The sequence below is a fragment of the Megalobrama amblycephala genome, linkage group LG14 (assembly GCF_018812025.1).
Source record: "Megalobrama amblycephala isolate DHTTF-2021 linkage group LG14, ASM1881202v1, whole genome shotgun sequence".
Lineage (NCBI taxonomy): Eukaryota > Metazoa > Chordata > Actinopteri > Cypriniformes > Xenocyprididae > Megalobrama > Megalobrama amblycephala.
This window is the reverse complement of record NC_063057.1, coordinates 29,306,991-29,379,079: the sequence shown is the minus strand read 5'-3', so window position 1 is coordinate 29,379,079 and position 72,089 is coordinate 29,306,991. Positions and strand designations below refer to the sequence as shown.

The 72,089-nt window shown below is 39.0% G+C and overlaps 2 protein-coding genes and 1 pseudogene across 2 annotated transcripts; all 3 read left to right on the top strand.

Moving 5' to 3' along the window:
• The first annotated feature begins 2,470 nt into the window (after positions 1-2,470).
• On the top strand, positions 2,471-4,258 carry LOC125245134. The gene is made up of 4 exons (XM_048155613.1): positions 2,471-2,908; positions 3,083-3,133; positions 3,229-3,360; positions 3,836-4,258. Exons 1-4 carry the CDS (start codon positions 2,494-2,496, stop codon positions 4,114-4,116), a joined length of 879 nt encoding a protein of 292 aa, XP_048011570.1. The 5' UTR covers positions 2,471-2,493; the 3' UTR covers positions 4,117-4,258.
• Positions 4,259-35,280: 31,022 nt separating this feature from the next.
• LOC125244405 (complement C1q-like protein 4) lies at positions 35,281-54,264 on the top strand. Its single transcript, XM_048154492.1, has 5 exons — positions 35,281-35,369; positions 37,867-37,937; positions 51,726-51,843; positions 53,286-53,446; positions 53,963-54,264. The coding sequence occupies exons 1-5, from the start codon at positions 35,281-35,283 to the stop codon at positions 54,262-54,264; spliced, it is 741 nt and encodes a 246-aa protein (XP_048010449.1).
• Positions 54,265-55,723: 1,459 nt separating this feature from the next.
• Positions 55,724-63,051, top strand: LOC125244404 (annotated as a pseudogene).
• The last annotated feature ends 9,038 nt before the right edge of the window (positions 63,052-72,089 follow it).

Genomic DNA, 72,089 nt, shown 5'->3' with positions numbered 1-72,089 from the left:
GTTATATCAGAGTGTAGGCTCTTCAGGAGCCTCCCTGGTACTTGTGTTGAGCTTTGTCTATGCTTGTCTCGGTTGAGTCTAGTTTGTACTCCCCTCACTTTGAGGGTCGTTCCTTAGAGTACAGCTCTCCCGAGTTCTGGTCGGATGGTTGAAGGTTGAAGGTCTCTTGTTGAAGGTCTCTTTAAGTGCTATGCCGAGTCCTGCTCCCCAGGATTCCCGTCTCTGCAATCCGGTCTGAGTTTGTTACTGACAGATTTTAGTCCTTCTTTCTGGGCATCTCCTCTGTAGGCAAGTGCTTTAGAGACTCTGTTTTGGGTGTTGCCCTAAGGGAATGCTGTCATTGACAGCCTTTTATACCCGTAGGAGGAGTAATTGACATTTCTGTTGAAAATGTCAGTTTTTTGTCAGCCATTCTTTGGCAAGCACTCCCTCTGCATGGCAGCGTGGGTATTTTGTTCCCCAAATGCATTAAGATGCAGTGCGAGTTTGCTTTCAAAAGGGCTTTCAACGTATCATGTAACCATGATTCCCTGAGAACAGGGAACGAGACACTGTGTCTCCCTGCCATGCCTCGGGGCTGCCTGCTGAACAGTCCCTTCAGACGATAAGTGGTCAGCTTGCTCTCTAGGTGCCCCTTATGTACGTTTGGGCCGCACTAGTGCTAACGTCATGGGGTCGCCGGCCAATACGATTGCCGTGATTTGATAGTGTTTCAGACACCGGTTCCCACAGAGGCGTTCCTCATATGCGTCAAGACGCAGTTTACAAGATGGAGATCTGGAACCATTCAGCTGCGCACAATTTATAGGGTTAGTTCACCCAAAAATGAAATTTTTGTCATTAATTACTCACCATCAAGTCGCCCCAAACATGTAAGACCTTTATTCATTTTTGGAACACAAATGAAGATATTTTTGATGAATTCTGAGGGTTTATGATCCACACATAGACAACAACACCATTGCACCTTTTGAGGTCCATAAAGGTATTAAAGATATAGTCAACATGACTACAGTGGTTTAACCTTAATATTATGAAGCGACAAGAATATTTTTTGTGCACAAAAACAATACAAAAATTATGACCTTATTTAACAATTTGAACTGTTTGTAGTGAACGAAGTTCAGCGCTTCCAGGTTCTACATCAGAAAGCCAAAACATGGGCTGGTGGTGACCAGATAGCATGGTGACATTGATACAATGTTTTGTTTTAATCCAAACCATCATTTTGGTTGAGATTGTTTCAATGTTTAAAGTGTGTTGGATCAGAATTGAAATTTTGATGAAAGTCGACAGCACATATGTGACCCGTCACGGAAACCAGGGACACAAGTCGGCAGCACAACTATTGAGCAAACTGAGAAAGAAGCGTTTTTTTTTTCAAAATTGGTGATTTTCGTTTTTTTGCAGAATCTGTTAGTTGAGATCACGAAGAAGCATCTCCGTGTTTTACATAGCAGTATTGGTATATTTTAAAGCGTACATTTTGAGGTTGAAATCGGCTTGTTTTTCTGGGATTCTATCTCGCAGTAGGGGCGTGTCATTGTCTGTGTGTATTCATACTGGATAGGCCGGCTTTTGTTTCTTTTGTTATTGCCGCCGCCCTCCAAGGGAAGCATGGCTACTTATTTATGCAGCGCTCTGGCCGGCTCTAGCTGATATCAAAATTTAATGAAGATGGACCGCAAAGAATATCGCAGACGAGCTGATCCGTGGCCGTTACACCGAAAATGTTTTGAAGTACAACATACGGCTGGATTCTTTAGCTGCGGAAAAAAGAGTGGCAGGACATGTGAATTATTGGACATTTAGAGGCAAACAGACGCATAGTGCAAACTTAGGAGATGGTTACATCCACAAAGAAGACCCCGACAAAGAGAAAGTGTGCCCGAACAACTTATTTCATTGGAGGCAACAAGATCTTTTCTGTTTCTTATGGGGTGAGTTTCCATAAACATCAAAGTTTGTCGTTTTGTGTTCATTCTAAGAACACGTAGGCTACATGTTATCTCATGTGTCTTTTGTTATTAGCTAGTTCAGGACTGTTGTTTTATTTGTAATCGTTAGCATCGTATCACTTGCCAAAAACCCCCATTACTATAATGGGCTTTTTAGATGGTAATGTTAGCATTTGCTATTAATTTGAATAACGCTTGAATTGACTGGTGTGAATGACTTAGCTCATGTAAACCTTACTATTCTTGAATTGAATGTGACGCTAATAATTTTAGCCACTTACTACTTAATATTCTTAACAAGGATTTACTAATGTAATAGTAAATGTATCAGATTAAATTCCTATGTAAGTAAAAGTATAAAGTATCCGTAGCTGTAAAATGTCCGTTATAAGTCAAAAGTAAAAGTATTTATTGAAGAGTTTAATGTACAGGATTTTTTAAATTCTTTGACTCAAACCAGGTCTAACCACTAACTGAGGTCTAACCACTAACTGAGGATGACAGAGCAAGAGCTGGAAACAAACATCAGTGAAGAATGAAGGCTTTAGTATGTATACTGCTGCTGTTGGAAACCTTTGTGTTTGTCGTCCAGCAGCAGGTAGATGGAGGACTCAATGAGAATGAGATCAGTCAACAGATCAGCTCTGAGGACGGAAGACAGAATCCACCTCAAACAGACACTTTGAGAGCTGAAGCTTCAACTGACAGCCAACAATACTGTGATCTGGGCATCCCTGACATCCATGCAGCACTGAGAGAACTGACCGCCACCGTTACAGAGCAGAAAGAAAAGAACAGAGAACTGACCGCCACCGTTACAGAGCAGAAAGGAAACATCAGAGAACTGACCGCCACCGTTACAGAGCAGAAAGGAAACATCAGAGCTTTAGAGACGCAGCTGAGGGAACAACAGACGTTTATCCTGGAAGAGCTGAACAAGAAAAATGAAGGTACTTCACCAAAACATTCACTCTTTTATCAATGATCCTCAAAGTAAAACACCAATGTAATACATTGTATAGTGTAAATGTTAGTGTAAAGTTGAGTGTATACTGTGTAAATTGTGTTATCTATTACAATAATCAGTGTAAATGTCATTTAACAGAATCTTTATTCCTTCACAGAAATATCAAATCTTACTCTGGGTCAAGTGGAGTTGAGAAAGGAAAATAGAGGTGAAAGTGTGCTTGAATGATGTTAAATTCAGTGTATTCATTCTCAGTGTAATACAGTAATATGTCACAATATTGCTTATGTTTTTCAATAACAGACAGAGAAATAGCTTTTTCAGCTGGACTGATGGAATCTGGCAGTGGATTTATTGGTCCTTTTACCAGTGAAATCACACTAACCTACAGGAACGTCATCACAAACATAGGGAACGTCTACAACCCAATTACAGGTAATTATCAATGAAATGGAGTCATAAAACTTTACAGTAATTCAGACCCATTCAGATCTCTCTGCAGTTGTGTAATGTGTATAAGAGAATTAGGAGCCGTTTACACAACAACAGTGTTTTGGGGTCCTGAAAACACACACTTTCAAAAATCAGTTTTTGGATACTGTTATTGTCTCCATGAACATGAATTTGTAAAAAATGTGATGTCGTGTATTACATGTTCAGTCTATAGGTGTGTAGTGTTTCTGTACAAAGTGACATCGCCAACTACTGGCCTGGCAGCAGAATACGGCATTAAGTAATCTCCATGGATCTGTGTGAAAAACACCAAAAAAAAAAAACTTGTCCGTTTTAGGACATTGTTGTTGTGTAAATGTAGCCTGAAATCACCTGTCATGTCTCAAAACTATTACACTGATAATTGAGAAATCATACAGGAAACATCTGATTCTGTATCTCTTGTTATTTGATTTAGGTGTTTTCACAGCCCCACTGAAAGGAGCATACATGTTCAGAATCTCTGTATATGGTCATGGTCCAACTGCGTCAGGTGCCTCCATTTATAAGAATGGACAGCGTGCGGTTTTGGCATATGCCCATCAGTCTCAGAGAGAGTTAAACTCCTCGAATGGAGTTGTGTTGATCCTGGAGGCTGGAGATGTTGTCTATGTGAGACTTTGGCCTAATACAAGGATACATTATAATGGAAATAACCACAGCACTTTCAGTGGTTTCCTACTGTTTCCCTTAAGATAACAGGAGATTTGCAAAATGTGATTCCAATAATTCTGAACCTTCAGCGTATGATTTAAGATGTAAATCATGAAGAATCATTAACATATGAACCTGTATTAATGAGGACTAATGTGTGTTTGAAATTTGCATAAGCTGTATTCATGTAAATTAGTATAAAGAGTTTCAGCACTGAGACAGACAGGACGAATATCACATGTGACTCAAATGTAGGGCTGTCATGACTCCTTTATTAAATTGTAGTCTCTGTTTAAAAAAAATCCTTGATTGCAATTTACCTGTGTCGAGTAACCAGCAAAAATACCAGAAGTGGCGCATATCTACGGACGAGAATCCAAGAACCGCATTATTGGACCATTTTGTAAGGCTGCACAATATATTAAAATCTTTGAAAAACCACATAGCATAGTGTCATTGAGAGTTCAGAAAGGCTGTGATTCAATTAAATAAATATGTGTCCTGTGGGTTTAATGTATATGTGCTTTAATTATTTCAATGTGTGTAGGTTATGTGCAGTGTTGCCAAGTCCGTGGACTGGACTACTGAATTGGGCTACTTTAACACTGTTGTCGCAGGTTGTTTTTCATGTTTGCGGGTTGAAGCAACCCCAAATAATGCTGCCCACACACTTTTTAAGATTTTAAGCTTGATTTGCACCGCTGAACGATTAGAGGGGTGTGGCCTAATTTGAGGCCTGTAGCAAATGTTATTTTTTGTCCCAAAAAATCCTCTATTGTGTGGTATTTCATTACGATTATTTAACTGCTCCCGATCTAAACGGAGCGACGCCAAACTCAAGCATGTTTGATATTTACGACTCTTGATACCCTCGACGGCCAATGAGAATGATCAAGCGTCACATACCGGAAGTTCTGTGCTTCTTTCGCTGAAACTTGGCAGCCACAAACATGCCATGAAAGTGGAGTATTGAGAAAGAAGATCACCTATATTATTTTTTGTGTTTGTTTTTCACTGTAAAGCAGAACGTGTGACAGGAGAGCCTGCTGACAACATCAATTGTCCTCCATTTGTTTTTCTTCTCAAGTCACGTTTGATCTTGCTAGTCTCCGTGAGATCTTGTCTCATTGTGAAATTGTTTCTGCATTCAACAGGTGTGTGGTCTCAAAGTCCAGTTGAATCATCTAGTGTGTGCGTTCAGAGGACTTTAATGCTAAAAATCAGTTGAAACTGTCATTATGTCTGTGGTCTCCCAGTTTTAAAATCAGTTAAGATCTGAAAATCGTCTAGTGTGTCCCAGGACTAACATGATATTTAGCCCCTGAAATGCAAATTTTACCATAGGGGAACCTATGGATTTTACCCCTAGAACACGGTGTTACACCCCTAAATATGCAAACTGTTAATCTTGGTTTCAAAATTAAAGTTTAAACCCTTGCTCTGAGTTTCTATCATAAAGAAGTGGCCAAACATTAAAGATTAAGTGAACATTTGAATTAAATGTCATTTGGCCTATATTAAACAAGGATTTGATCTGCCATAAAGCGCCCTCTGCAGGCATTTATTTTAATACATAATGTACAAAAGTTGATTGTCTATATAATATATATATATTATACAAAGTGTTGTTCTATAAAATCATATGAGTACATGCTTTTAATACCAAATATTAATGCTTCATTATTATTATTATTATTATTATTATTATTATAATTATTATTATTATCATCATTTATGTATTTTAAGTCATTTTAAAGGCTATTTTTGCTTGGTCTATTTTTTTTTACCACTTTTTTTTTATCAGATTATTTGATTAATCATCAAAATAATTGACTGATTACCAAAATAATTATTAGTGACAGCCTTACTGAAAAGTGTTTTGTTAAAGCAGTAAAGCTATAATGTTTAATAATACTTTTTAAGTGTATCTTGTTACTGATCCTTGATCTGTATCTATTCATCCTACATAAATAAAGAAGAGAATAAAGAGACAATTATGGCATTTCCTTTTCCTCATTTTTTCAGGAATATTTCCCCAACAATGTTTGCTTCGAAGGACTCATGATATATTTATTAGACCTTTTGATTTGTTTTGTTTTTGGTCAAAATGACTGATTCTGACGTGACAATTTCCAGAATTTATTTATCTTTTATTTAGGGCTATCAAGCTATTAAAATTTGCAATCTAATTAATTAATGGCAATTTAATCGTACATCAATTTTGGCTGAGAAATTACCCCCAAAAGATAATTTGAAGTCATTATTGTAAAACATCAAATAGACACTACAAAAAGTAGCTTCCATAAAATTACTCTAAAAATAAAATTACTCTAAAAAAAGAAACTAAAACTGCCAGTAGGTGACAGTAAATGTCTTGATGATTAAGAGTTTTGGCAGGCCACATACAGGATGCAAAGAAAACAAAAAAGCAGACGTGGTAATTGAGATTGCTAATTAAAATATGACAGGCTCATAACTCAAAAGACATGGGAAATACAGTTGCAAATGGACTTTGCTTTTCCATTTGAAATGTGGCAGTTATTGTGTGTTCGCAACAGTGAAAACGCAAATGGTAATGCAAGATTTGCAATTGCGTTTGGATTATGTCACAGTTTATGCATCCACAAATGTAAGACGCAATTGCAGATACAATTTGCAATTACTTTTGAAAATTGTCTGGACTGTCCTTCCATACACGAAGGGAATATATGATGACGATCCAGCACAAAACTGCAAACACAAGGAGAATCGACAGGAGAGCAAACAAGGCAGGTAATGAGGGAGGACAGGTGGAGCAAATGAACCAAAAATGAGGTAACAAGATGAGTGGGGTTAAGACAATTGAGATGAGAGCACATGAGACAAAGAAACACAAGACAAGCCATGTGCTCACACCAAACATGACAAAAACACAAGCACATGGCTAGTGAAAACAAATCACAAGATATAGACCTCTTTGGAGCAGACGTCACAATTACGTCACTTGCAGCTGCGCGCGCATAGTGGTTGCAGAAAAATAGCAGTAGCAATTGGAGGAAAATGTGCAAAATCCACAGAATAAGAGAAAAACGTTTTGTTGTGCCTCTGGATGTTGGGATCGGAATGCAAAAAAATATAGTCTTCATTTTTAAAGAAAACCATCGTTGAAAACGTCCTTTGAAGCTAAACGGAGACGTTTCACAGACTGGACTGATGACACCTGCAAGGATTAGTCTACTATTAAAGCAGGAATTTGATGTAAACAGTAAGTCTACATAATATTCACATATGCAGTTCAGAGGACATACATGCATAGCAGTTACAGCATGAAATAATATTTAAACCTATAACATTTTACATAGATAACTTTTAAACATAAAATTTTTATTCACAATTCTGACTTTTTTTCTTGCATTTGCGTGTTTATGACTCCCAGTTCGGCCATTATAACTTAACTTGTGAGTTTATTTCACAATTCTGAGGGGAAAAAAGTCAGAATTGCGGGATAAATTGCAATTCAGAAAAGACAGGATAACGACTATATCTCACAATTCTGTTTTTCTTTGTAAGAAATGTGAGATATAAACTAAGGTTTGCGAGAAATAAAAGTCAGAATTGTGAGATATAAACTCGAAATTAACTTTTTTTTATTCTTTTATTTCGTGGCTTCCATAGACTGCTACTGCTCAACTGTCATTTTCTGCAACCAGGTAGGCTCTGCCCATAAAAAACGTCATCGGTGTTTGCAAACACCAAATTGGTCTATATGCTCACACAAAACATAACAAGAACACGCAGCCAGTGAACACACACTTACAGACTGTGTGTTCACACAAAACATGACATGAAAGCAGACGGCAGGTGTAGACAAACCACGTGCTACACAGAACACAACAACACAGGGAACGTGAGTGTCCGAATCCTGACACGAAACTGAAACTAAACTGAGTGCCGGGATCCGAACGCCACGCTCCCAACATGAAACAAGACATGCAAACAAGAGAGCGCACAGCGCGTCAACTCTCGTGGATGTACGCTGACATGAAGACAGGACAAAACCGGGAGTGTCAAAGCTTAGTCACAAAACCAAGAAATACACTAGACAGAAGTAGACAGAATAATCACACATTAAATCAAAGGTGAAGTGAGATCTGGGCTTCTAGGAGTCAGAGGGATTGATGTATCAGTTTCCAAAGAAGCAATCAACTCTTCAGCTGTCTGCCTTTTCATGTCCTTGAACTCCATTAAACTCAACCAAGATGGCCAATTTTCTTTTAAGGTTCTAGGAGTAGAACAACAGTTTTTTGTGTCCTTGAACACACACACATAAACACACACACACACACACACACACACACACACATCTGTGTACTGGCAGTCCAGTTCTGCTCTTCCTTTTCATGGGTAGTCACAAAAATACCTAACTAACAATTACTGTACATCTCTGTCCATACAGTACAAAGGATTTCTTAGAAACAAACAAAAATAAATAATTAAAGCAGTGCATTATATTGAATAAATTAGTTAAATCTGTGTAGCAAAAAGTCATCTAAAATAAACATTCATTTGCAGAGTAGTCTGTCTAAAATTACACTGTATGTAATACGACTGCTTGTGTGTGCACATCGCCTGGACTTTGACCTCTTGTCTTGCCTGTTTGATTCTCCTTGTTTTCATGTGGATTGGACTGATTAGCTGGTTTCTGACCACCTGGACTGTGATTATCCCCTGCTCTATTGAGTCAAGTTTGTCCCTAAGCTTTGCACTCATTGTCATTATTTTGCTGAATTAATAAAGTTTGAGTACATCTCTGCTTTTGGGTCCTTTATCATCAGAAACCTGACATAACGCACTGGCCAGTGTCTTTTGCCCAATGTCCACGAGCCACGCATTAACAATCCCCCAGTTTATGCAGGTGAGCCAACTAATTGTCGCTCTTTTATCATTCAGTGCGAGGAGGTCTTTTCATTCCAGCCATGGACCTATGCTTCAGACAGGTCTAGAGTGGCTTAAATCATCTCCCTCTTAGCTGGACGGGCTCGTGACTGGTGTACTGCTGTGTGGGAGTCTCAAGATCCATGCTGTGATGATTTTCAAACCTTTAAGGCTGAGATGATTAAGGTATTTGACCGGTCAGTGTTTGGTAAAGAGGCCTCCCAGCACTGGCAGCTCTTCGTCAAGGCAGTAGATCAGTAGCAGATTATGCCATTGAGTTTAAGACGCTTGCTGCCACAAGTGAATGGAACTCAACGGCACTGGTGGCGTGCTTCTTGGATGGATTGGTGGAGGAGATCAAAGATGAGATCTATGCTCACGATCCCCCAGAACTGCTGGACGATATCATTGAGCTTGCCATTCGACTTGATTCTCGGATGGAGCTTAGACGCAGAGTTTGGGGACATTCCAGCAGGTTACGGGCCAATCCCTTTTCTTCTCCACTTGATTCCTGAGTCTTAGAATCATCTGATGAACCAGAGCCCATGCTGGTGGGGAGAATGCATCTCTCCGCCGAAGAAAAGCGACAACAACTGACAAGGGGACTTTGTCTGTATTGTGGTGTTCAAGGCCATATTGCTGCTGCATGTCCAGTTAAAACCTCTGCCCGTCAATAAACAGGAGGGTCCTGGCGGGCGGCACTTCTATCTCCCCATCGGCTGGTTCTCGTACCCTTTTACCTGTTTCAGTACTGCTTAATGGATCTGTCATCAAATGCTCTGCACTCGTCGACTCTAGGGCCGAGGGTAATTTTGTTGATGCTGACTGGGCTCGTGTAAAAGGTCTTGTTGTGGAAACTTTAATTTTTCATATGCTTTTTACCGGTATTCTTGTGAAATATGATGCTTATGGGAACATGGTATGATGTTGGCTTAAGTGGTAATGTTTAACATAGTGTTAACATAGATGTTAGAAATGGAAAGAGCAAGATATGGTATGGGGAAATGCAAGATGTATGTTAAAAACATGTCTGTGCTAACAATGTGTGGAAAGTTACAGCCGCTAAGAGATGTTCCAAATATGGTAAAAGGACAGAGGCTTCGGCCTTGGAGGTTAGAGATATAAAAGTGAGGGGAAGCTTTCGTTCTTGGTCTTACACTCTGTAGCTACTTGTGTTTCTGTATGACTGTCTGACCTTTCTTGCAAGAAATAAAAGCTTTAAAGACAATTGGACGTGTTTGTCTCTTATGCAGTAGAGTCAGAGTTGATTTTTTGCCACAACAGTCTTCCTGTTCATAATCTCTCTTCCTCACTCATTGCTCATTCTCTCAACAGACTCTCAACCAGATTATCTGCCCAGTGAGTTTGGTTACTTCGGGGAATCACCGGGAAGAATTAGAGTTCTATTTATTTAATTTCTCCTCTGTCCCTATTGTTCTGGGCCATCCTTGGCTTTCTGCTTATTATCCCCATATTAACTGGGCAGATAACACTATTTTATCTTGGAGTCCTTATTGTCATGCCACCTCTCTTGTGTCTGTTCCGTCTTCTGTTTCTTCTTCTGTGCTGCAGGACGAGGGGGTGGATCTGACTTTGGTTCCTTCTACGTATCATGATCTGCGGGCGGTCTTCAGTCGGTCTCAAGCTGCTTCTCTTCCTCCCCATCGGCCGTATGATTGAGTTATCGACCTTCTTCCTGGCACTTCTCCCCCTCACGGACGTCTTTTCTCCTTGTCTGCTCCTGATCGGGTGGCAATGGAGAAATATTTATCTCTCTGAAATATTTATTAGTCTCTGGCAGCTGGATTGATCCATCCATCCTCTTCTCCAGCGGGGGCAGGGTTCTTTTTCTTGAAGAAAAAGGATGGTACTTTGCGTCCCAGCATTGATTATCACGGGCTGAATGCCCCTTATGTCTACAGCTTTCAAGGTCCTGCAGGGTGCAATGTTCTTCATGAAGCTGGACTTGCACAATGCTTACCATCTTGTTCGGATGAGGGAGGTGGACGAGTGTAAGACAGCTACAACGGAAACCTGACAGATTTATGCATTTTGTTTGTCCTTTGTGTCATGTGTGACTATTGTCATCTAACACATAAACTGGTCACTTAAAAGAACTTAAAAAGAAAGGAAAGCTGGATCCAAATGCAGTGAGTTTAATAAAGGTATAAAGATAATACCAAATTCAACATGGAGAACCAGAGAACAGAGTGAGTGAACCAAACATAACATTCATGTAGGACAAGACTCGACAAGGAAGACAAGAAACACTTCTCACGAGAGAGCCACGCAATTCATGTCTCTTCTGAAGATTAAGAGATTGTTCTGAAAAATATGAAATTAAACGCATTTACAAAGCAGGTATATACACTGATGCAGTGAAAGTTTGAGAAGGCAGCTGAAAGAAAATATCTGACTATAAACAAACAGACCAAATAATATAATTTCACAAAGAGCTCAAAAGAATACATGCAAGCTTAAGCCCCGGGTATACTTAGGTCGTCCGCGTTCGTGCACCGTCCGCATGACGTAATTTTCGTCATGCGGAGGGCTCGCGGCCGGCCGCACACCCTGGCCGCGTGCAGGCCAAATTTCGAGACCGCGCGGACAGTCCGCGTGCAACAGCGCATGCGCAAGCAGTATAGAAGAGTCCACTAGGTGGCAATACGCACAGTTTTGAGCACAGTGTTCAGCCGTCAAATTAGAGTGTGAAAAGACCGTTTTAAAAACAACACGCTTGAAAAGAGAAAAACACGACAATGGACAGCGAACTTGACGAACGTTTGTGCGAAGAGATTAGAAAGTAACCACATTTGTACAATTCATGTTTAAAGAGTACAAAGACGTGTTTAGGGCGGCAAATTCATGGAGGGGGATAAGTAAAATATGGGAAAGGATGCACTTCTTTACTTCTCCGATCATGCCCAGTGAATGTCACGTTGATGACACGACTCAGTGTTGCTCTCCGATGTCTGGTAGAACATAGAAAAAAGCTGTACTGCGCATGTGACGAACGCGGTCATCCGCGCGCATCCGTGGTGTAGTATACTTTGAAAGACGCGCGGACGTGACTGCGCGTGTGACGCGTCCGGGCGCGGAAAATTAAGTATACCCGGGGCTTTAATCTGTTTAAAAGCTTTATATATTATGTATGTATTGTATTTATTTTAATTTAAAAGCAAAGTTTAATATTGTCAATTAATATAATAGGCCTAATTATATGAATATGTCATTAATTATTATTATTAATAATAATTTATTTAATATAAAAATAAATGATGTTTTATTAACAAAATTCGGGAGGAGCAACGTTCAAATAATCTGACTAATCATCACGTCATCTCGGCCAGCTGTCAGCAATCAGTAGTCAACATATATATATGCTTTCACTTGTGCTGATTGGGTAGATAAGACACAGTCAACTCACCCATATTCCTCGACAGTTTGACAGCATCCCTCCACCACCCCGTCTCCTCACACCTGCACTGGTTACTTTCCAGAATACTAACCAGAATGGGGGGAGTAATCTGGGTTCGGGCCAAAATACCGAGCTCGGAGACCTCTCCTCGGACAGCACGCCAAATACGCATACTACTACGCATACATTTTTCTATCTGATTATTTGTAAGCGTGAACTCGTGAATGAATACTTAACAGCAAATGTTGAGCAATTTTGTCTCTAAAATTTTTTCACTATAAACTGATTTAATTTGGAGCGAGAGATACAGGGGGAGTGTCTTTATTGTACACTTTACTCACAGCTGATTGGTCCAGTTTTGGCTTCTACACCCGAACATGTCTTGCGCATCCTTCAAAGTATACTAAACCATGGATGCGGTTGACCGAGTGCGACGGGACATTCGCTGGGCAGGATCAGAGAAGAAAAGCTGTGCATCCACCATTGCAACATAGTTTAGAAGATACACCAAGAGAACAAGGATCAAAAACAAGCGGCAACCTCCCCCAGTTTCTCGTGAAGCCAATACGGAAGTAACTTAAACTGCGATTCATCGACTGGCCGCTAGGGACAGGCTGCAAAAGGGAGCAGAATCTCATTGATCATAATGTTAAAACAGCCAAGTTTACAGCAGAAAAAAACATGTTTACACTCTGGTTCACATTGTGTTTTGATCTATACTGCTAATTTTGTCCTTCATGACAACGCTGAGGGGGGTGAATTTTTTTATAACTCATCCGTTTAAATTATATTAAGCCTTAAAATTCTGCATAATTAAGGGCGTGGTCACTTGAGTGACAGGTGGATTGGCACTGCTGTCTGTGAGCCGTCATGTTACCTCAGCTAATTCCAGCCACTGAATTTGGCATCTCAGCCGTATTTGTGCCTTTTTTCTGGATTATTTTATAGAATATATGGCTTGCTGCATACTCGAGACAGATGTCAGTCTGTGTACATGTGCTTGCATGCGGAACACACATTGTTGGATCGTCGTGGCATTGGCTAAAGGTTTTGTTCCTGAGATTTACTACAATGACAATACCAGGAGGATATACAACTCCGACAGCACTGCTTGGATATAACTAAAACTGCTGCACTATTTTGAAAAATTATACTTTGGACACGTGCTCATTAGTTTGAGAGAACATTTGAGAGTTATACAGATATCTGGTACCTATATATGTACGTATAGAGTTTTACATTATAAACGATGTTTTATGTTTTGAAATGGACATTTTACCCAAGTGCAACGGATTGGATTCATCTCGCGATCTCTATTTCATTAAAGGTATGAAGTCCCAGTTGATTTTTTTTTTGTGTTATTTGCACACCCCACACAAATTAATTAGCCTACTGGTGTTAGAGCATCTATAACGTTATCTTAAAAATCACCGTAGATTGACAGTAAACCTTTAGTACTTTCTAATGATATTGTTATCTTTATTAATATTTTAGATAGTATCAAAGATAGATATGCTAGGCGGGTGTGGTTTCAGCAACAAGTCACATGGGCTCCAACTACGTCCCGCCTCTATGCCCATTTTCAGTTATCCGTGAGTGACGTGCGGTCACATGCAGCTAAGATGGCCGCGGCCTCATTTTTGCGTCAAAACTGCTGTTCAGAACTCTATGGGTGACGTCACGGACACTACGTCCATATTTTTTACAGTCTATGATCAAAAACGATTGAGAAGGCATGCTTCTGAGTTTACGTGTCTTGTTTTTGAATCGCTCTTTACACACTCTTCTTTGACGACTGCACATTGTGCTCAGTACTGTACGTATTGCCACCTAGTGGATTCTTCTGTCCTGCTTGCACATGCGCGTGCAATTTGGGCTGCACGCCAACGGGGTGTACGGTCAGCTGCGAGCCCTCCGCATGACGAAAATTACGTCATGTGGACGGTGCACGAACACAGACGGTCGAAGTATACCCGGGGCTTAAAGGGATAGTTCACCCAAAAATGAAAATTTGATGTTTATCTGCTTACCCCCAGCGCATCCAAGATGTAGGTGACTTTGTTTCTTCAGTAGAACAAAATTGATGATTTTTAACTGCAACCGCTGCCGTCTGTCAGTGGTATAATGCCAGTCAGCAGGAACTTGGAATATAAGAGTAAATAAAACACGACAGACAAATACAAATTAAACCCTGCAGCTCGTGACGACACATTGATGTCTTAAGACACGAAACGATCGGTTTGTGCGAGAAACCGAAGTGCAATAACGCTGTGTTTTTCATCATTGCATTGGCAAAGCATTCGAACAGAAAACAAAATCGCAATATAGTAAAATAGGTTGAGCGGGTTTCGTAATGTTCACACAAGAAGCGCATGATTTGTGTCTCAAAGCTTCATCACTGCATGTGCTGCGAGTTTAACCTGATTTTTTTGTGTATCCAATTGAAGTTGAATATATTTTGTTCTTGCATGGGTGCAGGTCCGGTTCCAGAATCAAATTACTGAGGGTGCTTCTGAAAACAGTGAGGGTGCTATAAGTAAAGTGCAGATATAATGTGTAAGCAACAGCTCCACCATAATAAGAATAGCAATGTACAGTGAGACATTTAAGATTTTAAGATAAGTCATTAATTTTACAAATAATTGGAATAGAATTTCAAAAATATTGATACAAAAATTCAAATATTTTTCTAGTCTGCATTTACATTACTTGTTATTATTATTGCATATTTTTGTCCCGTGTTATGGTTATGGTAGCAATTTTGAGAGTGCATTTATATGTTGATATCACTTCTGAAGCCGCAGAGTGCAATTGGTCATCGGTCCTTTTATAGCATAAAAAACAAAACTTACATTAAAATTCTGAATGTAGCATATTACATAAAGCATGCAAAGAGCGCTTCCTTTATAATCACTAAAAGTTATAACTCATCTCAGTTATAGCTGTCTACACTGCACAATGAGTCTCTTACATCATGTCTACACTTTGTTAATGAGAGGCTTCTCGAGGCTTCACTCCAAACTTCACTTCACAGTGCTGAATAAAAACTTTAACGTTTCTTCCGGTGAGCGGATTCTAGCTCACTTACACACCCCTGATTGGCCATTGCGTTCAAGAAATCAACAATTGTGTCTGTGATTGGCTACATTGCTCACCGCTGCAAAATCATGTTGTAAATAGAAACATTTGACATCATTTTTCTTCTTCAGCTCTTCAAGGATAAACGTCTGTTGTTCCCTCAGTTGCGTCTCTAAAGCTCTGTTCTTTTCTTTCTGCTCTGTATCGGTGGCGGTCAGTTCTCTGATGTTTTCTTTCTGCTCTGTAACGGTGGCGGTCAGTTCTCTGATGTTTTCTTTCTGCTCTGTAATGGTGTCGGTCAGTTCTCTGTTCTTTTCTTTCTGCTCTGTAACGGTGGCGGTCAGTTCTCTGTTCTTTTCTTTCTGCTCTGTATCGGTGGCGGTCAGTTCTCTGATGTTTTCTTTCTGCTCTGTAACGGTGGCGGTCAGTTCTCTGATGTTTTCTTTCTGCTCTGTAACGGTGTCGGTCAGTTCTCTGTTCTTTTCTTTCTGCTCTGTAACGGTGGCGGTCAGTTCTCTGTTCTTTTCTTTCTGCTCTGTATCGGTGGCGGTCAGTTCTCTGATGTTTTCTTTCTGCTCTGTAACGGTGGCGGTCAGTTCTCTGATGTTTTCTTTCTGCTCTGTAATGGTGTCGGTCAGTTCTCTGTTCTTTTCTTTCTGCTCTGTAACGGTGGCGGTCAGTTCTCTGTTCTTTTCTTTCTGCTCTGTATCGGTGGCGGTCAGTTCTCTGTTGTTTGCTTTCTGCTCTGTAACGGTGGCGGTCAGTTCTCTGATGTTTTCTTTCTGCTCTGTAACGGTGTCGGTCAGTTCTCTGATGTTTTCTTTCTGCTCTGTAACGGTGGCGGTCAGTTCTCTGTTCTTTTCTTTCTGCTCTGTAACGGTGTCGGTCAGTTCTCTGATGTTTTCTTTCTGCTCTGTAACGGTGGCGGTCAGTTCTCTGTTCTTTTCTTTCTGCTCTGTAACGGTGGTGGTCAGTTCTCTGATGTTTTCTTTCTGCTCTGTAACGGTGGCGGTCAGATTTATATTTCTTCAGATAAATAAGTAGTTCAACTACACCCACTACACACCAGCTTCCTGTTGGAGAGGAGACAGACCCTGCATTCCATTCGGAAGGGCTCATCCCTATGCCCTAATACCTTCAAAGGGTTTACCCTCCGGAGTGAGAGCTTTGGAGTGTGTAGGGGTCAAAAAACTCTTTTTTTGGAACGCACTTCTGCGTCATCTTAACAAGCCAATCAAGGAGGATAGATTGTGCAAGCTGCACCTTTGTTTAACATTAGTTTATATATTTATTTATTTTTGGTTTACCACACCATAATGTATATTGTGTCTGTGTATTAGAACCATTTTAATGGACTGATAAAGGGAGCTGTAAAGTTTTTTTTTTTTTAAGCACAATGTCATTTTGACCATATAATGTAGCAAATCTAACTACTCGTAAATATTACAGTAGTATAGAAAAATATTATACATACATTTATAGTTAAAATCGAACTCCTAACCTCCTGTACCCATTCTGTGACATCAAAGAACTTCCCTGTGCAAAGGATCATGGGGGCCCGAAGTGTCCATCAGTTGTACCCTTCGAAATCCTTCATTCCGAAGGGCCCTTTGAAGTGGCCAGTTTTGAGCACTTTGGTTTGGAACGACCCTTAAATATGGCGGCCATGATTGTTTTCACTCCGAAGTGCCCTTCGGAGGGCGATATATGCCGTTTGGAATGCACCAAGAGTGATAAAATCAATCTGTATTACACCAATCATGCATTATGAGCACTGAGAGGTGAAGTGAGTAACACTGATTATCTCTTCATCACGGCACCTGTTAGTGGATGGGATATATTAGGCAGCAAGTGAACATTTTGTCCTCATGTGTTAGGATCAGGAAAGAAAGGCCTGCGTGGTCCGATCCAACAGACGAGCTACTGTAGCTCAAATTGCTCAAGAAGTTAATGCTGGTTCTGATAGAAAGGTGTCAGCAGGGTGCTATTTGTAGGGGGGGATGGGGGGCATTTCCCCCTTCTGGTCTATGTATCCCTGCCTCTGCTGAATTATTTTATGTATGTATTTGTTGACATGGTTTTAAAGCTATTGTTATCCAAATTGTTGCCTTCTTAAAATGCACATATGTACACCAGGGAAATCTAAATTTTCTCGGGGGAGCATGCCCCCGAACACCCCTAGCAGACTAGAGTGTCCTTTGTGTGTAATCATGAAACCCTGCGTACGGCCCTGCTTCTATTCTATCAAATGAAATATGAGGTAAACTTGCATTTCTCCAAATGTGCTCACTTTTGGACTAAAAATTTGTATGAAAAAATTTGTATGCACTGTGATGAAAAAAAAAATGGGAGCAAATGCGATTTAATGTAGAGGTTTGTGTCTCGTTATTCTATTAAAAAATCAGTAACTGCCAATTGATTTTGAATTTCTATAAGAAATTAGGAATTATTAGTGTCATTGTAAATAATGGTTAAAATATCGAATCTAATGCTTCAAATCTCTAGGTTAAATCAGAAGATTTATTGTAAAAATGTTTCTGTAACAGGTAGCTGCTCCACTGTGGTTTGTGATTTATTTTCAAGGGGGAAAAAAAAAAAAAAAAAAATCACACCATTCCCACTCTGTTTTTTTCACAAATCACACCCTGGGTGTCAGAATACACAGTGCAGTTAGTTGCGTATGGAGCTGCATAGCCGCAGACCAGTCAGGGTGCCCATGCTGACCCCTGTTCTCCACTGAAAGTGGGCATGTGTTGACTTGGCCTCCAAATTTTCCAGGTCTTAATCCAATCGAGCATCTGTGGGATGTGCTAAACAAACAATTCCGATCCATGGAGGCTCCACCTCACAACTTACAGGACTTAAAGGATCTGCTGCTAACATCTTGGTGCAGATACCACAGCACAACTTCAGGGGTCTAGAGGAGTCCATGCCTCGACGGGTCAGGGCTGTTTTGGCAGAAAAATGGGGACCAACACAATATTAGGAAGGTGGTCATAATGTCATGCCTGATCAGTGAATATGGGGATGATTAGTAGGCCATGATGACTAAAGAACTTTTGTAGTTTTAAAGGGGTGGTTCAGTGCGATTTCACTTTTTTAACTTTAGTTAGTGTGTAATGTTGCTGCTTGAGCATAAACAGTATCTGCAAAGTTACAGCGCTGAAAGTTCAATGCAAACTGAGATACTGTCTTTTAAAGTTGTGGCAGTTTAATGCCTACAAAATCATAAACCCTGCAATAAACATAAACCCTTCCCACAGGAACACGCAAAAAAAAAGAAAAAAAGATAATAAATAATAGAACCCATTATAATCTGTGATATTTTCTACACTGGATGCGGCGATGAAGAAGCTTCCTGAATCTACACGAGTTCAATGCTGGATTTGCACAAAGGTTATTACTGAAAGATGAAGCAGTTCCCACTTTAAAAGCAGAAGCTGCTGTTTATGGTGTACGGAACATGTGAATGTCTTTTAGTTATTCCACAAGTTTTGACGCATTTCTTCTTATCGCCTCTTCTCAAGAAGTCCATTCTGGACCCTTTGGATTATACAAATTACCGGCCAATTTCAAAACTGCCTTGTATTTAAAAAATATTGGAGAAAGTGGTTTTATTTCAGTTGAGCTCTTTTTTGGCTAATAATGATGTGCTAGATGCTTTTCAGTCTGGTTTTAGGGCAGGACACAGCACCAAATCTGCTTTATTGCGAGTTTCCAATGATTTGTTACTCATTGCAGACTCGGGTAGTCGCAGAGCTTTAATTATGCTTGACCTTAGTGCAGCTTTTGATCTAATAGATCATGACATCCTAATTAAACGTTTAGAGCATGTTGTGGGTCTGAAAGGGACTGTTTTAAAATGGTTTTCTTCTTATTTGGTTTTCTTATTTCTTCCAATTTCGGTACCACAGTAAAATCTATTGGAACTATTTTACTATTTTATATAGCCTATTTTAAAAACATTAAATATGATTTGGAGTGTTTGTGTGTGTATATATAGGCTACCTCAATGAAATAAATTTTGAAATATAAAAAAATAAATAAATAATTAAATGCTCAAACATCAATTGTGTACTGTTGAAAAAAACAGCATATGCTGGTAAGGTAGGTTTTGAAGCTGTATGCTGGTCAAATGCTGGTCCTAAACTGGTCCTGCTGGTCCATGCTAGTCCTAAGCTGGTCCTGGACCAGCATAAACCAGCTTAAACCAGCATACCAGCTTCAAAACCTACTTTACCAGCATATGCTCTTTTTTTTCAACAGGGGTAACAGACGTGCGTGTTTATTTTGGCTATTCCGTCAGAGAAACAACACACTACAGCCTGTAAAACTATGAAATAAATATCGGTAAATAATGGTAACCTAAATAATAATAAAGTTAAATATTATTTCAAAAAGCATTCGTTTTTTATTTCCACACAAAGATGCGTCATATAGCTAAAGTCCCGTTATTACTTTGATATAGACTGCTCTGCGCTTTGAGAGGGATGTGGGACACGAGCAGGAAAGAGACCATTTCTCTTTAATAATATATCATGTTATCTCCTGATGTTACAAGCAACTGACACTTGTTGTAAAAGGTTTGAAGAGCGTGTTTTATCCTCTGCATGGGGAAAGACATTCAGGCTATGTTTGATTTAGCGCTGCCAGAGAAAACGAAAGTAAAAATCACCGGCGTGTGTGAAACGCGCTATACAAATAAACCTGACACGCCTTATAAAGTCTAATAACAAGCACAAACTCTGTTAAATAGAAACTGACGTGCAAGCAAAAAGGTTTCTGTCCTACAGTGTTTTTTCTACTTTACCACAGTAAATAATGCGAATAGCCTATAATAGGCCTAAATGCGAACGAAAGAAACCCTATAATCCTCTTCGTGAGTGAAGATTTGGGAAAAGAAATAGATGTCACATTTAATTGCTAACCTATTATTTCTTCTGTAAACAAAGCTTTGTGCTTCACTCGTGTCATATTCACGTAAATACTGGCACAGCCCTATCAGTGGGTACCGAATATACCCGGATTCTCGGTACTACCGGTACTACAGAAATGCTGGTATTGTCACATTTTCAAAATTTCAGTACTGACTTGGTACCGAAGTACCGGTACTTTTGACAACACTAGCTGCGGGCCATCAAACACCCGAAGTTTGGAGATGACACCATTATAGAAAACCAAAAAACTGCAGAATATGTAGTCTCCATTTCAAACACAAGGACTATGAACCAAATATCCTTGCAATGAAGAGAACCATTCTGAAGGACACCGCGATACCATCGATATTCACTTTCCCAGAGAACGAACAGCCTGGGCATCTGGTACTAAGCGTATTCGCCTAGAGGTAAGACTCGCTGATACTAGACTGATAACACAGTAGCCTATATGTAGTGTTGTAGGTAGCAGTAAAACTGCAAACTTAGCAAAGTAATGTTAGATAGACAATTACATGTAAGTTGCATATAAGTTGACTGTTATCAAAGTAAAGCCACTGTTCTGTAAAACTGAGTTAGTCTATTTATCTATTTATGCTAACATTACCACAAAAGCCTGTTGCTGTATTGGTTGAGATGACTGCAGAGACCGATAAATTTGCGAGATGAACCACTGATGTAGTGCAGACATAATAAAGTTAATTACTGTAAGCTTAAAAATATAATTGACACCCACTTTTGATAAAATCTTTGATCTATGTCCGTGAGTAACCTCAAACGCGCATATGTATGGGCGTGGTGAAAAAATGCGGAACTACCTGCTATTACTGGCTGTAGTTTTAATTTTAATAAAAATGCATAAATCTCTCATCTCGGGCTGATATGAAGGGGGAAAGCACGGTCATTCGAAAATACTAGTGGTATTCTACTAATACAAAGCTTAATGCTAAATCCTGAAGTAACCTTTTAAGTAATAATAAGGTCAAGGTCGCCTTACAATCAAACACAACTCTCAAGAATAAAATATCAATCAAAAACATAGATTACAATAAAACAAAGTGAAATAATAAAAGTGATGGGTATCAGGTATTGTATGCTATTGTGAACAAGTGGGTTTTTAGATGTGATTTGAAGGTAACCAGAGATGTTATAGTACGAATGTGTTGTGGGAGAGTCGGGGAGCGGAGCAGCTGAAGGCTCTAAGTCCCATGGTGGACAGACGGGCAGATGGAGTGGACAGGAGGGTGGCTGAAGAAGAACGCAAAGTACGGGAAGGTGTGTGTATGTGAATGAGATTTGTGATGTAGGAGGGGGCCAGGTTGTAAAGGGCTTTGAATATTAATAACAGAATTTTAAAATCAATTCGGTAGCGGACGGGAAGCCAGTGGTGTTGCTTGAGAACAGGGGTGATGTGTTGTGTAGAAGGGGTTCTGGAGATGATGCGGGCGGCTGAGTTCTGAACTAGCTGGAGTTTATGAAGGGATTTTTGTGGTAAACCATGGAGGAGTGAATTTCAATAGTCTAATCGTGATGTGACAAGTGCATTAACCAGTATGGCAGTACTGTTGGGGGTGAGGGAGGGACAGAGGCGGTTGATATTGCGGAGATGGTAATGTGCGGACCGGGTGATGTTGTTTATGTGAGCTGTGAAGGAGAGAGTGCTGTCAAGGATGACACCCAGACTCTTGACCTGAGGGGAGGGGTAGATAGAAGAGTTGTCGATCATTAAAGGTAAGCTGTTGGTCTTTGAGAGAGTGGACTTTGTACCAATAATGATAAATTCTGTTTTATTGTCGTTAAGTTGGAGAAAATTGTGGGAAAACCATATTTTAATTTCTTGGAGACAATCAAGGAGGGATGAGGGAGGGAGTGAAGCAGTCGGTTTGGAGGAGAGGTAGAGCTGAGTGTCATCCGCGTAGCAGTGGAAGTTGATACCAAATTTCTTGAAAATATTGCCCAGGGGGAGAAGGTAAATGATAAAGAGGAGGGGCCCCAGGACAGAGCCCTGGGGCACACCACTTTTGACTGGGGAAATTTCAGAGTGAAAATTCTTTAACTGAACAAACTGTGTGCGGTCTGACAAGTAGGATGAGAACCAGGACAGGGCTGTGTTATTGATACCAATTGAGAGTAGACGGTTGAGGAGAATGTGATGAGAGATTGTATCAAAAGCTGCGGTTAGGTCAAGAAGAATAAGTATGGTGAGTAATCCGGAGTCTGCTGCAATCAGAAGGTCATTGGTGATTTTAACTAAGGCTGTTTCGGTACTGTGGAGTGAACGGAAACCAGATTGAAATTGCTCATAGAGGTTATTATTAGTGAGATGATTATGAATCTGCGAGGCAACTATTTTTTCAAGTATTTTTGAGAGAAAAGGGAGGTTTGAAATTGGTCGGAAGTTGTTGAGATTATTTGGATCAGCACCAGGTGTTTTAAGAATGGGAGTAATTATTGCAGTTTTGAGAGGTGAAGGAACAGAACCAGAGGTAAGGGAGGAGTGTATAATTCCAGTGATAAAGGGGGGCAGAGAAGGGAGACAGACTTTGATTTTTGGATGATGGACATAATATCATTAATGGTGGGTAATTTAAAAGAGGAGAGTGATAATAGGGGGTGTGATGGAGGGGAAGCAAAATTTACAGTCAACGGAAAAGCAAGGAGATGACAATTGTTTGTGAATGTTTTCTATTTTACATGTAAAAAAGTTCATAAGTCTATTGCAGTTGGCGGTGGAGTACATATGAGAGGGGACAGTGCAAGGGGGCTGTAAAATGTGGTTGAGTGTGGAGAACAAAGTCCGTGTGTTTCCTTCAGCAGTTTGGATCAGAGAGGTATAATAGACAGTTTTGGCATTCGATATGGCTAGTTTATATTTCAGAAGGTGTTCATTGTACATGTCTTTATGAATAGTGAGTCCGGTTTTCCTTGAAAGATGTTCAAGACGGCGACCAATGGCTTTTAGTTGGTGGAGTTCAGGAGTGTACCAGGGTGCAGTGCGGGTGAAGTTGACAGTCCAAGTTTTCAGCGGTGCCAGGTTGTCGAAGAGGTGATGAAGTCCATTATTGTAGTGAGATACCAGGTCATCTGGGGAGGTTAAGTGGTCTATGCTGTGGAGGCTGTCGATTGCAGAAGAGAGAGTAGATGGATCAATATTTTTGATATTTCTGAATGTGATGGAGCGAGATATATTAGTTTTAAAAAGTGGAAGTTTAGCTTTAAATGAAACAAGTTTATGATCTGAGAAGCAGATGTCAAACGCTGTACAGTTTTTTGGAGTTATGCCAGAGCAACAGATGAGATCGATAATGTGTCCTTTTGAGTGTGTGGGAGAGTCCATATATTGTTGTAGTCCAAAACTGTCCAAACAGGAGGAAAACTCTTTAGTGAGAGTGTTGTTCAAATTGTCCATATGTATATTAAAATCTCCCAGCAGTATGATGTTTGGTGCCAGGGAGCATAAGATGGTAATAAAATCCGAGAATTCATTTAAAAAATTTGGGTTTGGTTTCGGTGGTCTGTAGATGGCAGCTAGAATGGTAGGAACAGATCCAGAGATTTGTATGGCAGAGGATTCGAAGGAATGGTGATCACTGACAGGGAGTTGGGATACTTTGTGTTTCTCGTTGTAAAGTATTGCGAGGCCACCCCCACGACCAGAAGCACGAGGTTGACAGACGTAAACAAACCCAGCTGGAGTTGTCAGGTTGAGCTCGGCGAAGTCCTGCGGTTGCTGCCACGTCTCAGTCAGGCACAAAAAGTCCAGGTTATGATCATTCACCAGATCATAAACAAGAGAGGCCTTGTTGGTGAGTGAGCGAACGTTGAGCAGCCCAATGGAGACGCCGCATTCTCCGTGTCCGATGCTAGCCTGTCTGTCAAGGCTAGCTAGCACGGTGCGGTCCACAGACCGTACGCCGTCCTTTCTAGGGGGGCGATGGCAGGAAGACCAGTGTGAAGGTATCGGGTTTGTGTTGTCTTTGTTGAAGCTTCGAGTGGAAACCCTATGGCCATTTATACGACTTGAGAGTCGAAAAATATCTGAGTGCAGGACTCGAGCTGGTGGCAGAACGGACAGAAGCCCGAGCCGGAGTTGATAAAGTTCCGCTGCTGTGTACCAGAGTGTAGATGAAACCGGTTGGAATAAGAACAGCAGAACAAATCCAGTGAGGAGAAACCAGACGAATAAGATACTGAGCTGCATGGTCTCCTATCCTCGAAAATGCAAACAACGTGTCCATTATTTATTTTCTGAGATGTCCATATTTTTATATGGCAGAGAAACACTCCTTAATATCTGAGGAGTAGTTAACAGTCCATTTCACATATAAGGCACAACTTGTCAGCAGGCCTTTCCAAGGTGTTGGTCTTAGTTTTATCCAACACACGTTTTACCAGTCCTTTTTTATCTGGAAACACTTTTATGATTCTTCCAAAGACCCATGAATTTCTAGGGGACGAGTCATTGATTATCAGGACAACATCTCCAATTGAAAGGTTTTTCTTTACTTGAGTCCATTTTTGACGCTCCTGGAGCAAAGGTAAATATTCACGCACCCAACACTTCCAGAACAGGTCAGCAAGATACTGAATTTGTTTCCACTTGCGACGTGCATATATGTCTTCTTTTTTGAAAAGTCCAGGTGGTAAGGTTGGTTGCCTTTTCATTAACACTCTGAGGTCTAAAAACGCGCCGGCGCGTTTTGCAGGTTTTTTTTCACATTGCAGCAAAACAGACTTAAAATACTCTGTCATTTTTTTGTCATAGAAACATAAGTAATACATCAATTGAAACTATAGAATATCTCCTTTTATTTGTATACACTCAGAGTAAAAACAAAATGTTGTGCTTTTTGTAAAATAAAGAAAACTAACATGATGCGTGATCTCTCATCTCCCTCTGAACGAAGTCCAATCTGATAGTTCTCAGAAAATGAAGTGTAACTTAGTGAATACTAATCAAAAAAAATTCATACTTATGTCTAACAAAACGTTGAAATGTCAGGTTTTAAATCGTGCAAGTCAAATCGAAAACAAACATTCTGTGTTTATGTAATCTGAATGAAAAGAGAGCCATGTCAGAAGTCCGTGATTCAGCTCATTACCCACTAATGCGGCCACACCCACGGAGCCAGCGCTATTCACAGGCAAATTCAGAGACAACACATGCATTCATCATCTCAATCGTGTATTTATTGCCTTGAAAATTGTTTATCTGGATGAAAAGGCCATGGTTAGCGATCTCTGGAAGACATTCAGTAAATTCCTGTTTGTTTTCTTCTATTGATAAGTTTTAAGTGAGTTTTTGTTTCTTTAGCGCCCTCCGGCTGTAGTATGAATTGGTAAACACCATTCATGGAATATCGTCTTCTCTTAGGTGAATTTGTGGACTAAAATGCACAGAGCGCCCTCCGGCTGCAGTATGAATTGCAAACACCAGCGCTCATAGAGATAACAATGAATATTAAATAAAAAATAACTCCTCTGTATAGAAAATTGACATAAACATATGAGAATCCTATATTTCTCCAAATGTGCATGCTTTTAAACTAAAAGCCTATATTCAGACTCTTTGCATCACAGAAATACATTATATTTTAAAGTATAATATAAAACCATTATTTTATATTGTAATAAAATTTTTCTGTATGTTTCATATACCATGATGAGCTTGAGACATCACAGAAGTTTTTTTTCACAGCCTACCTGACTGAAATGCCTCATTAATATGCAAGTCTTTTCAGGTCATTACTATTCAATTCTTTTGTCTTCACAGGTGAGAATGAGCCATTATTCATGGAGATTCACGCCTCCTCGCATACCGTGTTTCTTGGCAAAAAGTGTCTTACAAAAACTAAATCAGTATATTGTTATAAATGAAAGAGTAGTCAGCATAATTTTTACATAATTTTGAAGCAAAAACTCTAGTCTACAACCTTCAATACCCAAAAGTCTTGTGAACACAGATTTAATATACTTTTATTGGCCTTATATCAGTGACTTAAGTTTTTTGTTTTTTCAGTAACCACGCATAAACGTTATTCCTTCAAAAACACAAACATGTACACACATGTTCCTCACATATTATGGTAGCCTAGTTTGTGCTGAATACAGTGTAATGACACTTGTGTCATTAATATGTTTATGAACAACTGAAAAAAGCACAAATGTCAGGGCATGTCAAAACTTCTCCAGGCCCCAAATCAGCCTCAGACTCCAGAGGGTTAATAACAGGTGATTAGGTGTCAAGGGTTCCAGATCTGTGGGATCATCTGTTGTAAGGGTAAGTGGTCTGTCGTTTATTATTGCTTCCACTTGGCACAGGAATGTATGCAAGCTTAAGTGTTTGTTCTTTTAGGACAGATCTCAGGATTTTTCTTACCGACCTTATCTGTCTTTCCCACACTCCTCCAAAATGAGATCCTGAGGGTGGGTTGAATATCCACTGTATTCCCTTTTGCATGAGAGTGCTTTCCATTTTTGATTGGTTCCACTGTTGAATGGCTTTGCGCAGTTCAACCTCAGCACCTACGAAATTCGAACCATTGTCGCTTCTCATGATTGACACCTGACCCCTCCTGCACACAAAGCGTCGGATGGCATTTAAACACAAGTCTGTGTCCAGTGTATGTGCAACTTCAATATGCACAGCTCTTGTTGTTAGGCAGGTGAACAATACTCCATACCTTTTAACTTTACTTCTGCCTTGTTTGACCTCAAACGGTCCAAAGTAGTCAACCCCGACATTGGTGAAGAGTGGTTGATCTGGCATTACTCTGTCGAGTGGCAGCTCTGACATTTTCTGCTCTGAACCCTTTGCTCTAATCTTTCTACAGGTCACACATGTGGAAAGAAACTTCCTAACAATGGAGTTTGCAGAAGGCAGCCAGAATCTTTGTTGCAACTTTGAAAGCATATCGTTTCTTCCGCAATGTCCAATTCTCTGATGAATGTCTCTTAAAATTAAAGTTGTGACATGTGAGTCTTTGGGTATAATGATGGGGTGCTTTACACAATCAGGCATTGCAGATCTACCAAGACGACCTCCAACTCTCAACAATCCATCCTGAAGTATTGGATCCATTTTAGAAAGGCAACTGTTCTTTAACAGATTGATTACCTTTTTGCAACATGGACATTTCTTCGTTGAATCTTTGATTTTGAGTGAACTTGATGATCTCATTGTCAAGTCCTGCATTGTTAGAGCTTTGCAGTTTTGTGCTGTGAAATTTGTTTCACAACTCTGAACCTTTCTGTTTTTGGCTCTTACTTGATTGCTGCGCTGTATAATCATGTCTTTAAAACGAAGGATCCATGCCACGGCTCTCTTTAATTTGTACCAATCTGAGTAAAAATGGTTCTTTGAGAAAAGAAGGACCATGGATCCAGCTCACATTTTTCATGAACCTTTCACAAGTAAGTCCCCTGGATGCACAATCAGCCGGGTTCATTGAGGTATTGACGTACCTCCACTGTTGTGGTCTGGTTGACTCTCGTATAATGGCAATTCTGTTAGCGACAAATGTTTTGAAACGAAGATCTTCATTGTCAGTATATCTCAAAACAGTGGTGCTGTCAGTCCAAAATACAGATTCATGCAACTCTAGTTCCAGTTCATCTATCAGCATCTTGTCGGTTTTAACAGCAACAACTGCAGCAGTCAACTCCATACGTGGAATGGTGGTCTGCTTCAATGGCACCACGCGAGACTTCCCCATCATGAAGGCGCAATGTCCGAGTCCATCAGCATTTAACAATCTGAGGTATGAGAAAACTCCATATCCCACCTCGCTAGCGTCTGAGAAGTGATGAAGTTGTGCGGAAGTGGAAACCCTGTTCTGTTCTGGAATGTCATCGTCCCATGCAAGTTTTTCTCTGCACAACTGCTGCATTAGAATCTTTGATGACAATATCACAGGTGCGAGAAAGCCCAAAGGGTCGTAGATGGAGCTTGTGACTGACAGGATTCCTCTTCTGGTTACAGGTTTTTCTTTCAAATTGGTCTTGAATTTGAACACATCTGAGTTGACACACCACACATGTATGTACATGTTTGTGTTTTTGAAGGAATAATGTTTTTGAAGGAATAATGTTTATGCGTGGTTATTGAAAAAACAAAAAACTTAAGTCACTGAAATAAGGCCAAAAAAGTATATTAAATCTGTGTTCACAAGACTTCTGGGTATTGGAGGTTGTAGACTAGAGTTTTTGCTTCAGAATTATGTAAAAATTATGCTGCCTGCTTGTTCATATAAAACAATAGAGAGATTTAAATTTTCTAAAACATCTTTGGTCAAGAAACACAGTATGCGTGGAGGCGTGAATCATCATGAATAATGGGTGATTCTCACCTGAGAAGGCAAAAGAATCACATAATAATGACCTGAAATGGCTTGCATAATAATGAGCTCTTTCAGTCAGGTAGGCTGTGAAAAAACCCTCTGTGATCATGTGGTGTATATCAAACATACAGAAAAAAACAGCAATACTGTGAAATATTATTACAATTTAAAATAATGGTATTCTATTATATTTTTTAAAATATAATGTATTTGTGTGATGCAAAGTGTCTGAACAATTATGTTACCTCTATGGCATTTCATATAGGCTTTTAGCTTAAAAACATGCACATTTGGAGAAATATTGATGGATTCTCATATGTTTGTCAATTTTCTATACAGAGGAATAATATTTATTCAGGATTTATTCTCATCACTGTGAGCGCTGGATACTGTGTTTTCAATTCATACTTGCAGCCGGAGGGCGCTCTGTACATCTTTAGTCCACAAATGCCTGCTAAAGAAGAATAGGCAATCCAGGAACTAACCGAACTAACAGAGGCCAGAGATCGCTAACTATGGCTATTCAAAACACTTTTCAAGACAATAAATACACAGATGCAGGCCTATGTATGTATTGACTGAATTTGCGTCTGAATAGTGCTGGCTCCGTGGGCGTGGCCGCATTAGCGGATAATGAGCTGAATCATGGACTTCTGACATGGCTCTCTTTTCATACAGATTACATAAACAGAGAATATTTGTTTTCGATTTGACTTACACGATTTAAAAGCTGACATTTCATCGTTTTTTTAGACATAAGTCTAATTTTTTTGTGATTAGTATTCACTAAGTTACAGTTCATTTTCTGAGAACTATCAGATTGGACTTCGTTCAGAGGGAGACGAGAGATCACGCATCATGTTAGTTTTCTTTATTTTGCAAAAAGCACCACTTTTTGTTTTTACTCTGAGTGTACACAAATAAAAGAAGATATTCCACAGATTAAAATGGTGTATAACTCTTAATTGTATGTGCAACATTGATGGAGTATTTTGAGTCTCTTTCACACTGGTAAGAAAAAGACCATGGTGGTATCGCCGGCGATACCTCAGAGTGTTAAACAATCGTCTACATAAAAGTTCTTGAGAACTGTGTTGACTGCTTCAACAGATGACTTGCTACGATTTTCTTCTGCTGTTTTCCTAAGGGCAAAATTAGCTACACTTGGAGATGACTTTGGCAATCATGGCAATTGGCTCCTGTCTGAAGCGAGTGAGCACTCCAATGAGCGAATTTGTCATGTCTGGACCCTGTAGAAGCTCACTATTCAAAGACATTCCTTGACAACTGGCAGCACAGTCAAACGCCACTCTCAGTTTCTTCTTCTGAGGATGGTATACCCCGTGGTGAGGTATATACCAAACTTGACCATCATGACGACTTAAGTGTGATGTAGGCAGCTTAACTGCATAACCTTTGCTTAGCATGTCATTCATGAAGTTTGTGTACTCTTTATGAAAGGAGAGATTTTTCTGTAATTTCTTTTTGAGATTTAGAGCTCGCTGGACAGCAGCACTTCGATTCTTAGGCATTTGGACAACTGTTTTCTTGATAGGAAGGTCAATGTAATAGTGACCATCCGAAAACTGCACTGAATTAGACACAGACTCCAAAAACTGGTGATCCATCTGCGACAGTTCAGCTTTGTCATCACAATTTCTATCAGGAAAATCGTGATTGTACTGTTGTATCAGCATCTGCTCCACACTCTCAATGGAGATTCTGTTGACTGTAATGTTTGTTTGTGCATCTCCATGCATACTTTCTTCAACAGGTTCTCTAAGAGGTCCGTTCAAAATCCATCCAAGGGCATTCTTCACTGCATATGGCCCATTGTGCTTACTGTTAATTACTTTCCAAGGTTCCAGAAGCTTGAACTCCTTGTTTCCTATGAGGATTTCCACTCCAGCATCAATATGAGGCAACTTTACTTCGCTGAGGTACGGCCATTTGTCAACGTCATGTTGTTGTGGAATGTTTTCCATTGATACTGGTATGCTCTTCTGTGTAAACACCTTGGGAAGTTCAAAGAAGTTGTTCTCTTCCAATCCACTTACTTCCAAGTCGGTGAGTACATAACTTTCCACTTGTTTCTTTGAGTTCATAGTGCTTAGCATCATGTCAATCTTTCTACCTTGGACATTCAACCGTCTTGCTAGTGCATCAGTACAAAAAGTGGTTGAGCTGCCTGGGTCCATAAAGGCATACACTTCCACACACTTATCACTTTTTTTGGACTTTATCTTGACTGGCACTATGGCAAGAACACAGTCATCCCCGGCCCCAGTGTAGGCACTTGTCTCATGACTCAGTGTGGCAGGTAAAGTCTTTTCAACTTTTACCATGTCCTTCTCAGGAATCTTGTCTTGTGTGGTTAAATGTAACATGCTAGGATGTTTCTTTGAGCATAGCTGACATGTGCTCCTTCTGTTACAGTCCTTGCTTAAGTGTCCTTTCACTAAGCATCCAAAGCAAAAGCCACTCTTTTTTAAAAAGTCCAATTTGTCCTTATATGACTTAGCACCGAACTGGTAACATTGCTCCAAGGTATGACCTTTCTCACAGAATGCACAAGGCTTTGTGAAGGCACTGGTGACTGATGTACTGTTGGTTTTCATCATAGTCAAGTCTTTTTGAGTTTCACCAACTTGTTTGGCTTCAGTTACAAAACTGCTGCTTCTTTTTCCTTCTCTTTTCAGCTTGGTTCCTTGAAGAGACTTGTTGGTGTGTTTTTTTATCACCTGTCAAAGCCTCCAGATCTCCAAAAAGTGGGTTCGATATTACTTTTGCTTGGCGATCAACAAACTCCACCAACTGAATAAACTTTTCTCTTCTTCTGTTGTGCTCCTCATACTCGTAAGCATGGGCTCTCCATCTTTCACGCAACTTGTAGGGCAGCTTTGAGATAATAATCCTCATGTTGGTAGGATTATCTAACTCATCCATATATTCAATATCCTCCATTACGTTACGACAAGTGACCAGGAACAATGAAAATGCACTTAAAGACTTTCCATTCTCTGACTTTATTTCAGGCCATTTAAATGCCTTTTGCATTAAGGCTGTTGCAATTTTCATTTCATTTCCAAACTGCTTGCGCAAGAGTCTCATTGCTTCTGGGTAACCACGATCATCTGGCATATGTTGACAACTTTTTACAAGGTCTCTTGGCTCACCTCTAGTATACTGCTCCAGAAAGTACAACTTGTCAGCATTACTATCAGCTCTGGAGTCAACAGCATGTTCAAACGCTTTCATAAAAGACCTGAACTCAAGTGGATCTCCATGAAACAAAGGAACATCACGTTGAGGTAGACAAGACATTCGTTGATTCTTCACGAGCATTGCTGTGATATCTGTCTGACGTTGCATCACTCTTTGAAGTTCTGATGTATCAGTATTATAGCCAGACACTTCATTGACTGGTGTTGACCATTTCTTTGCAGTGTTTGTTTTCTTAGGTCTGACACTTACAGGTATACTTGACTGAATTACTTCAGGATGTGAAGACTTTTTGCCGTGATTTGATGATACACTGTATTCATCATATTCATAATGCTCCTGTTTTCGAATGTATACATTAGCTGCTTGGATAGCCACATTTGAACTTGCATACTGTTGCTGTTCTTCACAATCTTGATACACTTTAATTTTGGCATTAGACATTGCAAGAGCAGTTTCTATTTCCAACTTTTCCATTTCAGCCTTTAACTTTGCTTCTTTCAATTTTAACGCTTGCCTTTCCTTCAAAGCAGCTGCTTTAGCCAACAAAGCTGCTCTGTTAGCTTCTTCCTTAAGATGAGCTGAGGATGCTGTGGATATTGAGGATTTTTTGGAAACAGATGTTGCTCCACTTCCTGACTTATTAGAAGTGACTGTCTTGGATGACACCATTGACACACTGTCCATTGGTGAGACTTCATTGTTACAAATTTGAGACATTTTAATGCACTTCTTGGTTTCTTCAATCCACAACTCCACTTTTTCCATGAATTTTTTGCAGCATATCAATTTAGGATGAAACCAGAAATTCTGATCGGCATCATGCTCTTCATGTTTTAAATAAAGCAACACTGATGCATTACTTTCAACAAATTCTTCAAACAGCCGATTGTAGACTTTAAACTGATTGTTTTGAACATCATTCAAATTGCAAACATTCTCCATAAGCAATTCAATCTTGTTGGATTTTGCAGTTAATTTACTCAACTTGCCTCTTATGGCATTTATTTTGTTGTTGAGCTTTTCTTCCAAACCCTTGTCAGTTGGCGCCCTCTTGCGTTCAGGCCGCTTAATAGCATCGTCGTCACCGTCGTCTTTGTTGTCCGCCATTTTGTGAAACTTCAAAGCGTGCAAGTTCACTTAAGAACGAAGTTACTCATTAACACTTCTTGCAAGCAGTGAGATGATCGATCTTCCATTCAATCATAACTCCATTAAACACAATACTGCACAACGTTGTTTGTCCAAGCGAGCCATTCTAACTTCACTGTATGGTCTTCCATAAACGTGCAGCGGTAAAGTGCGGACTTATAACTCCTCTTAGTTTAAACAACGGAGAAAGCTTTTGACTTACATGTACGGAACATGTGAATGTCTTTTAGTTATTCCACAAGTTTTGACGCGTTTCTTCTTATCTTGTATTCATCACACGAAGTCCATAGTTTCCTTTATCATGGTTTATTCTTCCAAGTCAATGAATCATATTTCTCAAATACAGCATAATCCTCTTGCTCAGTGATGTCTTCTCTCAACAGCTTATTTGTAAAGATACTATACTTATGAGCCAATTTATGCTATATCTCAATTAAGACACGGTCAAAAGCTTTGTGTTCTCCCACCGTTCGTCTGAACTTATTGCATGTGCGTCAATATCTTTTCGCATGCATTACCAAAAAAATGATGTCACTGAACATGCGCAGTAAGAACACATATAAACCAAATAATTATATTCAACAATAAATGACTTATTAGCCAAAACAATTATTATACCAAATTTACATAATAAAAATTTGAAAATATAAAATTGTGAAATATGAAATATGGCTCTTACATATGGGCCCCTAACTGTAAGTACGTTTTATTGTTTGTACATGACCTTTAAATGTATTATGTTGCTCTTTTTTGGTTGCATCAAAGACATAAACAAAGACCAATGCTTTTTTGCTTCACTAGCCAGTTAGCTAAATTCTATTACATACTTCTCCAACAAATGCCAACAAACTTCTATGTTCATAGACAAACAGTTGTTTATGCTATAAATTTAACGATACCTTTACAAAAATGCTACTTCTCAGTCATGTATTCGGCTAAAGTGAAGCTTTAATCAGGATAAAACCTTATATTGAAAGCTAACAAACAGCAGTAACATTTACAAGTGACAGCATATCTGAACACTTTGACACAAATACAAATACAACATCCTTTAAAAACTGTGCTTGCAGAGGTTCTGCTTGACCCTCTTCATCATTACTGCTAACTGGGTCTGATTCAGGCTAGGGGTGTAAGAAAATATCGCTACATGTCAATATCGCAATATTATGTTTGAGGATACTGTATCGATTCTCAAAAACACTGTTTCAATATTTATTTATTTATTTATTTATTTATTAACTTACTAACTAGATTCGTGGCTTGGTGTTTGGTTTAATCCCAACCGCTAGTCGCTAGAACGTAAACTGACGTGGAGAAGCACAAGGCGCGTGCATCACTGGCATTAGCATTAGCAAACCCAGCTCACAAGATGGTAGAATTATTCCACTCCCACGATATACAGAGCTGAAGTGTGGACTTATTTTGGTTTCAACTATAAAGAAACCACAAGGTGATCAACAAGAGTCATGCTGTGAACAACCCCTTTAATATAGATTAATCTATATTTAATTTAGGCTATAACTTATGCAGTACAGTCTGATAAATTTATTCAATATCTGTATAAACTCTAATGTTAAAAAAATGCTAGCTTTCAGTTGCACTGTGTTGAATGGCAATAATTCATGTTTAAAATTGGAAAAAATCTATTTAATCAAGACATCAGTCACTGTATTAGTATCAGTGATACTGGCCTTCATTCAAATGCAAATAAACAAGTATTTAAAATATCTTTATGTTGTTTCTACATTAACTTGGAGAATAACTGTGAAATTATTACATTATAAAATATAAAAATGTGTTTTTAATTGCAATAAATCACAGAAAAAATGTGTGATTAATCTAGTTTATTTTTTTAATCGATTGTTTAATTGTTTAAACCTATTGTATATCAGTGAGGGGTAGGAATTGTCAAGAATCTGTAATGTACTTTATCGGAAAAGAATTATAGGCACAAAAACCTTGAGAAAAAAAAAGTTTTGACATAGTAAACCTAAAAATGAGCCATGGTAGGTGTGGTATTATTGGAATAAATTACTCCAGACTGTATAATTATTGAAAATGAGGAGTTTTTCAGTAATTCAATGACTCATCACCAATTATTCCTCTGTTAATCTATGCAGTGGCATTCAGTTAAGCTGTCCTATTTTCGGAGATGGCCCTCACTGCAGAACACAAGATCCAGGGGGCTGGGTTGGATCTAGATTCAACTCCTCCCACTTTATATGATATTACACAGCGCCTGTGAGCCCCTGCTTGCACAGGGAGCGTGCCTTGTAACCATGGAGACGTTTGTGAGAGACGCTGTGTAATATCATTGCGCCTGCTGCAGCCATGGAACGGCATCAAAGTTCCTTGATTATTATGCCTGAATGAGAGTATAGTTCCTAGCCATATCAGCCTAGAAAATCACAACTTTTAATTTTCCATCGGTCTTAGTACACGATTTAACTACAGAAGAGACAAGTTTTAAATAGGAAAAATATTGAAACTCTTTGGTCATTTTTAAGCGAGATGCTAACGGTCTAATCAGATTAAATTAACTATGCTAAGCTATGCTAAAAGTGGTACCGCCAGAACCGGAGATCGGCTGAATGGATTCGAAAACAGTAAAACTCAACTGTTTAACTCTAGGGGAGTTGGAAAATGAGCCTATTTTCAAAAAAAGTGGAGTGTTCCTTTAAACATTATAGCTTCACTGCTTTAAAAACACTTTTCAGTAAGGCTGTCACTAATGATTATTTTGGTAATCGGGTAATCAGTCAATTATTCTGATGATTAATTGAGTAATCTGGTTTGTGTGTATGTGTGTGTGTGTGTGTGTGTAATAAAAATAGACCTAACCAAACAATAGCAACCCAAACTCTCAGAGAAGGAGTTTGCGACGCTCCATGTAAATAATTAAAGCACAAATATATTAAACCTGTATATTTACTTAATTGAATTGCAGCCTTTGTGGCACTATAGTATGTTTTTTTTAAAATCGTTTTAATATATTGCGCAGCCTTAAAAAACTTATAACAATGCAGTTCATGGATTCTCCTCTGGATATGCATCACTTCTGGTATTTTGCTGGTTATTCAACACAGGTAAATTGTAATCGAGGATTTTCTTAAAATAGAGTACTCAATTTTAATCAAGAAATTGTGACAGCCCTACTTTTGAGCCATGTGATATCCATAGGTCCTGTCTGGATCAGTGCTGAAACTCTTTATACAAACTTACATGTATAGATAGATCAGAACTTAAGAATATTGTGTATTATACTGACTTTTATACAGTAATATATTACAAATGTCAAACACACATTAGTTCTCATTAATACAGGTTCATATGTTAATGATTCTTCATAATTATCATCTTAAATCATACACTGAAGGTTCAGAATTATTGGAATCACATTCTGTAAAGCTCCTGTTATCTTAAGGGAAACAGTAGGAAACCACTGAAAGTGCTGTGGTTATTATAGCTATCATATATCCTCCTGCCAGACCAAAGTCTCACATAGACAACATCTCCAACCTCCAGGATCAACACAACTCCATTAGAGGAGTTTAAATAACTCTGAGGCTGAAGGGCATCTGCTACAACCACATGCTTTCCATTCTTATAAATGGCTGCAGCTGATCCAGTTGGGCCAACACCAAATACAGAGATTCTGAACATGTACGCTCCTTTCAGTGGGGCTGTGAATACACCTAAATCAAATAACAAGAGATACAGAATCAGCTGTTTCCTGTATGATTGCTTAATTACCAAACACACTGTAATAGTTTTGAAAGATAGCAGATCATTTCAGGCTACTTTTACACAACAACAATGTCTTAAACCAATCCATGGAAATGACATAATGCAGTCAACTTTTTTCCACGTCTGAGTTTTATGACTCCATTTCATTGATAATTACCTGTAATTGGGTTGTAGGCGTTCCCTATGTTTGTGAAGACGTTCCTGTAGGTTAGTGTGATTTCAGTGGTAAAAGGACCAATATATCCTTGGCCAGATTCCATCATTGAAGCTGAAAAAGCTATTTCTCTGTCTGTTATTGAAAAACATGAGTAATATGTCACAATATTGCTTTATTGTATACACTGAATTTAACATCATTCAAGCACACTTTCACCTCTGTTTTCCTTTCTCAACTCCACTTGACTCAGAGTAAGATTTAAAATTTCTGTGAAGGAATAAAGATTCTGTTAAATGACATTTACACTGATTATTGTAATAGATAACACAATTTACACAGTATACACTCAACTTTACACTAACATTTGCACTATTTAATATATTACATTGTTTTATTTTAGGGGCCTTAATAAGAGTTAAAGTTTTGGTGAAGTACCTTCATTTTTCTTCTTCATCTCATCCCTCAGTTCTCTGATGTTTTCTTTCTGCTCTGTAACGGTGGCGGTCAGTTCTCTGATTTTTCCTTTCTGCTCTGTAACGGTGGCGGTCAGTTCTCTGTTCTTTTCTTTCTGCTCTGTAACGGTGACGGTCAGTTCTCTGATGTTTTCTTTCTGCTCTGTAACGGTGGCGGTCAGTTCTCTGTTCTTTTCTTTCTGCTCTGTAACGGTGGCGGTCAGTTCTCTGATGTTTCCTTTCTGCTCTGTAACGGTGGCGGTCAGTTCTCTCAGTGCTGCATGGATGTCAGGGATGCCCAGATCACAGTATTGTTGTCTGTCAGTTGAAGCTTCAGCTCTCAAAGTGTCTGTTTGAGGTGGATTCTGTCTTCCGTCCTCAGAGCTGATCTGTTGACTGATCTCCTTCTCATTGAGTCCTCCATCTACCTGCTGCTGGACGACAAACACAAAGGTTTCCAATAGCAGCAGTATACATACTAAAGCCTTCATTCTTCACTGATGTTTGTTTCCAGCTCTTGCTCTGTCATCCTCACAGCCTCTCATGTTCCTTTTATAGTGTCCTGATTCACTGTCTTTTGTACTTGATTTATATTGTTTCAGATAAATAAGTAGTTCAAGTTAATTATTAATCATAATTAGTGGGATGTTCCAGGCTTAGTAGATGTTTATCTCAATTCACTTCATTTGTGGCACTGTTGATTTCAACAGAAAATAACTTTGATTCATCTCTTAGTTTTATATATAAAACATACATGCATACATACATACTTATATACAAGTGCTGTCGTGAGATGGATGAAAGGAGGACTCAAGATGACAGTTTGAGGAAACTGGTGGCTCTCGTAACTGTACACACACAGCAGACAGTGGTTGGAGAGACCACCGAGAAAGCAGGAGACGAGTATGAACCCAGCAAGAGCAAATGATATGCTAGAAAACGCCTCGTCTAAGGTTCCTGAACACACGATTAAAACAGGTGAGACACAGAGCAAAAACACAATGCAGACATGAAACATCCACGTGACATGAAGTGATCAACTGACAACAAGGGGTAGACACAGCTGGACATATAAAGGGTAGAGGGAATGAACGACAGTGTGAGGGAATGAACGACAGTGTGAGAGATCAGCTCGTGATTAAGCACCGTAGCACTGATTACTCCAATCACAAGCTGCCGAAAAATGACAGGACAAGACAAACAACAGGAAGAGCCGGTGTCACACCCTGAAAATGTGACAGTTGCTGGTCATATAATTAGAATATCATCAAAAAGTTGATTTATTTCACTAATTCCATTCAAAAAGTGAAACTTGTATATTATATTCATTCATTACACACAGACTGATATATTTCAAATGTTTATTTCTTTTAATTTTGATGATTATAACTGACAACTAAGGAAAATCCCAAATTCAGTATCTCAGAAAATTAGAATATTACTTAAGACCAATACAAAGAAAGGATTTTTAGAAATCTTGGCCAACTGAAAAGTATGAACATGAAAAGTATGAGGATGTACAGCACTCAATACTTAGTTGGGGCTCCTTTTGCCTGAATTACTGCAGCAATGCGGCGTGGCTGGGGTCGATCAGTCTGTGGCACTGCTCAGGTGTTATGAGAGCCCAGGTTGCTCTGATAGTGGCCTTCAGCTCTTCTGCATTGTTGGGTCTGGCATAGCGCATCTTCCTCTTCACAATACCCCATAGATTTTCTATGTGGTTAAGGTCAGGCGAGTTTGCTGGCCAATTAAGAATAGGGATACCATGGTCCTTAAACCAGGTACTGGTAGCTTTGGCACTGTGTGCAGGTGCCAAGTCCTGTTGGAAAATGAAATCTGCATCTCCATAAAGTTGGTCAGCAGCAGGAAGCATGAAGTGCTCTAAAACTTCCTGGTATACAGCTACGTTGACCTTGGACCTCAGAAAACACAGTGGACCAACACCAGCAGATGACATGGCACCCCAAACCATCACTGACTGTGGAAACTTTACACTGGACTTCAAGCAATGTGGATTGTGTGTCTCTAATTTCTTCCTCCAGACTCTGGGACTCTGATTTCCAAAGGAAATGCAAAATTTACTTTCATCAGAGAACATAACTTTGAACCACTCAGCAGCAGTCCAGTCCTTTTTGTCTTTAGCCCAGGCGAGATGCTTCTGACACTGTTGGTCAAGAGTGGCTTGACACAAGGAATGCGACAGCTGAAACCCATGTCTTGCATACGTCTGTGCGTAGTGGTTCTTGAAGCACTGACTCCAGCTGCAGTCCACTCTTTGTGAATCTCCCCCACATTTTTGAATGGGTTTTGTTTCACAATCCTCTCCAGGGTGCGGTTATCCCTATTGCTTGTACTTGCACTTTTTTCTACCACATCTTTCCCTTCCCTTCGCCTCTATATTAATGTGTTTGGACACAGAGCTCTGTGAAGAGCCAGCCTCTTTTGCAATGACCTTTTTTGTCTTGTCCTCCTTGTGCAAGGTGTCAATGGTCGTCTTTTGGACAACTGTCAAGTCAGCAGTCTTCCCCATGATTGTGTAGCCTACAGAACTAGACAGAGAGACCATTTAAAGGCCTTTGCAGGTGTTTTGAGTTAATTAGCTGATTAGAGTGTGGCACCAGGTGTCTTCAATATTGAACCTTTTCACAATATTCTAATTTTCTGAGATACTGGGATCTTCCTTAGTTGTGAGTTATAATCATAAAAATTAAAAGAAATAAACATTTTAAATATATCAGTCTGTGTGTAATGAATGAATATAATATACCAGTTTCACTTTTTGAATGGAATTAGTGAAATAAATAAACTTTTTGATGATATTCTAATTATATGACCAGCACTTGTATATATGTATGTATGTACCGCGGTTCATCCCAAATCTGACAAAGCATCTAATAATCTAACATTCTGTACTTCTACCTCATATTAATCTTTTAATCATATTTATAGACACCACAGCTAACAGAGCAATTTTGTCTTTACTGTTCCAATATTAATGGAGTGCACTGTATATATTATACATAGAGAGAGAAATCATGCAGTAGACCAACTTATAGCAGGCAAAGGGTAAATCAGAAATCTTCGGTTGTGTGAAAGGATTGTCGGAAAACTATAAAGCACACCCAGTCCAAACAGTGTTAGCTTCTGAAGCAAGTCGGTCACAGGCATGCTGGGAGTATTTCAGAGTGACGGAGCATCTTGTTCCCTCTCAGGGAACCATGGTTACATACATAACCAGAGATGTTCCCTTTCAAGGGCAGCTCTGTGGACGTAGGCATCTAACACCCTAACCGGGCAGAGCAGATTTAATCTCTCCTGGTCTGAGTTCTGAAATGGAGGCGGGTAGAAGGCCTGCAGCATAACAGGGCTTGGGGAATAAGGTTTTTTACCATGTTAATCATAATCAAAGGGATGTTCCAGACTTCCAGGCAAGTTTATCTCTATTCACAATATTTGTGGCACAATGTTGATCTCAACAGAAAATAACTTTTGACTGATCTCTTAGTTGTGTTTGTTGTTTATTTTTTAATTTATATAGATCAGCAGTCGGCAACCTTATGGGATGTGGAGGAATTATCACAGAAGATTGTTGGATCACAGAAACCTCCAGTCGTGTGAATGGTTCATCTGATCTGCAGGTTAAAATCTCTTTATACTTTAATAGTATTTATGGCACCTAACTTAATAAAACAGGTTGTGTGACTATGAGGAAGGATTACCTAAAATGTACGCCAATATGCAAGTTTGAGTGACTTTATTTAAAGGATTAGTCCACTTTTAAATAAACTTTTCCTGATAATTTACTCACCCCCATGTCATCCAAGATGTCCATGTCTTTCTTTCTTCAGTCGAAAAGAAATTAAGGTTTTTGATGAAAACATTCCAGGATTTTTCTTCTTATAGTAGGCTTGAATGGGCACCAAACAGCTGAAGGTCATAATTAGTTTCACTGCAGCTTCAAATTGTTCAACACGATCCCAGATGAGAAATAAGAGTCTTATCTAGTGAAATCATCGCTCATTTTCTGTAAAAAATAGAAAATTATATAGGTTTTAACCAGAAATGCCCATCTTGAACTAGCTCTCTTCTTCTTCTCCTCTATTAGAATTCCAGCAGTGTAGACGCTGCTAAGCGTATTACTGCCCTCCTCAGGTCAAAGTTTGAACTAATTTTTATATGCAATATGCTAGTTCAATAGTATATAACAATTAGTTCAAACTTTGACCTGTGGAGGGCAGTAATACGCTTAGCAGCGTCTACACTGCTGGAATTCAAATAGAGAAGAAGAAGAGAGCTAGTTCAAGATGAGCATTTAAGTTTAAAACTTTTTTCAGAAAATGAGCGACCCTTATTTCTCGTCTGGGATCGTGTTGAACAATTTGAAGCTGCAGTGAAACTAATTATGACCTTCAGCTGTTTGGTGCCCATTCAAGCCTACTATAAGAAGAAAAATCCTGGAATGTTTTCATCAAAAACCTTAATTTCTTTTCGACTGAAGAAAGAAAGACATGGACATCTTGGATGACATGGGGGTGAGTAAATTATCAGGAAAAGTTTATTTAAAAGAGAACTAATTCTTTAAATTAAATACAAACCCGATTCCAAAAAAGTTGGGACACTGTACAAATTGTGAATAAAAACAGAATGCAATGATGTGGAAGTTTCAAATTTCAATATTTTATTCAGAATACAACATAGATGACATATAAAAAGTTTAAACTGAGAAAATGTATCATTTTAAGGGAAAAATAAGTTTATTTTAAATTTCATGGCATCAACACATCTCAAAAAAGTTGGGACAAGGCCATGTTTACCACTGTGTGGCATCCCCTCTTCTTTTTATAACAGTCTGCAAACGTCTGGGGACTGAGGAGACAAGCTGCTCAAGTTTAGGAATAGGAATGTTGTCCCATTCTTGTCTAATACAGGCTTCTAGTTGCTCAACTGTCTTAGGTCTTCTTTGTCGCATCTTCCTCTTTATGATGCGCCAAATGTTTTCTATGGGTGAAAGATCTGAAACTGCAGTCTGGCCATTTCAGTACCCGGATCCTCCTTCTACGCAGCCATGATGTTGTAATTGATGCAGTATGTGGTCTGGCATTGTCATGTTGGAAAATGCAAGGTCTTCCCTGAAAGAGACGACGTCTGGATGGGAGCATATGTTATTCTAGAACTTGGATATACCTTTCAGCATTGATGGTGCCTTTCCAGATGTGTAAGCTGCCCATGCCACACGCACTCATGCAACCCCATACCATTAGAGATGCAGGCTTCTGAACTAAGCACTGATAACAACTTGGGTTGTCCTCGTCCTCTTTAGTCCGGATGACATGGCGTCCCAGTTTTCCAAAAAGAACTTCAAATTTTGATTCATCTGACCACAGAACAGTTTTCCACTTTGCCACAGTCCATTTTAAATGATCCTTGGCCCAGAGAAAACGCCTGCGCTTCTGGATCATGTTTAGATATGGCTTCTTTTTTGACCTATAGAGTTTTAGCCGGCAACGGCGAATGGCACGGTGGATTGTGTTCACCGACAATGTTTTCTGGAAGTATTCCTGAGCCCATGTTGTGATTTCCATTACAGTAGCATTCCTGTATGTGATGCAGTGCCGTCTAAGGGCCCGAAGATCACAGGCATCCAGTATGGTTTTTCCGGCCTTGACCCTTACGCACAGAGACTGTTCCAGATTCTCTGAATCTTTGGATGATATTATGCACTGTAGATGATGATAACTTTAAACTCTTTGCAATTTTTCTCTGAGAAACTCCTTTCTGATATTGCTCCACTATTTTTTGCTGCAGCATTGGGGGAATTGGTGATCCTCTGCCCATCTTGACTTCTGAGAGACACTGCCACTCTGAGAGACACTGCCACTCTGAGAGGCTCTTTTTATACCCAATCATGTTGCCAATTGACCTAATAAGTTGCAAATTGGTCCTCCAGCTGTTCCTTATATGTACATTTAACTTTTCCGGCCTCTTATTGCTACCGGTCCCAACTTTTTTGGAATGTGTAGCTCTCATGAAATCCAAAATGAGCCAATATTTGGCATGACATTTCAAAATGTCTCACTTTCAACATTTGATATGTTATCTATATTCTATTGTGAATAAAATATAAGTTTATGAGATTTGTAAATTATTGCATTCCTTTTTTATTCACAATTTGTACAGTGTCCCAACTTTTTTGGAATCGGGTTTGTACATTAGCTATTGTCACGTGTCAGTGATTATCAGGATCTCTGATATATTTCTGACCTCCAATATAGATTTAATGAAAAAATTATGTGAAAATAATATTAAATTTAATGACATGTATAAAAACATTATTGTTAATAGTTGTTATGTGATTATTAACCTAATTTACAACTTTTCCTGTACAAGAATGCCCTAGATTTTGGGAAATAGTATTATTTATGCACTTATGATAAAGTTTACAATGTTGTTTTACAACTTGTTTTATGGTATCATAATGTGAGCTGTAGTTTTGCAGTGTGTACTTTGATCTTATCTTTAACCTTGTTATTGTTATTCTCAGGGTAGATAAATTAAGTCGAATCTGGCATAAATTAAAAGCATTTTAAATTACTTACAGTTTGTTCAGAAGACTTCTCGGTGGTGTGTTCTTGGTTAAAGTCTTAAAACACTATAAATCATAGCTTTTTGTAATCAGTTAAATTTCTTTTAATTGGTTACTTTTCTTATAATAAAAAAAATGTAAAGGCAAATAAAATGTCATCATTAAGGTATAAAGTACAATAATCATGCTTTGAATCAAAGGTGTAGTCAGCTCTTGTCACGTGTATGTTCTGTTTACCTCAGTTCTGTCTTGTCTGCATTAGTCCTTGGCCCAGAGAAAGCAAAATGCATCTAAAATAAACATTTATATGCAGAGTAGTCTATCTAAAATTACACTGTATGTAATACTACTGTTTCTTTGGCTTTTGTCTTTGGTCCCACTTTATATTAAGTGGCCTAAACTACTATGTACTTACATCAAAAAATAAGTACAATGTACTTATTTGGGTTCATATTGAATTGCAAAACACTTTTGCTGATATTGAGGTGGATACGGGTAAGGTTAGGGAAAGCTTTGGTGGTATGAGTAGGTTTAAGGGTAGGGGTAAGGGTTAAGGGATGGGTCATTGTAGTGTAATTATGAATGTAATTACAGAAATTAATTACAGATGTAATTACATGCAGGTGTTTTTAAAATATAAGTACAATGTAAAAACATGTATGTACACAATAAGTGCATTGTATCAAATGATTAATTTAAATGTAAGTACATAGTAGTTAAGGCCACTTAATATAAAGTGGGCCCTTGTCTTTTTTGTGCACATCTATTTCCTGTTCGTATTTTACCTTTTGTTTACCATTGCTGTTTATTTAGATTCTAGTCAAATGGTGCAAAATCACTAAGCGGTTTAGTTTTTTTAACAATACTTTTCTTACAAACGGAGTTAGCAGTATTGACTCTGAAGGAGATAACTGATAAAATAAAAAAATATATATCTGCAAGCAATGATGATGGGCCCAAGCTCTGGTGCCACCGCCACCCTGGTTGCTTTAGGATAACTGAGAAAGGTGGGAAATGTGCTTTTAAAGTAGGTAAATGTTGACAATTTTCATTTTTGAGTGAACTATCCCTTTAAGTAGGGTGTTATGACACATCTGTACCCTTTGCTTCACAGCACACATGTGCTTTACACTACATACTATTTATCTATTAGTGATTTCTAACATGTTATAACAACTGCAACTCTTTATGAAAGGGTTGAATCACTATTACAGGGAGAGTTTGTTGTATTGTTCCCTTTCACTTATTTGTTAGAAGGTAACACCAAACAAAACAGAAACGGTTGATCTTTTTATGATCTCCAACAAAATATTCCCAATATTCCATGAAAAGGCTCATTGGCCGCAACACACAGTTCCTTACTCCATAGAAATAAAAAGCAATAATAAAAATAATACTCATCAGCCTGATAACAAACCTAACGTCCAGATGGAAAAATTTAAAGTCCCAAAAAATAGAAAAATATATAATCTGCTGGTTCAGGCATAACAAAAACACAGGTTATCCTCCAGCTGAAGAAAAAAAGTCCTCAGAGTTTAGTCCGAAAAAAGTATATTCCAGACTAGAGCGTGCACCTATTAAACAACTCAAAATTTTAATACAAACAAAAGACATATGAAAAAGCTCAAAATCAACATAAAAAATAGACAATAAACATTTAGGCATGGCACTGAAGGGCTGGATTCAGAAATCCACTGCCGCTTCAGATACGCTTTGAGAGATGTGTAATGAGTTATTAACAAATACTATTCCTTCTACCTATTCAGTGAATTGAATGACTTCTTTAAGCTTATGTTTTTGAGAGGAAAAACATATTTCTTCTCTTCTAGCTGACCATAACAGCCAAGGTCACATGGATGTGAGGTATAACTGTAAAAATGTAATGTAAGCAGAGCGGCCTACGATTTCCTTGTGAGAACTGAAGCTGGCTTCTGCTTCAAATGCTTCATTTTTTTGACTTAAGTGAGCATCATGCAGTGTTACAATGTAACTGTCATGTTTGGTCTCATCTGACAGCTTAGAAACTAAACTGAATTGTGGTGAACGTTATATCAAAGTATCCTCTAGGTGTTGTTGTTTAAACATGCATTGAGAATATGTTAATGTATTCTTCCCTCTTTAACCCTGCCCCACCGGTGCAAAACCTCATACAAGAAAGACTTTTACAGCCTCACCTTCACAGCAGTGCTTTATTTGTTGCAGTTAAGTTTTTCTATACAGTATGTTTTTCCATTCTACTGTCTGTATATTGAAACATGTAAGTTAATAAATTACTTTGCCTGCTTTAAATGCTTTGAGATCTTTCCTATTGAAGGGTCCAATTCCTGAATCCAGTGTATTAAGAACACACACTGATTCTAATATATATAATTCATAAATATATGTGTGGTTTTCCTTCACATGCAAGAATATCCTAAGTTATATGTTGTGTGGTAGGATTATGTTTTTTATTTGTTTTTCTTCATAAAAGGTGCCGTCAGGGTGTGTAAACCACCATAAACTATATAGTGGTTAATCAATAATGAAAGTTTATTTTGACACGTGCAGAAGCCCAAATGACATTCAGGCTGTTAAACAGGCCTGCAGTAAAAGCTTCAGATCAGACCCTGAACACACTGATTCATATCACACAAAGAATGACTAAATAAATAAATAGTTCATTATTTATGAATCTGGATTTATTCAGTATACTCTTTTGAAAGATTTGTAATGAGTGATTTATAATCAAGATATTAATAATCAACTTTTATCATTCTATGTGTTAAATGATTTGAATGACTTCTTCAAGCTCGACATTAGTTACAGAATTAAATGTCTGAATATGGACTTGTTTTTGTAAGGTTTGAGAGAGAAGCTTTGACGTCCTCTCGCGGTTGAAACAAACAGGTCTGGGCAACGAACTTAAGCTTCTCTCTTCTTCAAAATCCTCCAACATTTCTCTTTAAAGATTCTTAAAATGCACTAAAACTACCAAAACACTTCATTCATCCCTCAAATCAACTCATTCTTCCAGAACTCTAGCAAAGGTTTCACACAACAAACACTCTTTGACAATCATAAAACACAGACCTAAAAAACACTAACATCAGGTGGCATTATACAGTGTTTTCTTTTTCTGTACAAAACAAGAATGACATTCTCTACTGCTTATATGTTGCCCATGTTTACATTACAGTACAAAATTATTCCTAAAATAAATTATTTTACACTTATAATTCATGACTGGTGTTTTGTTTTGCTCTCTCCTCTGTTCTTCCACATACATCATTACGTCATGCGTCGGGTCAGAGTCATACAGTCATACAGAATTAAATAGCAACATAAAGTGATTGTATATACATTTTGTGTATGTTCATTGAGCATTACAATCTGATTATTTTTGTGAAGCTAATGTCAGTAAGTTAGTTTTTATTTGTTATTTATTGTGTGCAACATTACGGAAGCCCTAAACGGCCATGGATTATTTTTTTTTTTCTATATTGTTTTCTCGTGATCTCGAGATAACAAAAGTTGTTTTCTCTTGATCACGACTTATTTTCTCGTAATCTCAAGATGACATAAGTTGTTTTCTCGTGATCACGACTTATTTTTCTCGTGATCTCGAGATAACAGAAGTTGTTTTCTCGTGATCACGACTTATTTTCTCATGATCTCAAGATAACAAAAGTTGTTTTGTCATGATCACGACTTAAAAATTCTTTTTACAATGATTGATTCTGAAAAACACTGTACACGGATTCTACTGTTGCTACAGTAACAAACAAAACTTTGACGCACATCTGATCGACGGATAAATCATGCGCTCTTATATCTTGTGGATATTTCAGCTAAACGTTTACTTCACTTAATAATAAAGTTTACAATAAATAAATACATATAGGCTAATCAATCACTGTTTAATAAATGTACGCTTAACATATTGTTTGTGTAATTAAATTAATATTTAACAGAGCATCTCAAGCGCAGGCAGAGTGCCTTCAGAAAGATGCCAGATTATTCTATAATTCTAAAACCTTTTAGATTAAACCAACTTTATTTTCCGTACTCATTTAATATATATATATATATATATATATATATATATATATATTTTTTTTTTTTTTTTTTTTTTTTTTTTACATAATGTGTTTGTTATTTCTATTGGTCATGTAGGATAGCTGTGATATCATGTGCGTTAAACTGTCTTCCTCCTATCTTCCATTAAAATACTCCAGATTTCCAAAAAACAAAACAAAAAAAACTTTAATCCAGTTGATAAAGGCTAAAACAATCTTGGGACGCTGTTTGAGAAGCGTGTTTATGTGTATGTGTTTTCTACAAAGATATGTAGAAAATACAATAGGTTACACACTATCAGTGAGTTAAATACATTAAGTGACATAATTAGGTAAACGAACACTGAAACTGCGATGATTAAAATAGCGTCTTAAAGATACACAATATAAGATACAAACAGAATACTATACAGTGACATCAAAATTAGTTTTAATAAGCAAAGTTTAATATCACACTGAACTATTGCGGTCGTGAAACTGTGGTGAGTCATGCATCTAGTCAGAACGATAACAGATACACTTTCAAGCAAAATAATTATAATCAGTCATTTAACAGTAAAGTAAATCGCTTAAGGCACACAATACTGCAAAAATAAAGCAATCACGAAAACTGTCCAAAACTCGTACAATCTTAGCCAATATGAACTAATACAGTGGATATTTACAGTGCATCACCAGTTATATTTGGTAATATACTGCCACCTGTTGGCAAATTTGTGTAATTTAGAGTAGAGAATAAGTCGTGATCACAAGAAAACAACTTTTGTTATCTCGAGATCACGAGAAAATAAGTCGTGATCACGAGAAAACAAGATAGAAAAAAATAGTAATCCATGGCCGTTTAGGGCTTCCGTACAACATCTATGTATAATAATAGTATTATCTGCTAATACCATAACATTAAATCTGATTGGTTTGCATTGGTGACGTCATATGTAAATTATATGCGGCCCGTGAGACTTGCACTTGGACCTTTTTGCGGCCCACTGGGAAAAAGGGTTGAGAACCACTGCTGTAAATCAATGTGTACGGTCTATCAGAAGCTAGTTCTTTTAGTTTGTAAAATAGTTTTAAATATGGATATTTTTCTTACACAAATGCATGGCTTCGCTTCAGAAGGCCTTTATTAAACCCCCTGGAGCCGTGTGGATATCTTTTACGATGGATTGATGCATTTTTTTGGGCTTCAAAATCTCATCCTCTATTTACTGCTATTGTAAAGCTTGGATTAGCCACGACATAATCCCCTGCTTTCACAGACAAGGTTTAAGATAGTCCTAGACTAAAATGCATATTGTAGTCTACTGACATATCTTAAAATATGACAGTGCCATTGTTTTGTCTCAAGATGCACACCAGTAATGTTTTTCTAGGGCATGTTTATAAAAACTACTTAAAACCCCAATTGAACTAAGACTTAATCCTGGAACTAACCCTTAAACCAATCAGAATCTTTCAATGTGAGAGCAGCCTACAAACTCCTTTCTGAGTGTTGAAGTTGACTTCTGCTGATGAAACTAAAATTTTCTTCAGTTGGCTGCATTTCTGACTCCTGGTCTTCATTCATCATATCTGGTCATCGGGTCTTTAACTGTAAATTTCCTTACAATATATTTTCCTAAAAGTTCAGAGTCTGATAAATAATGGAATTATACATATAACTGATTTTTGTTTCTATTATTGGTTCAAAATAGAAGTGTACTCTTCCAGTCTTACAGTGAGTTAATAATTATATGTGCGGTTTTCCTTTACATATCTTCTGAAGTTATGGAAAAGTGGAAAAATCAACACTTTTGATAATGTGTACATTGACATCTACTAGACTGAAATGTCTGAATTTATTTTGTTGTCAGATTGTTTTTTATTTGTTTTTCTTCATAAAATGTGCCGTCAGGGTGTGTAAACCACCATAAACTATATAGTGGTTAATCAATAATGAAAGTATATTTTTGACACGTGCAGAAGCACAAATGACATTCAGGCTGTTAAACAGGCCTGCAGTAAAAGCTTCAGATCAGACCCTGAACAGACTTTGGACTGAACAACACTGAATTGAAGCATTTATAGAAAGTCCTCATGTGAACCCTCATTTATAAAACATGTGTATGCACAGATTTGATCTTAGAGTGTTTATGCTAAAATCCACGCCAAAGTTCATATTTATAAAAAGTGGTTCAAAAATTGAAAGTAGTTCTTTCAATTTCAAATCTTAAGAATAATGTACTGTAATGTAAACATGGGCCATGCAACATATAAGCAGTAGAGAATGTCATTCTTGTTTTGTACAGAAAAAGAAAACATTGTATAATGCCACCTGATGTTAGTGTTTTTTAGGTCTGTGTTTTATGATTGTCAAAGTGTGTTTGTTGTGTGAAACCTTTGCTAGAGTTCTGGAAGAATGAGTTGATTTGAGACATGAATGAAGTGTTTTGGTAGATTTAGTGTATTTTAAATGTCAAATTAACTGCTGTGAAGCTGAAAGTTGGCTAGGAGAACTGTGTGAAGAGTTGAAAAAGTGATTTAAATATTAAGAAATGTGGCCTAGTGATTGTAAAAAAAAAAAAAAAATGCAAAGCACAGTATTAAGTTTTTATTGAGAGTAGGCTATACGGAAATAAAAAAGAAACATTTTACAGTTTAGAATTTTTCACAGAGAAGTCATACTAGCTCATCTAGTTTCTCTAGGGTTGAGACTAAACAAGAAGAAAAATGTTCTCTGTCCTACCCAGAGAATGACATATTTAGGTGTCATGTGGGATTCAAACAAGATGCGGGCACAATAGTCTCCCTCTCGAGTCGAGACCATTCTAACCACCCTGAACAATGTCAGGCTAGGCCACGATTGCACTGTTCTACAGTACCAAGAAACATTAGGTCTCATGGCATCAGTGTCCTCTGTGATTCCTATGTGCCTTCTGCATATGAGACCATTTCAGTTGTGGCTCAGAGCTGGGAGATTTTGTCCAACCAATTCCCCATGGCAAATAAGGGCAAGGGTACGCGATGAGTGCTTTGTGCCCTTTCTAAAATCCATGTTTATGGTAAGAGTTACGCGCTGCTGCTTCGTTTCCTTTCTATGTGGCTCAGACCCTGGTTCTTCACCTTGGGTCCCATTTTATATGCGTTGATGTTACAACATGCTAACAACAGACGCTTCACATATGGGCTGGGGAGCGGTCTTAGGTGGCCGTCCAGTCCAAAGAGATATGGTGAGGTCATCATCTTGATTGGCACATCAATTGTCTCGAATTGATGGCTGTATTTCTGTCCCTGAAGTACTTTCTCCACTAGTTAAGGTTACCATGTCCTACTGTGGATGTACATTACTGCGGTAGCCTCTAATACAAATCACCGGAGAGACAGAGCATACCGAAACTCCACCCGAGGTAGTGTAACAAATCTGGTAAAGATTTCACAAAACAGAGATGGACCACTTCGCCCACAACAGGCAGCGCAATGTCCACTCTATTTCTTTCTAAATCACCCAGCTCCCCCAGAATCCGCCTGTATGCATTTCCTCCAGTTTCTATGCTCCCAGGAGTTCTACTTTGCATCCTCATCCTGATTATCTGCCTAAGGTTTCTTTCTCGACCTTGCATCCAGTCATTCTTGAAGCCTTCTGTCCTCCGCCGTTCACTTCGCCGGATCAGGAGAGACTTCACAGACTGTGTCCATTCCGTGCTCTTCAGACCTACGTCCACCGCACTAGCCAGTGGCATAAGTCAGAGCAACTATTAATTTGTCATGGCGGCCATAACAGGAGTGCGGCCGCTTCGAAACAGACCATGTCACATTGGGTGAGAGATGCTTTTGCACTTGCCTATGAGGCGCGTGAGCGCACTTCGCCAACAGGAATCAGTGCTGATTCCACCAGGGGGGTTGCCTCCTTGCAAAATGTTTGTAATATGGTAGGTTAGTCCTCTCCGCACACATTCATAAGGTTTTATAGTTTGGATGTTCATGTTACTCCAGGCTCTTGCGTCTTTGAGTCAACATCACAAGCTAGTGTTTGAGACTCTCTGAGCTTTGTGACACACTTCACAGCTGGGGGGGTCCAGACAGACAGTGCAGTGGTGTGGGTATTCTTGTTCCCATAGCGCTGATAAAGTGCAGCTTGAGTGTAGCCTTTGAAAGGGAATGGCCTGGGTTACTTCACTGTATCCCTGTTCCCTGAAAAGGCGGGAACGAGAAGCTGCTCTTTATTGCCACACTGGAATGTCCCAGGACTGCTCTTCAGACAAAATATCTGCAGATGCACCTGTGGTTTATCTAATTATAGCCTTGCATGTGGCAATCATCTCCATTACCTCCTCAATGTCAGATCCACTTAACGTATGCTTCAGAATTGTGTTCAGAACACAATGCTGCACATGGTATCCAGTGATAATTTTTTTAGGGCAGCTTTAATGTTATAGCCCTGGTCACTCACGAGCACCACTTGATCAAATGAGATCCCGTAAGAACACAGCTGCTCATTAATCTGTTCGTGGATGTTGATTGCTGTTTTGGGCAATGTGCAATCGGATTCCATTGTGCACATAACACGGCTTGCCAGCTTCCAATCCTCTGTGATATAATGGCACGTCAAGACAGTGTAGGACCTTCTGTTAAAATCATCAGTCCACATATCAGTTGTTATTGCAACCCCTCCATTGTCATGCACCGCTGACTTCAGAACCTCGGATAAGGCTTCTTTCTCGACCATGGCCTGTTTTTTTAGCTCGATCACAGACTGTCTGCCTATGAGGAAGCACTCCATTTGCGTTGACTGAGCAATAACGTGCTCTAATGTTGATGAGACCTTGTGCCACTTTCATAAAACCTTCCCTCGAAACAATATCAAAGGGGCGCAGGTCTGTGCAACAAAAGTCCACGCAATAATCCACAAATTTACTCTTCACTTGAAGAGGAATTTTCGTGTGGTCAGGGCGCATAAAGCTGTGATGATGATCGCGTAAACGATTGGCTGATGTTTTTAAGGCCCTACCTCGTGCACAGATGATGTATATTAATATTTTTCCTTTCAGTGCACCTAATAAATAGTCTTTTATCAGTTAGTAAAGACAGTTTCAAGTAATATTGCAAAAATGTATAAAACAAAACATCCTCTTTAGCACCTTTAAATTCAGTGTATTCATTCTCAGTGTAATACAGTAATATATCACAATATTACTTATGTTTTTCAATAACAGACAGAGAAATAGCTTTTTCAGCTGGACTGAGGGAATCTGGCGATGGATATATTGGTCCTTTTACCACTGAAATCACACTAACCTACAAGAACGTCTTCACAAACATACGGAACGCCTACAACCCAATTACAGGTAATTATCAATGAAATGGAGTCATAAACTCAGTTTATAGTAATGAAAACCTTCTGCTCCATTCAGACCTCTCTGGAGTTGTGTAATGTGTGTAAGAGAATTAGGGGCTGTTTACACGACACCAGCTTTATGGGGTCCTGAAAACACATACTTTGGAAAACCAAGTTTTTGGAAACAATACCGTTATCGTCTCCATGTAAACTACAAAAACATGAATTTGTGAAAAATGTGATGTCATGTGCATGTGTATTACATGTTCAGTCTATAGGTGTTTAGTGTTTCTTTACAAAGTAACATTGCCAACTACTGGCCTGGCAGCAGAATACAGCATTAAGTCGTTTCCACGGACCTGTGTGAAAAACACAAAGAAAAAACTTGTCCGGTTTAGGACATTGTTGTCGTGTATATGTAGCCTGAAATCATCTGCCATCTTTCTAAACTATTACACAGTGTGTTTGGTAATTAAGCAATAATACAGGAAACAGCTGATTCTGTATCTCTTGTTATTTGATTTAGGTGTTTTCACAGCCCCACTGAAAGGAGCGTACATGTTCAGAATCTCTGTATTTGGTCAAGGCCCGACTTCATCAGCTGCAGCCATTTATAAGAATGGAGAGAAGGTGGTTATGGCATTTGCCCATCAGGCTCAGAATTGGTTCAACTCCTCAAATGGAGTTGTGTTGATCCTGGAGGTTGGAGATGTTGTCTATGTGAGACTGTACCCTAACACAAGGATATTTGATAACGAGAATAACTTCAATACTTTCAGTGGTTTCCTACTGTTTCCCTTAAGAGAAGATAAACTTAGCAAAATGTGATTCCAATAATAATGAACCTTCAGCGTAATGATATATGATTTAAGATAAAAAATCATGAAGAATCATTAACATATGAACTTGTATTAATGAGGACTAATGTGTGTTTGGAATCTTCATAAGCTGTATACATGTAACCTTGAATAAAGAGTTTCAGCACTGAGACAGACAGGACGAATATCACATGTAGGGCTGCAGCTATCGATTATTTTTGTAATCGATTAATCTAGCACTTAATCGATCGATTAATCGATTAATCTGATTAATCTGATTTTTTTTTTTACAACCAAAACAAATAATGCATAGCGAAAATGATGTGGCTGTAAAATGATCAAGCATTTGGCTTTTATTTCTAAAAAAAACAGGTATTGGTTCCAACTCCAACATTTGGCTCCAAAACTAAGCCTATTTATTGCAATTTTTACCCATTTAGTGTTTATAAGTGCCAGTGCCAACAATAATATAACAATACAGTTTAGTCAACTTACTGTAAAACATGTATAACATGTAAAACTATGAATACAAACTTAAATAGTAAAGGCCATTTGGCCTTAGTTTTGTCTTCTTAATACAACAAAAAAAGGATTGCACCTTCTGTAAATTACCCACCTGAGAACAAAAACGCATGCCGTGTGTGTGGAAGAGTGACGCCCCAGTCAGGGGTGAGTTTCCCGAAAGCATCGTTAGTGAACCATGGTCGTTAGTCCCATTGAACTCTATTGGTAACGACGGAACTTGCGACCATAGTTCGCTTTGGGAAACGCACCCCAGACCAGTTGCTTCATTGCAGTTTGGTACGGCAGAAATAGCCTACATACAATCATTTTCAATAGAACGCTGCATTTGGCTTGCATCACTTGCATTCCGGTGCATTTTAGGTGAAGCATCCGTTCGAAAAATCGCGTCACAACATCACGTCCCTGTGTATACAGTGAATGCATGCTGAAATTATTGTTGCGTGGCTACATAAAAAGTTTAAGCATATGTGATGCATTGCCGCGATTGGTCTGACTGGCGCGTGAGAGAGACGAGAGTGCATGCGTGTGTGTGTGAAGGGGTTCTTTTTTTAGGCTATACTCTCTTACATGAATACGTGAACGTGAATACGTTTACTAGTTAAAAACATCAAACCTAAACATCATATCTATCTTTACTCTCCGCCATCTCGCCAACTAAATTCAAAATGTCACACGCTATGGTGTGCTTCCTGAACATTAAACAACGGTCCGTGTGAATCAGATCCCTGCGCGTATAGTGCGCGTCACAGGAATTTAACGAGACAGAGTTTTTGCCTCAAGGAATTTTTGTAATCGAGTTAATCGAGTAACTCGATTAATCGTTTCAGCCCTAATCACATGTGAGTCAAGCAGGGCTGTCATGACTTCTTGATTACATTGTAGTCTCTGTTTAAAAAAAACCTTGATTGCAATTTACCTGTGTCGAGTAACCAGCAAAATACCAAATGGTGCATATCCACGATGAGAATCCAAGAACCGCATTATTGGACCATTTTGTAAGGCTGCACGATATATTAAAACCTTTGAAAATCTGCATAACATAGTGTTATTGAGAGTTCAGAAAGGCTGTGATTCAGTTAAATATATGTCCTGCGGGTTTAATGTATATGTGTTGCATGCTAGGAGTATGTTGCAATTTACATTTTTGAACCAGATGTGGATTTTAATTTTATAAGGGGAGTATATCAAAATTACATCTTAGTCAGCAGGTGCAATGATATTATGCAGTGCCTCTGACCCCGTTTGCACAGGGAGCATGCCTTGCAACCATGGAGACATTTGTGAGAGACGCTGCATAATATCATTGCGGCTGCTTCACCCATGGTACGGCAGCAAAGTTCCAAGAGTATCTGCGTGCAGACGGGGAGGAGCTGAAAACGGAGCCGTGAAGTCAGACACTTTCTGCTTCTCGTAGTGATGCTCGTGACAGGGCTGGACTGAGGCTAAAATTCGGCCCTGGACAAACCCAGCCCATGCAGCCCACGAGTTCCCCTGTGAATGTTTTTGTTGGGGTTAGGGCCTTAAATTGGAGTAAATAAATGAATAAATAAAACAAGGACACTGACAAATAATGATGGATATTATTGAATTTACTACAAATGCAGTTAACAAATTTAATATTGCACTTTTGTCACAGTAAAGCACTGATTTTCATGCCGTTAAGTAAATTTAATGCTATCAAATCCTGTCATCATTTACTCACTCTCATGTTGTTCCAAACCTGTATGACTTTCTCTCTTCTGTAAAACACAAAAGAAGATATTCTGAAGTATGTTGTCAACCAAACCATTTTGGTTAAGCTACCCTTGACTCCAATTATTTTATTTTTTATGTTATACAGAAAGAAAGTAATTCATGTTTGAGTAAATTAAGACATTTTGGGTTGAACTACTCCTTTAAAACAATAACATTTTTAAAGAGTTAACACCTAATTTATGTAAGACACTGATATCTATCTTTCATGATGCTCTCATTGAAATAACATTTTACTTTAATTAAAATTCATAAGAACTATTAAAAATGTCATAAAACATATTTAAAGAAATAAAAAATAAAGCTTTGTCCTTATCCCATGGGATACAGGCTTTAGAGCTGTTTTGTTAAATTATCCTTTAATTGCCCTTTACTAGAGTAGGGTGAAGCTGCAGGCCCGGAGGCCCAACTGCACACTCAGACCTGCACGCTCAGAACAGCACTCCCAGAACTATCGTTTTTTCAGACAGTGCCACCTGCTGTTTGGATGATTTTTTTTTTTTTTTGTAGCGTGTGTAATCGTAATAATTTCTAGCAAGCAGCAACATCGGACAAGTGAGTAAGGTTATTAATTTTTATTAAAGTGATTCCTGAAAATTACCAGGTTTTATGGCATAAATCAATGTGACATCTTATTACGCCAACAAACGAATAGACTATTTTAGTATATAATGTTAGTTTAGATAGATAGTTTGACAAAATAAGCCGTGAATTGTGTTCTCCCCAGTTATTTTCAAACACGTGGTGCACAACCTATTATTGCTAGCTTAGTGTTTGATTTGATCAAAATTAGTGTCGAAAGATAGCATTATTTTATAATATTTACAGCCTGCTCTTATTTTCTGTGTTATTGTACCATTCTGGGATGCTTAATATGTTTTCTAACAAAATAAAACGTTAAAGTAAAAATGTTAAAATAAAATGTATAATATATATTACAATTATTATGTGTAACATATTTTAGTACTGTAGGTCTACTGTACGTATAGCTGTATTAACTACTATTATTTCATACTAATATTACTACTACATTTACTATTATAGTAGTAGTAGTATGTGTAGGAAAAATAATATTGCACGTTCTTTTTATTGTACTTTACAAATCTCAAAGTGGACCACACCACTCTGCCCATCAGTCATGTGCCTCCCTCCGCTGCCACGACTCTGCCCACCACTTCTGGCATTTCTAGGCCCTTCAAAAAAAATGGTCGAAAAAAAAGCAACTAAAGAAATGTCCCAAATGTGATTTGATATGCCACCATAAAAATTTAAAAAGACATATAGAACGCAAACACACCCTAAAAATGACAGACATTCGTCATCCCATCTTGACAGTGAGTGCATAGACCCCCAGAATGGAGTCTATATGGTCTGCAAAAGTATTCATGGAGCTTCTAATCCACTCCATGTGCAATTTAAAATATGGGGGGAACAACATCGTGTTTCATGTGAATTGAATGAGTGCCAGACTAATATGGAGTTGGCTTGGAGAAGTGGACTGCTGTCATACCAGTGTGTTCACCTCCGGTCAGTTACATACTGCAAAAACTTTTTAACCTCACTTTCACTCACAGAAGAAAGTTTAAAAGAAATGGTTAAAAGCAAGTGGTTTGGGCAGGACAAAATAAAACAGTGTGTTGATCGTCAAAAACTAGCCCAAGAAGAAAATGCACCACTGTCAGTTGAATCCAAGATTGGAGTCCCACCAACAAAAAGATTCATATCGGTCTATGAGCCTAATATATCATATTATAGTAGGCTGGGCAGAGTCATGGTGTCATATGACACCAAGAAGAATATATGGCATTGTCCCTGTGCAAAAACCCTGAGGTCATGCACCCATAAATATGTTGCAAAATGGCACCTCTTTCAAGTGCACCCTGATCTCTTCCGAAAGGTTCGGAGCACTGAAAGCACTGAAGAATTTCAGGCAACAGCGATGGAGGAAAGTGATGAAAGTGAGACTTACCCTCCAAAGGATGTTTCTAAATTAAAGAGCATGGTAGAATATATCCTAAAGAATAAAAAGCTACCATCTACTATTCCCAATCATTTGAGGTTTTCTTCAGTCTCTAAGGAATTTCCACAACACCTAATCCCTGATGAGACAATGTGCTACAACTGCTCAGACCGCACATTGCTCAGTGATCCTGTCTGCATTACACGTAAAGCGAAAATTCTTACAACTACAGGAATCATCCAAGGTGGATCATTGCTACAGCTTTTATTTTATTTTAATTATGAATAAATACTAAACCATGTTTTCTTTTTGTTATTTTTTTACATTCTGTATCTGCAGATATTTCAACCTACTACAAATTCTGTCCTCTCTGTGGAATGGTGTACCGTTACCAAGAGTGGGGTAACGGTTTACATAATTTCAATGACCATGTCCTCCTTGAACTCTCTCTCTGCCTCACCATAAGAAACCTGTTGCAGGTAATCATAATATTTTTTTTCCAACAATAGAATTTCTTCATAGTATTGATTTAAATAAGATGTACCGATAATGTGTGGGTGTTTTTTTTAATCATAGGTGCATACAGCAGTCAGCAGAGTAGTGGAGTACTTGGAGGTGACTACAGGTGTACAGTTCCCCTCAGCAGATACTGTTCTCCATGGCTATCTCCACTTTGAGGCCCTAACTGACCATGAATATCAGTATTCATGTGTGTCTTGTGGTGACCATCCACCTGTGGTCATAATGGACCTCCACAAGAAGGCATCCTTTCATCTTTCCGGTAAATTCCTTTTATGGGTATAAGTTGCAGAGAGGTAACCCAGATAGCAAGCCATGATCCAAATAATGTTGAATCAATATTAATTTGTCAACGTTAACATAATTGAATCAATATCACTTTTGCACCCTCAATTAATGTTGAAAAAATGTTGACATTTCAACAAAAAATCAATGGTAATGGCATTGAATCAGTGTTTGAACTCTCAGAAAATGAAACACAACTACAACTGACTTAAAGCCACACAGCCTGAAATCAACTGAAGATAAAAGAAGACAATAAATCTCTCAAGATCTCAGCAGAAGTTCTTTTTGAGAATTAACAGGTTTAGATGTTGATGTTTTATTGAAAATGTTTGGTCACCATTTTGGTGGTCAGTGTTTCCTTTAGTTGGGCAGTTTGACTCTTGGCTTTTTGTGTGAGTTTGTGCTCTAGTCTAGATGTTATCAACATCTAAACCTGTTAATTCTCAAAATGAACTTCTGCTGAGATTTTGAGAGATTTATTGTCTTCTTTTATCTTCAGTTGATTTCAGGCTGTGTGGCTTTAAGTCAGTTGTAGTTGTGTTTCATTTTCTGAGAGTTCAAACATTGATTCAATGCCATTACCATTGATTTTTTGTTGAAATTTCAACATTTTTTCAACATTAATTGAGGGTGCAAAAGTGATATTGATTCAGTGATGTTAACGTTGACAAATTAACATTGATTCAACATTATTTCGATCATGGCTTGCTATCTGGGAAGTCTTTGGTTTATATTATATATTTATTTTCTTTAGTGAGTGACCTTTCACAACCTCCACAAGATTTTAATGGAGAGGTGGATTTAGATCTGTTTTGGAAGGCACTGACAGAAGAACGGATTGCTTGAGGATTTTTTTCAAGTAAGGAAATTAAATATACCAGAAATAGCATGTCACCATTATTTAATTTCATAAGTGTTTTCAGGGGTAAAATCTAAATTCTTTGATGTACTAACATGTTTGTTTATCCCACAGGCCAAAAAAACAACCCATTTTGTGTTCCACCTAGTTACAACTTTTGGGCACCCTGGATTGGGAGTAAGACACACCGAGCGAATGTTGTTCTCAATACTGAATTTGAGAAAGTGCACAAAGCTAAAACTGCAGACCGGACAGAAATAACCGTCTCTGAAGATCGCTTAAAAGACGAACTTTCGAAACAGAAAGTAAAAAATTTCTTGCTAATTTTGTATTATTTGTCAGTGTTGGCATTTTATTTCACACATGTTCTTTATGTGATAGGTGGAAGTGATAAGAAGACTGTGTCAGGAGTGTGGTTTAGATGCCAAAGGCTCTCGCACAGATCTACTCCTGCGACTTTCGGAGGAGATGAGGTCAAGGGAGGCCTATGACAAGGTTTTTGAAAAGATTTGGGCTGCTTCAGGTAAACATCAATGTTGCACATTGAAATATTACGAATAATTCAGAAATGTGCAAAGTCACATACCCATAATGGGCCCTATTTTCCGCTTGGCACTGGTTGGGGAGTGACTGGTGGTGTACAGCTTTAGGGGGTGTTGGAGGCGGCCTGGTCTGACACTTCGGTGTGTTGTGGCCTCCGTGTGGCGGAGTGCAAGCCTAATCAACGTATGCACATCTGCTAATGAATCAGTTTTTGCATTAATATTAACACGTTCATTAAATAATAGGCTGCTATAAAGACATTATTACAGTCAGTGTGTATACAATATGAAACTCACTGGGTAGAGGCAGCTGCTGATTTTTTGAAAGCCATTCCATTATGCAACCTCTTTTAGCAGCAGAAGCAGTGTGTGTACCTTTCACCTGAAGACGGGAAAACCTGTCCTCTCCTCACTGTCTTCTTCTCCCGCCTCTCCCCTCTTCTCACCACACCTTGTTCTCTTTTGCTGTTACTACATCCATGACACTTTCTGGGTTCATCCAAAAGCAGTGTTTAAATCATTGCTCTTTGTCTTGGACCAAAGTATGGCAAAGTACAGTATGAAATTCATGGTATAATGGGTGTACTCACTGTCTAAATAAATCCAAAAAAAAGATTATAAATGAAATATGAATAAAAAATAACATGAAATATGATGTAATGTAGGGCACACTGATTATATCATTCAGTTTCAATTTAGAGGGCTTTCCCAAAGTTGAATTGATTGGATGTAGTAGGGGCAGGGTGAAGGCACATCCATACAGGTGAGGGGTGAGGTCCGGAGGACCACAGGTCCGGACAGGGCATAACATAAAGTAGTTCATAAAGAAAACATTATTCTTACACCGTGGGGAAAGTGGAGGAAAAGTGAGTGAGAAGGGAGAGCGCTGTGATTTGCTCAGAGCAGAGACGCCCCTTACTCTGAAGCACTACATCTTTAAAGTTTTTTCAGCCCCAGTTCAGTTTCTCAACATCTACTTTAAGGTCAACGCCACTGCCCTACATCATAACCTATGATCATTGTAGGGCCCAATGTCATTCATGGGATTAGAAAAAGTGTTTTTAACAATTTTTAACAATCTTTGTTGTATGTTTGTCTGTTCCAGGAGGTTGGGCTGTCATCATGTGCCCTTGTGGCATAGTGTACAGTATAAAATGTAATCTGCGAGCAGAAAGTCCACGGGATTTTGCAGATATGCTTCTGTCTTGGAAGCATCTGCCTAATATTGTAATTTACGACTTTGCCCGTGGACTATCCACCCACACAAACCTGAGGCAACCACATAACTTTCACACCTTTCGAAGGAAGGTTACTCAAACCAACCCCTGAAAATATTACAAAAGCAAAATCAGGAAACCTATAGGTTACACTGCCGTGGCTCACTGCGAAAAAGCAAAGTCCAGATCCAGATGGTCATCCAATAACTGGTTCTGCAGAACACTATGTTCTCTATGACCGCTTTCACGAAGACAACACAAAAGATCCTCGTGATTCACTGAGGAAGCTTCGTCTTGTGCCTCAACTAGCTGGCAAAGTTAACAGTCAGGCTGCAGAACAGCTTTTTTCAAAGCTAAAGAAAAATAACTACTTTATGAACATGGCATTACCATCCACACATGTTTTCCTCATGCGAAACATCATCCACCATTACAATGTCAGAAAAAATGAGAAACGTCTTCATGACATAAAAAAGGAATTCAACACAAACATTCACATGAATGTCCACAGCCAGGTTGTGTTAGGTAAGGTCTCCCTTACTCATATTTGTGTAACAAATACAGCACTATATCCTTAACTAGGGCTGGGCGATATATCGCATGCGATTGTCACGCGCATTTCGTCAGTAAAGCCGGTTCCCTGATTACCGCTAAATCGCCATCACCTGCTTTCAAATGGAGCGGCATTTAATACCGACTGTACTTATGTGTATATTTGTATTTTGTAGATAATCCGTTCACCACAGAGAAATGCATGGACATGTGAATTGGTAATTTGACTGTTCGGTCCAGTTGCTAAATGTCAAGTTTCTGTTCTCTGGTTTGATGTGTTATTTTTCTAATTTTGGTGCTTTAATGTACTTTAAGGACCACTGACAGAAAATGTTGTGACTGCACAAACGACCGCTGCATCACCAGCAATAACATCAGTCACATCTCCTCAGTCATCAGCAGGGGCGCAGATAGGAATTTGTAACTGGGGGGACCAAGCTGTCAGCAAATGATTTAAACTCAATTAGTTATTTGGCGTAATTTGGGCTTTAACTTGTGCTCAAGTAGTTACTTTGCAAAATTTGGGCTAATGCTTTGCACTTAAAAGCCATTGGGGGATTCTTATTTGGAATCACGGATAAACAACAATGAACAAAGGTAAACAAAGGCCTACCTGATCACCACTAGCAATGCATGATCAGACTGTTATTTACTAGTATGCCAATCACCCACCAAAACTTAATTTGTCTTTAGCAAAGTATGTTTTATTTAAACATTTGCTTATCTCAGCATAGAAAGGCTATCATTATGAACAAAAAAAGCAAAGAACCTATGTGCAAAATAATAATAATAATAATAAAATAACAACAACAACATATTTACATAAATAAAAATAAGTATGTATACGGAGTATGAGAAATTCCGTCTAGTGCAGCCAAACAAATTTACTTAATGAAGGACCCAAAAACATCTCTCCTCCTTTCATTACCCTGAACATACTGCTGGGCAATTTCTTGTCTGTCCAGTCTGTCAAGTCTAAAACTACTATTTCAAATGTCTAAGAATAACTAAACATTTGAAATTTAAGTGTTAATTACAAGTTTGTTGCAATTTACAGAAAATCTTTCAAACGATTTTTTTTTTCATCCTAGCCCATAATTTAAGAATCTATATCCTCCGTTGCTCCATACAAAAAACAAAAAAAAACATGATTTCCTGCTATAAGAGGATGTCAAAAGTTTATGTAGGCCTTTATTTGTTGTTTGCATAAACCTTGCACCACACACATTTACTTATTATAATTATTTTTATAGTGGCTTGCATGACAGTGAACTCAATTTATACAGTACAATGGGTTAAATGATCAGATAAAAAATTATTTCCATTATGTTTGGCTAATTGACTACCATTCATATAACCACAGTTTTACCACAAATACCATGGTTAAACTCGGTTAGAGTAGCAAAACCATGGTTAATTTGTGGTTACCATGGTTTAACTATGGTTTAACTACATGGTTTAACTACATTTTTTTGGTTTTATTGTAGTAAAACCATAGTTCATTTTCGTAAGGGCATTATTGTCAAACTAGCTATTCTCCTTCAAAAAAATCTAACCTGCCACATATGGGAAAGTCAACAGGCACAGGATACTTACATTGTTTGTTTTTTTTAAAAACGAGGTGATTGTTTTTTGTCTCTTCTTTCCGAAATCACCGACTCAGTCGGTGTCAGCTCAGTCATAGTATATGATCACTATGGTTACCGCTCTAAGTCCTACAGGCACGATTGAGGCAGCTACCAGCTCCTCCGCGCCAAGTCCGCGGTTTTCCATATGGGTTTTCCCGCAGAATTGGGCTACTTCATCACTATTTCCGCGGGCTGTTTTTCATGTCGCGGGTTGAAGCAACACCAAAGTGATTTTTACCGGGGAAGCAGTCCCCCTGAAACGCGATTGGGCTTGTTTTGAGTAGCAATTGGGTGGGTTTTGTTGTAACCTGGCAACCCTCCCGGCGTCACTCAGGAGTCGTAGCAAGCCAAGCACGCGAGCGCACACACACACACACACACACAGAGCGTAAACGTCAGGTATCGTGTGTTTATTGACAGCAGAACAGCGTGTAGTGAGAACGTGACTAAAAAGTAATAGTGACCGGTGTAGATTATTATTGTGTGTCACCTTGCTCTGCCCCGTTCGTAGGGGGGGACGGATCGGGTCACTATGAATCTGGGGGGGACATGTCCCCCCCGTCCCCAGTGCCATCTGCGCGCCTGGTCATCAGTTCCAATTACAGAAAAAACAGCTTGTGAACCTACCGCTCTTCTGCATTTTTTGGAACCTACAAAGCCTTGGGAGAGGGACTGGCATCCATTACAAGAGAAACTGGTGAAAATTAACATTACACACACACACACACACACACACACACACACACATACATATTTATTGTTATTATTATTACAGCTTGATTATGTGCTGGACCGAAATCGCCCTGGCAGTGAAATAATTGTGAAGGAGGGGCAAATGTGCCTTATCCGAGAAGAATTTTGGAGCCTTGGATTGTTGAGGGACATGGACTCTCATGTAAGCAGTCTGTTTTTTATTATAATTTTTTTTTTTTTTATTAAACACATTGACTTATCAGAGTATTTATTGCAGATTGGAAACGCCTGCATGAAGCTTATTTGTGAAATGGCTCGGCAAATTGTATGTACCATAAAATGTAACATTCAACTGGTTATAATATTTATATAAATTATGTTTTAACTTGATCCAAATTTAGAAAAAAAAACATTGTTCTAAACTGTGTGAAAATGTTCATGTCATTGTCAACAGTTTCTTTTCATTCCTTTAGGGCAAGGACATATACATTGAGGACTTTTTTGTTGTCCCTGTATGGAAAAGAACTCCTAACAACCCTGTTACTGGATTACCGGTGAGTGTATGTACTGTATTTACTATGTGGGAGGTAAAAACTAAATTAAAGGACATAACTGTCCTGATCAATTCTAGGAAGATGCAGACTTGAAAGACCTGTTAGTCTTTCCAGCATGGACAAATGATAATGGACCAGACCACTTCGTTGTCTGTGTAAGAAAATATTGAAATGTCTAGTGTATACGTTGATTGCTATTGCAATGTGTGTGTTTCTAAAATTAAACACTGAAAAATCTTGGAAGACGCAATAAGGTTCAAATGAAATATTTTTACACCTTTAATGTTGTAGATGATGCCGCTTCGAAGAGAGATGGTGTTTTTAGACTCTCTGTACACAGAGCATGAATCAGGATTTGGAGATGAGAAGTACAGGGCAATTTTTAGGTCTATCAATAAACTAAGACATGTTTCAGCCTTTATCTGATATATGTCTACGTTCCTATAGCCATTTCTATCCATTTCCTAACCATGTGTTATAGTGCTGTCACTTCTGGCTGCGTTCCTATAGCCATTTCTTGCACTTCTGGCTATGTTCATCTAGCCTTTTTTATGCATGGTGTTCTAAAGTTGAGGTGAGCTGTTATTGTCAATATTACTTCTAATATGTTTTGTCTACAGGCAAATTGCTTACCAAGTTGATCATGGGACATGGAATGAAAAGACTGGATATGATTTTCTGGTGAGAAATCAACTTTGAACAATAATTGTCATTATTTGGCGTTTACAACAGTTATTTTTTTGTACATTATTCTAAAATAAACTTGTCTGTTCACTGATTTTAGGCTTTGCCACGTCAGACAAGAGGGAATGATTGTGGTGTTTTTGTACTCATGGTAAGATTTAAAATTGTTGAGTTAATTGATTTAAAGCTTTTGTAAACATTGTCAATGACTGTATCTTCTCTCTTTCCAGTACACCCTCTCAATGGTGTGTGGCACTGGGTTTCAATTCCAGGAGGTAATTTTTTTTTAATGTAACCTTTATTTTACCAGGATGTTTTTCTTGTCAGGATGGTGCTTTTATTTCTCATAGCTAAAATGTAACTCAGGTGGTGGTGTATTTTATCTTGCTTTACTCTAAGCAACATTTCTTTCAAAAAGGGGCATAGTTGTTGCAAGCACACCCAACATCATGTATTAACAAAAACATGTTGGTTAACTGTTAAGACTAAACTGTTACGTGACGTGTATGCAATAGAGATGAAGCTTAAATGGATATCCACAAATAAAGGGTATTTAATAAGAAACACAGAGCCAAAGCATAACATCACATACAATATAACATTAAGAAGAGACAAGGAGTGAAGGGAGTGAGTCCAATATAAAGGGAGTGCAAACGAGGAAGTCCAGGTGATGATGATGAGTGGTGATGGGGAGATGACAAGGGAAGTGATGCCTCGTGATGCATACTTTTTCACAGCTGAAGTGAAATAAATGCAATATTTGACTAATACACTGATGTTTCAGAGACAATTTCATTCAATACTTTATGTACTGCTTACAGCTTCTGTTTTTACAAGAATAAAGTTCAATATAAGCATATACTATATGAAAAGTAATGTAGTGGGGTCTAAGTTTTTTAAGTTTAAAAATACAGATTTGTGAGCATTAGTGGAACTGAAGGCGTGAAAATAAACACAAAACACGCGGTCATTGTCATGTGGTGAATCCGGCCAATTGTGGAACAGCCATGTCGTCATCAGCGCTCAGATATGAAACTCATCAAAGCATTATCTGTGAAACATTTATATCTGTTGAATATATGTGAAATCTGTACAATAAATAATTTTGGGGAAAAAAGAAAAAGAGAAACTGCGCTGGCTGACTCAGGCGGCTGATCTCGAATCGCTCTCGCTGTTCTTTGATGCCACACGTCACAGTCACGTGGCGTCAGCATTGTCTCAAGTCAGACAAAATTTCTTACCGGCATGCACTGCTTCAAATCAGCCGCCGATCGGTCTGTGCAGCACTGCATCAAGTCGAACAAGCCTTTTGTCTCATTGTGAAATCGTTCCTTCAGTCAACAGTTGTGTCTCGAAATTAATGAAACTAAATTCTATTTATTATTCTATTTTTTTTTAACATTTTTAGGCATTAACTAATGCCATTGCCTAATGCCAAAATGTTTTTTTTGTTCACCAAGTAATTTACTGGTCAGTCATTATTGTTAACTCGCAAGACTGCAAGCAGGAAATGCCAATTTGATTGATATTTTAAATATGTTCTGTAATCAAATTTAGGTCATGTATTAATTCCGCCATCACATCGTCACAACGAAACGTTGCTTGGATACTTTCAAGATTAAAAATAATTAATAATACAATAATAATTGAATCTAATTGTTCATATGTGTTTATTCTGATTAAGAACACAAATTAATCATGATAAACCAAATACATTTGAATTTAATTAATTATACCATTGATGAAAACAAGCAGATACCAAGGTACTTAGGCCTATAATTATAACATAATTTTTCATGTAAAAATCATGATTGTATTTATTTATTTATTTTGAAAGTAAGATTAATGTAAGCATCTTTTTGCAATACTCTCCTAAATGCGTAACAAAACAAAACACCGCTTAAATGATATAGCCGGTCGTTTTTACTGTCCAATGACAGCCCATTTACTCTGAGTGGGATGGGAGAGAGTCGGAAGTTGATTTGTTGCCCCTACGAGTTTATAATAGCATATTTTAACTATATTTTCAAATGGATGAAAAAACTAAATAAAATAAAATAAAAAACTGTCAAATTGTTTTTAAATGCTGGCTGCAGCAGGCCATGATATTATGCAGCGCCTCTCACAAACATCTCCATGGTTACAAGGCACGCTCCCTGTGCAAGCAATGGCTCACAGGCGCTGCGTAATATCATTGCGCCTGCTGCAGCCATGGAATGGCAGCAAAGTTCCTTGATTATTACGCCTGAATGAGAGTATAGTTCCTAGCCATATCAGCCTAAAAAATCACAACTTTTCATTTTCCGTCGGTCTTAGTACACGATTTATCTACAGAAAAGTCAAGTTTTAAATAGGAAAAATATTGAAACTCTTTGGTCATTTTTAAGCCAGATGCTAACGGTCTAATCAGATTCAATGAACTATGCTAAGCTATGCTAAAAGTGGTACTGCCAGAACCGGAGATCGGCTGAATGGATTTGAAAACGGTAAAACTCAACTGTTTAACTCTAGGGGAGTTGGAAAATGAACCTATTTTCAAAAAAAGTGGAGTGTTCCTTTAAACTATGTTTTAAAGATATCAATAAACAGTCTCATATGTCTGTTTATTTTTAATATAGGCCTACTATTTATTAATTTATTGTTCTATTTTATTTAATGTTTTTACATTTAACATGAACAATCAAACATTTAACATAAAACAAGTATTGCACAACAATTTTAAATGTCTACTCATTTGCCCATTTTAAAAATGATTTATTCATTTACATTTTTATGTTTTAATTAAATTAAATTCTTTCGGTTTATAAGGTGTCACAACAAATCCTGCATTCCTATTCTTCCATACATAACATAATAGCCATAATAATGTCAGAATTATCAAAGAAATTCAATGCGCAGATGCAGATTATCTTGAGTTTTGCATTAGTTCAAATTAAGGCGCGTTAAGGTGATGGAAACAATTTATTGGCATATTTATGTTGTGTTGTGACCATTTGTGAGTAAAACACCATGGCATTATGCATTAGGCCCAACAAAGTCTGACCAACACAGCCCTCGACATAGAAATCAGATGTTTAAACTCGGAGACATTTTGTGCACGAGTGTGTTCATGTGGAGGCAGCTAGTGTGGGATATACGCGTTTAATCATCCGTATTTCATCAGTTCTTCTGCGTTTCCTCACAGCATTCAGCTCTCTCTGAAGTTCCCTTCATAATGCGAAGCATGCGACTTGCACGCTTAAGTTTCAGAAAACTCCCCCGTGTGCTTCTCCAACTGTGTGTGAGTGTTCCCAGTCTTCAGTCTCCAGCGTGCTTCTCCATATACCATCTGCAATCAACAAAAGGACAGTATCACTTCTTCTATCAACTCACCAAACTTCCATCATTGCTACATACTTACCGTTTACTCTGCTGAACTCAATAAAACATTGTCATTGCTTTTACATCTGCCTCCGAGCCGTCTCTGTTGTAACAGAAGACCGGACCATAACAACAGGATTTCAGCATGAGTTCCCAGGACCCATTCCAAGAGCTCGTGGACGCTTTGCGCCGAGCACTCACCCCACAACCACCGTCACCATCACCTGCTGCCGCTTCTGCCTCCACTTCTTCCACTCCTCCACCGATGATGCACGCCAGTCCCATGGCCCGACTGGCGCCCTACTCTGGATCGGCGGAAGATTGCAGCGGTTTCCTCCTGCAATGTGAGTTGGTCCTGGAGATGCAACCGCATCTCTACCCCACTGACACGGCTAAAATAGTGTTCATAATCTCCCAACTGCAAGGCAAGGTGCTCCAGTGGGCCAACTCACTCTGGACTCAGAAAGGTTCCGTGGTGAAATCATACTCAGCATTTGTCACCCATTTCCGCGAAGTCTTTGGAACCACCTCGGCGGATTCTTCCATTGGTGAGAAACTCTATAATCTAAAACAAGGATCAAACTCTGTGATTGATTATGCCTTGCAGTTCCGGACGCTAGCCGCGAGCAGTGGATGGAACGAACAAGCCCTCATCACCTCGTTCCGTCAGGGGTTGGAACCCAGAGTGCGGTTGCATCTCGCTGCATACGAGGATTCCATCGGCCTTGAACGCTTCATCCAACTCGCCATCCGCGTAGGCACTCGTATGCAGTCGTGTCTCGATGAGCACCAGGGCCAGCCACTCTCCACCATCTATTCCCGCCGATCCGAACCCGTCAGCTCCCCAGAACCAGCCAGCGAACCAATGCAAGTGGATAATTCCCGTCTGTCTTCCTCAGAACGGCAAAGAAGGCTGACCCTGAACTTATGTTTATAACTGTGGATCTCCGGGGCATGCAATCTCCGCATGCCCAATTCGTCCTCCTCGACCTGTGGTGAGTGCCATCATTCCCTCCATTAAGAAGATGAAACCACTCACTACTATTGTAAACCTTACTGCTGTTGATGTATCTGTTCCAGTGGTGGCGCTCCTCGACTCAGGGTCAGCAGGAAACTTCATCTCAGGCTCCCTCTGTCGACAACTCAAGCTCAAAACCTCGCCCTCTCCGACCATCTACCAAGTCCACTCCATCACGGGCAAACCCCTGAGCAGGAAGAGGATCAGTCGCTGTGTGGGACCCCTTCAACTCCGTGTAGGTATCCTACACGTGGAAGACATCCATTTGCTGGTTCTGGAGGATTCCACCGCTGACGTGGTTCTAGGGCGCCCGTGGCTCGAACAGCACAGCCCCACCATCTCCTGGTGCACGGGCGAGATCCTGAAGTGGGGCGAACACTGCTTCTCCAATTGCTTCTCTGAACTTCCTGTTCCCAAGTCTCCATGCTCCAAGAAGATCTCCATCTGTACTACTTCCATTGAAAGCCCCATAGAGAAACGCTCCACCGAGATTCCATCTTGATACGCCCCTTTCAGTGACGTCTTCTGCCCGCAACGCGCCTCCAAGCTTCCTCCACACCGGCCATGGGACTGTGCTATAGATCTGTTACCGGGTGAACCAGTGCCCAGGGGAAGGATCTACCCCCTGTCAGTGCCGGAGGAGAAGGCCATGGAAGAATACATCGAAGAGGCCCTTAACCAAGGATATATACGCCCGTCTACTTCCCCTGCTGCCTCAAGTTTCTTCTTCGTGGCAAAAAAGGACGGAGGCTTGCAGCCCTGTATAGACTATCGCTCCTTAAACAAGATAACAGTCAAATTCCGGTACCCACTTCCCCTCGTCCCAGCGGCCCTGGAACATCTCCGTGGTGCCACTGTGTTCACCAAGTTGTACTCGTGTATATAGATGACATCTTGATTTACTCCCGGAGCCTGGCCGAACATCGCCACCACGTTGCGGAGGTCCTCCAACGCTTACGGCAGTATCATCTATTCCTCAAGGCAGAAAAGTGTTCCTTTCACCAGCCCTCAGTCCACTTCCTGGGATACTTCATTGATCACAGTTGCATCCGGATGGACGAGGGGAAGGTTGAAGCCATCAAATCCTGGCCAGCTCCCACAACCATCAAAGAACTTCAACGCTTCCTCGGCTTTGCCAATTTCTACCGTCGCTTCATCAAAAATTACAGTTCCATCGTCCACCCACTAACCAACCTCCTCCGTCATCAGCCCAAGTCTCTGTCCTGGTCCGAAGATGCCACCAACGCCTTCGAAGCCCTCAAGGAAGCCTTCACCACCGCTCCCCTCCTCGTCCACCCGAACCCTGACCTGCCCTTTGTCGTCGAGGTGGACGCCTCCACCACAGGAGTGGGAGCGGTACTCTCCCAGCAGCAGGGGAATCCAAGTAGACTCCACCCATGTGCCGCCTTCTCCCGCAAACTCAACCCGGCGGAGGTCAACTACGACATCGGTGACCGTGAGCTCCTGGCCGTCAAGCTTGCGCTGGAGGAATGGAGGCATTGGCTGGAGGGAGCCAATCACCCTTTTCAAGTACTCACCGATCATAAAAACTTGGAATACCTCAAAGCTGCCAAAAGGCTCAACCCTCGACAAGCCCGCTGGGCCATGTTCTTCTCCAGATTTGATTTCACGATCTCCTATCGCCCCGGCTCCAAAAACATCAAAGCTGATGCATTATCCCGTCTCC

Coding starts and splice junctions, on each gene's coding strand:
- LOC125244405 (XM_048154492.1), top strand. CDS start 35,281: ATGGCCCTCACTGCAGAACACAAGATCCAGGGGGCTGGGTTGGATCTA. Junction 51,844..53,285: donor CGCACTAGCCAGTGGCATAA/GTCAGAGCAACT, acceptor CAGTAATATATC/ACAATATTACTTATGTTTTT. Junction 53,447..53,962: donor CGCCTACAACCCAATTACAG/GTAATTATCAAT, acceptor TATTTGATTTAG/GTGTTTTCACAGCCCCACTG.
- LOC125245134 (XM_048155613.1), top strand. CDS start 2,494: ATGAAGGCTTTAGTATGTATACTGCTGCTGTTGGAAACCTTTGTGTTT. Junction 3,134..3,228: donor GTTGAGAAAGGAAAATAGAG/GTGAAAGTGTGC, acceptor TTTCAATAACAG/ACAGAGAAATAGCTTTTTCA. Junction 3,361..3,835: donor CGTCTACAACCCAATTACAG/GTAATTATCAAT, acceptor TATTTGATTTAG/GTGTTTTCACAGCCCCACTG.